The sequence below is a fragment of the Somniosus microcephalus genome, chromosome 8 (assembly GCF_052327205.1).
Source record: "Somniosus microcephalus isolate GS21.2 chromosome 8, FLI_Smic_1.0, whole genome shotgun sequence".
Classification (NCBI taxonomy): Eukaryota; Metazoa; Chordata; class Chondrichthyes; order Squaliformes; family Somniosidae; genus Somniosus; species Somniosus microcephalus.
The window spans coordinates 225,385,468-225,457,556 of NC_140994.1; positions in this window are offsets into that span (position 1 = coordinate 225,385,468).

Below are 72,089 nucleotides of genomic sequence, written 5' to 3' on the forward strand. Positions count from 1 at the left end.
GTTGACATCCTTCATACTATGGGCCTCTCCAGCTCCATGAGAGGTGTGGGGAACCCTGGGGAGCTGTTACAATGATAGCATAGCATGGCGAAGAGCATAGATGCATTCAAGGGGAGGCCAGATAAGGGAGAAAGGAATAAAAGAATATATTGATGGGGTTAGATGAAGAGGGGTGGGAGGAGGCTCTTGTGCAGCATAAACACCAGCATGGACCTGTTGGGCCGAATGGCCTGTTTCTGTGCTGTAAATACTTTGTAATTTCATTTTCTAAAACTTTATACTGTACATGAAAAATTGTGACAGGAAAAAAATCTGAATGTTATATGGTAATAAAATGTGCAGGAGGAAAGCAAAGCAGTGAGAAAACACTATCAAAGGTAAAAGGACTGAACCAGTGCAGAAAGGGTTACGTGTCCCAAGTAATTTTATAGCAAATTGAGAAAAAAAACATGGAGCAGCGAGCTAAAGCTGACAATGTGTATCTGTGGAGCAACACTGACAATGCAACAAATGGAGCACTACTGCTTCAAATACACACAGGATTAGAAGGAGCAGGCGCTTGGCTATATTTAGTTTGGCATTCAGCAGGATCCGCCTTGCTAATAAACACTAATAGATAATATTGCTAATTTCAGCTCCCAAATCTGTCAAAAAGAACAGTAATAAGGCAAAGCTGGCCTAAATAAATCTCAAAGAACTACGTCAATGCTCACAACAGTGTCAGGAGCCGTATTACACAGATTAGCAGCTCAAGCAGAAAGCCGGAACTAAATTTAAACATTTGCCTCTCATTTCAGGCTGTTAGTTTCCTTTTGATAATTTTACATTTTGTAATGTGTGTAGAGTAAACCACTTGGGTCTCTTAACGTTCCTAAGGCCTTGAAAGTTCCTTAGGCTAAGGCTGTGATCTGGGGACGAGGGGGAGCCCCCAGCCGCGATCAGGGGGGAAGGGGGAGGGAAGCCTGGGCTAAAGGAGGCACATTTCAGGAAACGTAGTAGAAAAGTCCTCCCCTCCCCCCCCTTTCCCTGCCCCTGCACTTGCTTAAAAACCTGTTCCATCTCCAGCTTTTTCCAGTTATGACGAAGGGTCATCGACCTGAAATGTTAACTCTGTTTCTCTCTCCACAGATGCTGCCTGGCCTGCTGAGTATTTCCAGCATTTCCTGTTTTTATTTCAGATTTCCAGCATCCGCAGTATTTTGCTTTTGTAGTAGAAAAGTCACCTGGTCCGGATGGGATGCATCCTAGGTTGCTGAGGGAAGTAATGGTGGAAATTGTGGAGGCTGTAGCCACAATCTTGCAATCCTCCTTAGATATGGGAGTGGTGGCAGAGGACTGGAGGATTGCAAATGTTACACCCCTGTTCAAAAAAGGGGAGAGGGATAAACCCAGCAATTATAGGCCAGTCAATCTAACATCAGTGGTGGGGAAACTTTTAGAGACAATAATCCAGGACAAAATTAATTGGTACTTGGAAAAATATAGGTTAAAAAATGAAAGATAGCACAGATTTGCTGAAGGCAAATTGTGTTTGACAAATTTGATTAAGGTATTTTATGAATTAATGGAGAGAGTAGATGAAGGTAGTGTGGTTGATGTTGTGTATTTGGACTTTCAAAAGGCATTTGATAAAGTACCGCATAATAGAATTTTAGCAAAATTGAAGCCCATGGGATTAATGGTGCAATGGCTGCATGGATACAAAATTGGCTAAGGGACAAAAAGCAGAGCGTAGTAGTGAACGGTTGTTCCTCAGACTGAAGGGAAATGTGCATTGGTGACCCCCAGGAGTTGGTGTTGGGATCAATGCTCTTTTTGATATATATTAATGGCCTGGACTTGCGTATACAGGGCATAATTTCAAAGCTTGCAGATGACACAAAACACGGAAATGTAGTAAACAATGAATTTTAAAAATCCAGCTACCAGGTTCATTACAGAGAATACCATTGCCATCTTGAAGCAGTGCTTCAGATGCCTCGGAAAATCAGGGGACATTTTACGGTAGTACACATCTCACGATCTCATTGTCATTGTCATCAACATCTGCTACAAGATCCACAACTTTGCTACATAGTGGTAGCACTTTTACCTCTAAATTAGACAGTTGCATTGTTGGGGGTGACATCTTTCAGATAAGACGTTAAATTGAGGCCCCATCTGTTCAACTGGGAATTTTAAAAAATCCCATCGAGCTTTTTGAAGAAACATCGGGAGTTCTCCCAGTGTCCTGGTCAACATTGACACCATCAAACCAGATTAACTGGTCATTTATCTTATTACTGATCGTGGAATCAAGTTGTGTGTAAATTGGTTGGTGTGTTTACCTTACAACAACCATGGCTGTCACTTAAAAAGTAATTACTTGGTCTTTGAGATGTCCTGAGAATGTAAAAGATGTTATATAAATGCTAGTTCTTCCTTTTCTTCTCTCTTTACGCCAAATGCCCTAACAGTGAAGATGGAGGAGGAGCTAAAAATGGGGCAGGAGGAGACTAATTCATAACCAAGGCCAGAGCAGGTTCCCGATACTAACGAAGAGGAAGGCAGTGCAACCAGGAAGCCTGGTGCACTTGATGCTCAGCCAATAGTTGTTAGAACCCTTTAAATTATCTGAACAATTAAGGTAATGCAAACACTCCATTAGGCAGCCTTTTGTGCAGGTGGAAACGCATACTGAACAGGCAAAATATCTTGATCATTTATTCCTAATAATCTGAATTATGTCTCTGCAGTAATGGGAAACACGCACATTGCATCATTTATCCCAAATTAGAGCCAAAACCAGTTTATGGGACAAATAGACTAGATTATAGCACATGGGACTGTGAAGGAATAGCCATATTTAGAAAAATACACCATCCTATGAACAGAATTTTGATTTTATTAAAACATGACATACTGGGTCTGGAAGTCTGGAAGCCTCAACAATCTAAAGCTGTGAACAGCCTGCAGGATATTGAGATAAGATAAGTTGTTGACACTGAGACAATGGCCCTATTGAAGTAGAAGGTTGGAGGTTCCTAGAACTCTGAAGCCTTGGAAAGAACACAATACCATACCCTGTTTAGGTGTTATAAACCAACACTTCAGAAAGAAACACAGAACATTAAAGAAACATGTGCCTTTGCAAAAATGACATCAAGTAAAAGAAACACCTGCCATCAAATCATTTTTATTTTAAACTTAGAACACAGGAGAGATGAGTCTGTGGTACAACCAACTGAGGTGATTAAGAATTGCATAGATCATCCTAAGTAAGGTGTTCTAATGCAAAAGATACAAACAGAAGACCTTCGTATGAATGACATCAAATAGATGCACAGCCATCACATTGTTTTTATGATAAGTTTTGAACACCTAAAGGTAGAGACACAAGTCTGCTTGCTACAGCTGAACTGACTGTAAGAGTAGAAGAAGTCAACAGAAAAATGACTAGAAATAAATAGCTTACATCAGCAGAAAACGTCAAAGGATATACCACTGAGAAAGAGTATAAAAATTAGACTTTCAAATGGGAAGACAGATTCGCTGTGAAGGGGCGAAGCGATTCTCAGACTTCAGAGGCAAGCTCTGCAAGTCTTCAACTCTTTGTATCTCGGGGATCAAGGTACAGGTAGACTATCCTTTATCCGAAAACCTCGGGACCAGCCGTGTTTCGGTTTTCGGAAAATTTCGGATTTCGGAAGGTATTTTATAAGACTGGGAAATTTGTCGGGGGTGGGTCGGCGGGGGTCAGGGTCGGCAGGGGGGTCGGCGGTGGGGGTCGGGGTCGGCGGGGGGGTCGGCGGGGGTCTGCGGGGGGTCGGCGGGGGTCGGGGTCCGCGGGGGGTCGGCGGGGGTCGGGGTAGGTGGGGGTCCATGGGGAGTTGTCGGCGGGGGTCGGGGTCGTGCACCACTCTGGTCATGTCGTGCGCACGACTTACGCGGAATGAAAAAACCTTCGGTTTTTAGAGGGTTTCGGTTTTCGGAAGTTCGGATAAAAGGTAGTCTACCTGTACTTGTATTTGATTTTGGTGGATATCCTGGAATAAGACTAAGAAATGTAAAAATGTAACGAAGTTAAGATTTGAGAATAAGGATCTCTGATAATAGAATTGTAAGTTTTCTGTATTTGGAACTGTTAATGTTGCGATTGAATCACCAGCTGTAAATTACATGTCAGTTCTTTAATAAATCTATATTTTTTTAGAATTGTCTCACATAGTACTTCTGTATCAAACTCGCAAACTCAATCTCTGTACACTCTTTGGTGAGGAGTTGCAGAATTCTGGAGGAGTTTTCTGGACCCTCATAATAACCGGAAGGTTACAGTCTAGCTAAACTTATTAAAAGTGCTATCTGGAGGATGGTAACATCTTCACGTCATTCCTTTCCTTTAGGGAGAGATAGTCTGGACCTTTAGACCCAATTAAGCATCTTTAGGATTCGGCTACCTCAAACTTTAGTTGAAGGTGAACATCTGGGGAATACGCCTGATCCGGGGTAGCCCGAAAGGGGCTAGGACTAGTAATTATCCTTTCAGGACAAGCAAAGTAGAGGGGAAAATGTGTATTATAAGTGTTCAAAAGTTACTTTACTTTAGAGTTTGCATTTTTTCCTGCATTGATTTGTAAATCAATTGCTTCCATATATTTGTGCTGTATTCTCCGTCGTGAGTGTACCCAGGAAGGTATATATAATAAATCAACCAAAAATACAAAATAAAAACAGAATCATGTTAAAACCTTTATGAGAAATATGTTTATGATTCTGGGGAAAATGGGTCCAGTTTGGGATGGCAATTGGGAGAAAGTAGATGTTATTTGTTGACTGGATATCAAAACATTCATTAGATAGATAACAGCTGTGAATAAAGAGAATCAATGAATGTAAATTATCCTGATGATATTGTGCTGGCAGCAGGACAACCTCACAAAGTATAAGGGGACCATGAAACACTGATGAATTAAGGAAGCATATTGTACTGAATAGCAATATAAACATATACAAGAACTATAGCTGAGAGCCTGGTGTAATCATTGATGAGCAAGAGACTGAAGGGACAGATATGTACAGTATAGTGTATATAAGCAGTATAGTGACATTGATAGAGATGGTGGGAAGGAAATCATGAAATTTGATAAGATCTGATGGGCTCATAACATGAGTACAAAATCTAAATAAAAGTGTACACATGACATAACTGTAGTAACATTATAGCAAGTGTATTATTTCTCTTCCTTTCAGTTGACCTCACTGATCGAATATCTTAATGAAGCTGCAAAACCTCTTCCTATCATATGACCCAAAAGTGCCTGTTGACCTCAAGCAGAAAGCCAGGGCTCACCACACGAGATTTCCTTTGCAACACAATCATGTCAAATAAATTCAAAAAGTTCAATTAATAGTAACAAATTAAACAAATTTTAAAATTTACATATATCAAAGAAGAACGATATTAGCACTTTATTCAAGGCAGGTAGCACACAATAAAGGGAACTGTAACACTGATGTTGCCTCTTATCCAGCTTGCTGATTCACACTAAAACAATAGCAAAACACTGCGGATGCGGGAAATCTGAAATAAAAAGACAAAATGCTGGAAATACTCAGGTCAGGCAGCATCTGTGGCGGGAGAAACAGAGGTAACGTTTCAGGTCGATGACCTTCCGTCATCCAGCGATGTTGACTGACCTGCTCAGTATTTCCAGCATTTTCTCTTTTTATTGCTGATTCACGCTGTTTGGAAAGGCCTTATAAAGCACAATGGTAGCTGGGCCAAGGGACGAGGGCTGATGGCCGATGGCCAATGCCCAATCCTTCCTGCCATGGATGCCATCCACGAGCACAAGCTCGGAGTGTATTGTGTGATCGCCAGTGCTATCACCACCTTTATATATGTTTAGTACTCGGCCTATAATAATGGGGGCAACAATGTTACATTTCATGATCCTGAAAGAAGCACCTAGAATAGGTAATTTTATACAATAAATGTAGCCTTGTGAGTGGTGTGATACTTTCCAAGGGCACAAAGAATGTCAGCAGCACCATAGCAACTGCACATGTCAAGACTGTTGAAAGGGAACAACTCTTTATTGTTGTAATTGAATACCATCACTCAAATTGAAATGAAAAAATGTAAAATATGATGAAAGAGTCTTCAAAAAAGAAAGTAGATAACAACAGAGCTAACATTTCTTAGCATTCTTGTTCATAAAGACACGGATTTGAACGAGCTGGTCTCTTCTCCGACTATAACTGGAGCGCTGCCAGGTGCAGACAAATGTTCATGGTAACGAGCTTTTATGTTTTAAAAATAAATATATGATGAGGCAAAAATGCTTAGCTATTTCTCAGAGCTTTCACTGTATAAATTATGGACTCCCCTGGCTGCCAGTGTGATACCGATCAAACATAACAGAGTGCAGCTTCCTCTGTCCTGTGTTATGTTCTCTGGTCTATTCATATCAATATTGTAGAATAGGCCAGATGTCAAGGGATCAGCTCTGTCTGAATAATAATAAGGGTTGCTAGTGAGAGTAACGGACAGAACAAAATTGGTGTATCAGCACAAGGACAAAGGCACTGGAAGGATAATAAGGAGATTACAGTACATAGTAAAGTGAGAGACAGAGAACAACAAATCTCTTTCTTGTTACTGGTGACTGTTTAAAAACACACTTTATTAAAAAAAGTGTACTTCCATTTGTATTTAACTATTTATGGGGAAGAGGGGAGGGTGCGGGGAGGCCGTAACCTAATAGAGATCTTTAAAATTATGAAAGGTTTTGATAAAGTGGATACAGAGAGAATGTTTCCACTTGTGGGGAAGAGCATAACTAGAGGCCATCAATATAAGATAGTCACCAAGAAATCCAATAGGGAATTCAGAAGAATCTTCTTTACCCAAAGAGTGGTGAGAATGTGGAACTCACTACCACAGGGAGTGGTTGAAGCGAATAGTATAGATGGATTTAAGGGGAGGCTAGACAAGCATATGAGGGAGAAGGGAATAGAGGGTTATGCTGATAGATTTAGATGAAGACGGACGGGAGGAGGCTCAAGTGGAGTATAAACACCAGCATGGACTTGTTGGGCCAAATGGCTGTTTCTGTGCCGTATATCCTATGTAATCCTATGTAATGGCCAAAGAACCCGGAAAGGCCGGGGACACAGCCAAACTTAGTGGCAGGACCTCGTTATAAATTTTTGATTCCTTACCGGCCTGGCAGACAGCGAAATTGACAGCCTGGCCGGAGGTCAGGGGAGATTACCAACGGCAGGAGAGCGCAGCAAGGAATGTTGGGGACAGTTTCCAGTATTCAGAAGGTGGAGTAAGGCCGGCCATTGTAGCATGGGTGGTGACAGAAACCATCAGGGCCGGGGGTGGGGGTGGGGTGGAGAGAGAAACCATCGGGGCCGGGAGGGTGGAGAGAGAAACTATTGGGGCCGGGGGGGTGGAGAGAGAAACCATCGGGCCAGGAAGGGGGGGTGGAGAGAGAAACCATCGGGGCCGGGGGGGTGGAGAGAGAAACCATTGGGGCCGGGGGGATTGGAGAGAGAAACCATCGGGGCCGGGGGGGTGGAGAGAAACCATCGGGGCCGGGGGTGGGGGTGAGAAACCATCGGGGCCGGGGGGGAGGGTGGAGGGTGGAGGGAGAAACCATCGGGGCCGAGGGGGGGTGTGTGGAGAGAGAAACCATCAGGGCAAGGGGGGGGGAGGAGAGAGAAACCATCGGGGCCAGGGTGGGTGTGGAGAGAGAAACCATCGGGGCCAGTGGGGGGGGGGGAGGAACCATTGGGACCGGGGGGGGGGGGGCGGGGGAGAGAAACCATTGGGACCGGGGGGGGGGGGAGAGAAACCATCGAGGCCGGGGGTGGGGAGGAGAGAGAAACCATCGGGACCGGGGGGGGGGGCGGGAGAGAAACCATCGGGACCGGGGGGGGGGGGGCATGGGGAGAGAAACCATCGGGGCCGGGGGGTGGAGAGAGAGAAACCATTGGGGCCGGTGGGGGGGGGGGAGAGAAACCATCGGGACCGGGGGGGTGGGGAGAGAAACCATCGGGGCCGGGGGGGTGGGGAGAGAAACCATCGGGGCCGGGGGGGGTGGAGGAGAGAGAAACCATCGGGGGCGGGGGGTGGAGAGAGAGAAACCATTGGGGCCGGTGGGGGGGGGGGGGAGAGAAACCATCGGGACCGGGGGGGTGGGGAGAGAAACCATCGGGGCCGGGGGGGTGGGGAGAGAAACCATCGGGGCCGGGGGGGGGTGGAGGAGAGAGAAACCATCGGGGGCGGCGGCGGGGGGGGTGATGGAGAGAAAAACCATCGGGACTGAGGGGGGTGGAGAGAGAAACCATCGGGGCCAGGGGGGGGGGGCGGGGTTGGAGACCATCGGGCCTGGAGGGAGAGAGAGGTCATCACAGCTTGGGGAGGAAGAGACCAGGCATCGGAGCTGGAGGGGATGGGGGAGTGTCGGTGATCATGGCGGGGGGAGAGTGAGGCTGCGATCAGCAGCAGGGAAGCCAGGGGCAGCACTCCTGCTCCTCCTGGCCCACAAGTAGTGCTGGAAAAGGCACATACCTTGGGGATCCAACAGTTCACCTGGAGTACTGTGCACAGTTTTGGTCTCCTTACCTAAAGAAGGATATACTTGCCTTGTAGGGGGTGCAATTAAGGCTCACTAGATTGATTCCTGGGATGAGAAGGCTGTCCTATGAGAAGAGATTGAGTAGAATGGGGCCTATATTCTTTGGTGTTTAGGAAAATGAGAGGTGATCTCATTGAAACGTATAAAATTCTTAGAGGGCCTGAGAGGCTGTTTCCCCTGGCTGGAGAGTCTAGAACTGGGGTCATAGTCTCAGGATAAGAGGTCGGCCATTTAGGACTGAGATGAGGAGAAATTTCTGTTGTGAATCTTTGGAATTCTCTACTCCAGAGGGCTGTGGATGCTCAGTCAATGAGTATATTCACGACAGAGTTCGATAGATCTTGGGGCACTAAGGGAATCAAGGGGTGTGGGGATAGGGCGGGAAAGTGGAGTTGATGTAGAAGTTCAGCCGTGATCTTATTGAATGGCGGAGCAGGCTCAAGCGACCGTATGGCCTACTCCTACTCCTATATCTTATTTTCTTATGCTCCCATCTCCCTTTCATTGTTGGGTTTCCCGACCCCTGAGTAAACCATGCAGTAACAGTAACTTTTAAATCAGGCTCCCAATTGGAATTCCGATTTATATATGTTAATAAAGTGTCCCGCCTCTACATGGTCCTGCCCAATTCTTCAAGTTAAGTCAAGGTATTTAACAGATTGGCAAGTTACGTTTAGTGAGGTGCCAGCTTCAATACGATCAAACAGAGAAGCTACCTCAGGAAAATTAGGCAACAGTTAACTCAACCAATTGCCTTCGAAGGAAGTAAATTCCACATTCAATCCCTGGTTTGTACTGAGTCAGATGATATCAGTCAGAGCACCATTACAGGCACTGCAATTATCATCAGTGCTCCTTAGCTAAGGATGGGAAATTCCATCAGGGTTCACATTTCTAGTTGCTATCTGATGACTCCTGTCAGCAGTGTGTAAGTGTGGGCATCAGACAAGGACAGCATCAAGCTGAACTCTAATGCCCATTTTCCCCAGAGCCAATACTCACTGTTTAGGTTCCATGGGGGGAAATGATTACTTATGTCCTCGAGGGCTGCTGGAATCCAATGGGAACACAGTCCAATATGACTTACTGACTGAGGGGTGAGAAAAAAAAGTGGAGTAAAGTAAGGGGAAAAATGTCATAAGGGGGCACAAAATAGACGGTAGCTAATCAGCCTGCCCATTACACACTCTGCCTGATTTTCTTGGGTGTATAACGGACGGCTGATTGACTACGGCCAGATTTTCACCTCCACTCAAGTTGAATTTCATCCACGTAATTCTTAGTGCAGATTAGAAAAAAGATTTTGCTGTAAAAAAAGATTTAGCTGCAAAATTTCCGCGCAAGTTCTGCCGATCTCCCACTGTTTACACCATTTCTGTTGGGTTTCTGCCAATCCTCTGCTGAAGTTACTGGTGGGAGATCGGGAGAACTCCTGTGGAAGGCCTACCCCTTTGTGTCACTCAGGTGGTGTAGGTCAGTGAACAAAGTGATGTGTCTAATGTCATATGGTGCAGCTTAGATACATTCCCAGTAGTAAAATGGAAAGTGGCTTAAGCAATGAAAAGAATGGCTTCAGAACTAAATTTAGCTCCTCATTAATTCCACACCATTTACTTGCCTACCCTATGAACATTATAATCAGAATAATGCAATAATCCCCGTGCCCTTGTAGACACACACACACAACCTGAGAAGGGGAGGAAGGTTGTAAAATATGTAAACTCCAATAAGGGTATTATTTTTTTTCTTTTAAGAGTTATTACTGCTGACTGCACTCTTGTCCTGCATCATAAACATTTTTAAAGACAATTAACTGGATGATTTTTGTTTAATGTTTGTGACTAACTGGTGTTTCAGCTTGTAGATCATCAGCTGCAGTTTAATGAATGGCAGCAATCAATGTTAGGGTCTGAACAGAGAAGATGACATCTCTCGCTGCACACAGATGGAAGCAATATGTTTTCATTACCTCAACACAGTAACACAAATAGCCCACTGTAATTTGCTGCTATCTCTCACAATGGAGCTTGTTCTACTTGAATATTAGCTGTTTCCATCATTGTTAAAGTTAATGAAATCACATCAAGTGTAGGTAGTCAAACATTTCAATGAGTACTTGCTCCACTCTCCCCGCTCAAAAATCAAAATAAATCAGGATACTGTACAACCAAAATACTGAGAATACAGAACAATACCTAAATGTACGCAAGAAACAAATGGTCCTGAAATAAGGTTTATAAGTACAGTAGTTCACAGCTATTTTGAAAGTGTAAAAACTAGTTCTTTGGTTAAATGTCCAAAATTAGAATTTAAACAACTAGCAATATACAGGCTTAGAAATCGGCCTGCTCAAACCGGGTGCAGGGAATGATCCCTGGACCTGTAGGCCCGAGGCACACCCGATATTGGGCCTCAGCCCTCATTTACATGAGATCAGCGAGCCACAGATACCTGCTGGGTGACTCCAGGTAGCTCATTGGCGAAGAGCATTTCAAATTCAGGCCGCTGCATCACCAGAGTGGCCCTCAAGTAGGTCTTGGATAGTGGGAAGGGGGAAACGATCGGGAGGGAGGAGGGAAGCAATCGGGAAGAGGGGGAGGGCGATCGTGAGAGAGGGAAGGTGATGGAGAAGTGGCCAGCAACAGTCTTTGACAGTGCAGTGGACCAGGGAGGTGAACTCCTGTTCCTCCCAGTTCCATATTCAGGTAAGTATTTTTTTTTAATTTACCTTTTTGGTGGCGGTCTCCAGTGGTCGCTTTAAGGACCACCAGCTAGGCCGCATATAGACCACATTTTCCTGAATGCAACCGGCCCGGCACCAGCTGCATTCAGGACAGCTCAATTTTGCAACGTGTATATGCATATGTAAAGGGACTAACGCCTGTTCTATATGTGGGTCCTGGACTCCTCTTTTTCTGCCTTTACCAATATGACAAGCATGTACTGAGCGAACGCACCCCACCCGCTATATTGGATGCTTAGGCACCTGTTTTGGGCTTGTAAAATGGGCCTGCTGCCATCGAATTTCTAGGCCACAGTATTTGAAGCAGGCTTCTTTTGCAGGTGCTGAGTTCTATGCTTTGGTGCCACGACCAGTAGTGGAAGTGTAGGTTCACTTGTCCAATTACTCATGCAGTGCATGCTTAATCTCAACCCTGCCATCCCTCCCCCACATGTGTGCATGGGGAAGACAATCGTGCTTTCCCACACAGATCAAGATTTTCCACACAGAGTAAGGGAAAATCACTGGGGGAGTTAACATTGGAGCCTGTTATAATGGGAGTTGTATCAAACTGGGCAAATTTCTGTATTATATCTTTTTATTTAACTTTAGATAGGCAACGGGACAGGCATATTAACTACTAGCGGGTTTCCAGCAGGAAACTGCAGGTTTCAGTTAGTTTCACGTTTGCTCGTGGCAGTATGCAGCTACAGCGGAGAGGTTTAGGGTGGGAATTCCAGAGCTTAGGAATGAGGCAGCGGAAGGCATGTCCTCCAATGGTGGAGCGATTAAAATCAGGAATGCGCAAGAGGCCAGAATTGGAGCAGCGCAGAGATCTTGGAGGGTTGTAGGGCTGGAGGAGGTGAGTAACCCGGGACATTTTTACTGTCCACTCGCCTGGTTTCAACCGGTACGGATGAAATCCATTCCACCTCCCACCTCCCCCCCCTCCCCCCCCACCACCACCCTCACCCTCCAAAAGTAATGCAAACTTAAAAATTGGCTTTGGTTAGTGTATCGCTAAGGGAGTTTTTGTTTAAACTTTGTGTGCAGGGCAGATAATTCATGAAATGACCTGGGAACATTCACAGGGGATAATTTTAACGTTGCCTCCCCGGCGTGATTCTGATGGAATTGGATTGGAGTCTCCCATTTTAGACCTCACCTGAAGTGAATGGAAAGTAAAATCAGGCAGGATATAAAACGGGCGGCCGATCTGTTCCCATCAGTTACTCACCGGCAGGTTCAGTTAAAATTACCCCCACAGTGCCAAGGGAGTAGATTTTTATTTTTACCACCTGGGTATGAAACACTGCCTGGGCAGCGTGCAGAAAGGAAAAGTCTCGTGGGGAAGATCGCACACCAGTAACAGAACCCACCTGATTTTCCTTATGTGTAAATTAATTTTCCTTTCTGCAGCCTGCCCAGGCATGGCTTAATGCCTAGACAGCAAAGACAAAATCTACCCCAAGCTGTCCACAAGAGGCAGGCAGGTTGTTTTATGTACAGATCAGCCAAGAGGCAGAAGCTTGGTATCAGGGCAATAGTTCAATTACTGAATCTTTACAGGCCAATAGGTGTTTTATTTATAGTCTTGACAGCAAGAATGGTTGCTGTTGCAGTGAGTATTCAGAGACTATTTATGCTATAATAAATGAGTTGGTGCCTCTGCTAAAATAGTTAGAGAGGAATTTCAAACACGCTGGGGGTTATATTGGGCCATGTAGCGCTCATTTTTTAGGCATTATGCGAACAACTAAGACGTGAAAATGGGGTCTGAGATGGACGCGCACACTTCCGACGGGAAGTGCACAGGATGCCATCTTGATAAAGGGGTTTCACGTGTGCGCACCTAACGACCGCTGGCAGCACACAGAGCAGCGAGTTGATAATGCGAATCATTGTGCAATGCTGATTTGAAGCCACCGCTGCCATTTTCCAACTCCATATTCCAGCCAATGCCCTGTCGTAACCTTGCACAGCTGAACACGACGTTAAACGGAATGAAGGACCCCCCTCCCACCCCGCAACCTGGAATCATACAGTACTTACAGGTTGGTTGCTGGGTTATTTCTTCTAGCTGCTGGTGCAGTAGTGCGCATTTAAGAAGCTTTCCTATACTTGCCTAAAGATTAATTGCTCTACAGGGAGTGCGTAATTACTCTACATTTCCCCGTTCACCAACAGTCCCACACTCCTTACCTTTCCTCCGTCACTGACCATCACATCGTCCTCTTTCAAAAATACAAACCACCAGGAAATGCAAATTCAAATCAATTTTATAAATTCATTCATTAAATAATGCATACAAAATATACTAATCGCCTTTGGGCATTCCTTTTGTCTTCTGTGTGCCTTTACCTTACCTCGTGCTCCTATGAAGTGCTTCCCCAGTGGCTGCAGCATGGGATGTGGAAGGCTGCTGACTTTCAGTGGAGGAGACTGCAGATGGCCTTGGAGGACGACCTCGAGCAGTTCTGGGTCTAGAAGGCCCAGCTTCAGACTGCATCATCTTGACCTGGGCTGCAGCAGTCTGGGCTGGCGAGCTGGCAAGCAACAGCAAGGGCACTGGCAGGGGTGGGAGCAGGAATGCTGTCATCCTGAGAGAGGACAGCAGGTTGCTGGAGCCACTGCCACTCTTCTGGGGCCGTGCCTCATCAATCCTGTTGAACTGTTGGGGAACAGATTACTGGACTGCTGTAACTCCCTGGAAGCCACTTTGAATAGTGGTATCCAGAGCCACGATGGCAGCAGGCTGAGCTAGCAAGGCACAGTCTGAGTTTCCAATGCAGCAGTCAGACCTTTGATCAAAGCTGTTTGTGCTGCAATGAAAGTTGTGACATCAGCCATCAGACGCTACATCATAATGGATTCCACAGGTGTGCTGATGGAGATGATCACCCAAGGGCTCCAAGCTCTGCGCAATTCCCTGTGCCAATTTGGAGTTGGACTCCTCCATGCTCCTTGACATTGTGCCCAGGTTTTCTGGCAGGCTTTCAAGTGCACCAAGCATTTGGTTGTGCGCGCCCACCAGCCTGGGCCATCAAAATTCTCATCTGACTCCTCAGCAGCAGAACTAATGTGCGACCTCGCCCTCCAGCGAGCTGGCTATCATTTCCCCCCCCCCCCCCACCCCTTGCCTTGGCTCCTGCGCACTTGTGCCCAGTGTCTCACCATGTGCAGGTCCCTCCTCTCTCCTGGCTTCTAAAGTATGTGCAGTGTCAGTCTCTGAGCTGGTGGCTGCGAGTGACAATGTCTCTTCATCTTCACTGTCTTCTTCCTCTTCATTGACTGGGAAGGCTCCAGTTCTTGGGTATCTGAAATGAAAAAGGGACAAGGGTAGTGTTATGGTGAGGGGCGAGGAGAAAGTAAGAAGTGCGTGCTTACACCATGTGCAGCTTGTGAGTCAGAAGAGATTGTGGGATGAGAGAGAAGTGGAAATAGAGAAGGAGGATTAGGAATGTAGAGATCCTCATCATCGATCCCCCCAGCACCGCCATGCCACAGACTCAGTAATGCCCCTTCCCATGATGGCCAGCACTGTCTCCTCCATGGGGGTTAAAACATGCAGGCACACTTGTCCTCATCCAGTTCTTTCCTGCTGCCTCCTGTTATGTGCCACCTTCTCCTGCAAGAAAGGGGCAAGTGTGCCAGTGAGTGTCCTGCAATATGTTTGGATGGTGTGGCTGTCTTGGTTGAATAGCTGCCAATGTGTGCAAGCTGTGAGTTGTGGATGTAAGGTTTGCAACAGTGCGAAGTGTGTGAGGGTGAGGTAAACCACATGAATTTTACAGTTGAGTACTGATTGGTAGAGATTATTGGTAGGTGGGTGGTGGGGGTGTAGTGAATTGAGCAGTAGATGAGGCTAGTGGTGCAGTTGGTAGGATATGCCATTTGAAGATAAACTCACTGATCTTGACAACTCATATCAAATCGTTAAATTTCTTCTTGCACTGCATCCATGTTCTCGGAGCTATACGCCTGGCATTGACCTCTGCCGTTACTTCTTCCCATTGCCTTCTGAGCATATGGCTCAAGGGCCACCTGCCCCCGCCCTTACAGATACAGGATGTCTCTCCTTCTTTCCATGTCTTGCACAAAGGCCTCCAGTGCATTATCTGAAAACCTTGCTGCATGCTCTCTCACAGGTTGAGCCACCTTGAAAAAACCTTCAAAAGCAATTAACCTCCTGACACCACTTCCAGCAGCCGTAATGCACCTCCACTTTAAGAGGTTCATGCTGACTTTAAGTAGCACTAGCCCCTCACTATATCGGGACGCCTGCTGCTGCATGCAGCCAATGAACAGCATGGGTAGCACTGGCTGCATGCAGCAATCATGGAACTCAGCAGCCAACGCAATTTTGACGTCCGGCCTGCAGCACAATGAACGGGCGCAGGTTAATCGCGCATCGCGATCCCTGCTCTCGTTTCCGGGTGTTCTCCAATTTAACCCTCACTCAATGTTCTTACACTAGCTCCTTATAGAGTAACTTCAAAACTAAAGTTTTACATCAAATCCCTTGCAGATGGGTGACATAAGGCATTTACACAAGAGATGGAAAATGTGCCAATGTTCGACATTTAGCTGTGGTGCTTGTGAAGTAATGAAGTATGTGGAGGAACTCACAGCAAGCTATTGATAAAACAAAAACACCATGTAAAATGATAGCTGAGATTTCACTTCTCTTGATGTGTCGGTTAAGCCTGTCAAAGTGCATCAGTGTGTCAACAAATTATCAGCCCCCCCCCCCCCGCCGCCCCCGCCTCAGAATCATTAAACATCAATATTTCTCTAACATATTTCACCAGTACTCAGATTTACATCGCTTGTGTGAAGTTATACCACCATTGACAAGCAGCGAGGCTGCATGCTGCTGCTGATAAAATATTGAGAGTATTATTATTATTATTGTAATATTAAGAGTGTAAATAAGACACAGAGCTAGAAATCTGATTTAACATCATGAAAAATAATTAAAGGAACGAGTGTTTAGGTCTCTTCCAGCCCAGAATTTCTCATTTTAGTGCCAGCAAATGAGATTGTTAACACAGCAAAGATCTTCTGAAGGGGTGGAAGTTACTGCACTAAAAAATAGGAACAATGAATGCTTTCTCATTTACAATGGAAAACATTTCCTCCAGGGTATAAAATTAGCATTTGATGCCCATCTATTGAATATTGATTTGGTTATAGGATCCTAGAGCACTTGGTGTGCACAGAATTCTGAATGGTTCCTTAAAATATTGTACTAGCAGCACCTGGACAAGACAGGGCTGCAGTACAGGGTTTGTGTACCATAAATTTCCCAATTCGAACAAATCTGTTGGAGGGCAAAAACCAAGTGGGAGCGCTAATGTCCTCAATTTATTCAACCAAGTAATTAACTGGCCACATTTGATATTTAAAGAGCTCTTGCCCAAAATTCCTGTAGGAACCCATTGCTCATGTGTTGCTTTCATCGTGCCTGGGTGAAACAGGTGTTAAGGGAAAGGCTGCAGGAAAAAGCTGGAGTCTTCCTCCAAAGATATGTTGATTCACTTTTATTTTTCTCAATTTCTAATCTTTTGGCCACTCCAGCAACGGAATTAAATGCTCCAGGAGCTCTGGACTTGGAAGAGGAGAACTAGCAAAGGACTGCCCGTAATGTCAGTTGGCATAAATGATGCACTGTCAAGTGCTGTTACACAGCAGATCTCCTGTACCAGGCACAGCTACCTAGTAATGACAGTATGGATGTGTCTAAGTAGATTTAGGTTAAACAGAGCTCTGCCATGACGATTTGTAACTACTTGTAACATCAATACTGCATGACAGTGACCATCAAAATCAGTGTGACACTAACCTTTCAAGCATAGATCCTTCCCAGGCTAGCACAGGTGACTTCTGTATTGGAAGCCAGCTTGCTGCCCACAGAGGTATCAAGGAGATCACAAATGCACTACTCAACGGAGTCAACAGCTTCATCACTTTTGTCACTGGCCACCAGTAGGAATGTGAGACGGCCACACAATTCTGCAGAACTGCTGGTTTTCCTAGAGGCCAGAGGGTCATCGACAGCACATGTTATTCATTAACCCCCTTTGCACAATGCTGTACCTGACATGGTCTACAAGGGAATTTTTAGAATTTATATCAGTGTGGTCACAGTATACAACCAGCAGCACAGAATCATGCTAGGCAATGCATGGAAGCTCGCGCAAACCCTTTCATTTTAAGGTTATCGTCTGTGCCAGCATCGCTTGAAGTGGAATGAAGAGTGGAATGACAGCACCAGAAAGAACAAGACTACCGATGCAGCAATAGTTCATGGCAGCTGTGCACCAACCATAGATAGAAGCAGAGGAAGTGCAACAGAGCTCATGCCACAACCAGAATTATTATCAAACACACCATGGTATCTTGCAGCATCACCTCACACATTTGAATTGATTGGGGCAGCCTTACAGTACAAGACCCACCTTCCGTACCCCCCACCAAGATAATTGTCGTCTATAATAGGCCCAGGTAACAGTTCAAGCAGGTAAGGTGGTCCTAACTGGGCAAGCATAAGAACATAAATAAGAACATTAGAAATAGGAGCAGGAATAGGTCACTTGGCCCCTCGAGCCTGCTCCTCCATTCAATAAGATCATGGCTCACTCCACATAATCCTTCACTCCCTTATCTTGCAAAAATCTGTCTATCTCCACCTTAAATGTATTTAATGACCCAGCCTCCATGGCTCTCTGGGGCAGAGAATTCCACAGATTTACGACCCTCTGAGAGAAGAAATTCCTCCTCATCTCAGTTCTAAAAGGGCGACCCTTTATTCTGAAACTATGCCCCCAAGTTCTAAATTTCCCCACGAGGGGAAACATCCTCTCTGCATCTACCTTGTCGCGCCCCCTCAGTATCTTATATGTTTCAATAAGATCACCTCTCATTCTTCTAAATTCCAATGAGTATAGGCCCAACCTGCTCAACCTTTCTTCATAAGTCAACCCCCTCATCTCAGGAATCAACCGAGTGAATCGTCTCTGAACTGCCTCCAATGCAAGTATATCCTTCCTTAAATAAGGAGACCAAAACTGTAAGCAGTACTCAAGGTTTGGTCTCACCAAAATCCTGTACAGTTGTAGCAGGACTTCCCTGCTTTTATACTCCAACCCCCTTGAAATAAAGGCCAACATTCCATTTGCCTTTTTGATTACTTGCTGTACCTGCATGCTAACTTTTTGTGTTTCATGCACAAGGACCCCCAGGTCCCTCTGAACTGTAGCATTTTGTAATCTCTCTCCGTTTAAATAATAATTTGCTTTTTTATTTTTCCTGCCAAAGCATCTACAAGTTTACCATTGCTTTGTGCTAGTGAGCTGCATGACTTTAGCCAATTGAACTCTAACAAAACCCCTATGTAGGTTTGGGGACCAACCGGGGCCTACATTCTCTAGGCTTTGACAAGAAGGCTGCAATTCTACGGGGATAGAATATACACTTCATATCAGGCAAATCAAAAATAAAAGCTGAAGTTAATGGAAACAAAAATTGGGAGCGATGTAAAACAGGCTGCTGACTTGCTATCACCCATTTTACACAATCGCACAAAGTCACGATCTACCCCTAGGGATCTGAAACCACACTGAAAGTTTCCGCAATAATCTCAATAAGGACAAGAGTTAAAAACAGAGTAAGTGAATAGATGGGAAACTCAGCTGGTTCTGATTACCTGGAAGCAAGGGAGTTGGTGACCTGTATCAGGTTAGATTTATTTTCTAGCTCCCTAATGAACAGAATTATTTCCCATTTACTGTACAAGCATCCATTTGTGATGTTCAGCATGAACAAGCTTTCAATGCACTAACTCAATTATTAAGTGATTATATATTGTTTGTGTTTGGCTAGGGAAATAGGATCTTTGCACCAGTATGAAATACTTCCTGCAAAAGATGTTATAATACTCCAATTAATTTTTTTAGAGGGGTGAGAAGGGGGAGCTGCTATGTCCAGCTAAGGCAGAATTTGAAAACTTAAGAGAAAAAATTATTTGCAATACACCTTTTAAACTTTTAACCAATGTATTCTCTGTAGCAATCTGGTTTGAATATTATCGTGTTATTTTTATGGATCATGGAATAAAAGCAGAAAATGCTGGGAAAACTCAGCAGGTCAAGCAGCATCTGTGGAGAGAGGAAGGTAGGATTAACGTTTCAGGTCAATGACCTTTCGTCAAAACTGAGCAGTTTTTAAGCAGGTACAGAGCCAGGGAAAAGGGGGCAGGAAAAGAGTAAAAGGAAAGGTCTCTGATTGGGTGGAGGGCGGGAGATGATGGGGCAAGGCAAAAAAGAGGTGACGGTTCATATAGTGTATGTTGTTTCTGTTTGAACCAATAGATAGTGGAGCGTTAAGCATTGTGACTCATTACACATCATGCACTTTCCCTCTTTATGCTTGCATTTCCTGGCACATCACCTGGCATAGTTAGGCAGCTCCCTCGTGAAACAGGTGAGGGCATTTAAAATGGTATCTTAATATTCTGAGGAGTGACATTAGGATTCCTCCCAGATCATTTTCCTAGGTTTCTATAGTAATCTGGGATGTTATGATTAAGGTTATCCACCAGGTGGTGCTGTAGCCAATGCTGCTGCTAAGGTCAGAGGTTTGCTTCCTGTTAAGGTCAGAGGTTTGCTTCCTGTCAAGGCCAGCAAAGGTGCAATGCCTGGAAGCAGGCCTGCCTGGTTGTCTCGCAGTCGTTCAATAAACTACTCGTATTAATCCTAATACCTCGCCTCTTCGAGTTCCTTGTCTCACTACATGGATTTATCACATTTGGCGACGAGGTAAAACAGGATCCTGAATAAGAGAAGTCTGCCAGGATGTTTAAACAACAAAATTACGAGCTACGGTTAGCTACCAGCTGGAAGAGAGCATGGCTGCCACGGTAGGAACGGTTTCCGCTTTTGATAGTCAAGCACAAGCCTGGGAGGAATACTGTGAAGTGTTGGGTTATTTTTTCAAAGCAAATGAAATAAATGATGCCAGAAAAAGGAAAGCCATTCTGCTTAGTTCAGTGGGAAGCCAAACCTACAGTTTGATGAAGAATCTGCTCAGTCCTGAAAAGCCTGGAGACAAATCATTTGTTGAATTAGTGGCCTTGCTAAAAGAACATTTCAACCCTAAGCCTAGTGAGATTGTACAGCAGTTCAAGTTTAATTCAAGGAACAGGAAAGAGGAAGAGAGCGTAATGGACTATGTAGCGGTATTCCGTAAATTAGCAAAAGATTGCAATTATGGGAGCAACCTGAAGGAAATGCTGCGAGATAGGCTAGTTTGCAGAATTATGGATGACCAAATGCAACGTAGATTATTATCCGAGACTGGGCTTACTTATGAAAAAGCATTTGAACTTGCTCAAGCCATAGAGACAGGGAACCGAGATGTAAAAGAAATACAGGGTTCAGACAGGGCTAATGCTACGCAAGTTGTAGGTCAGGTTGTTGTGCACAAGTTGGACATGCGTCAGAAACCACAACGTGAGCATGTGAAGGCATGTTATAGATGCAAGGGCGATCACCTGGCGAGTGAATGCCGGCTTCTGGAGGAAAAGTGCTACAAGTGTGGGAAACAAGGACACATAAAATGAGCTTGCAGGGCGAAATCACCTGTGGAGGAATCCAAACCAAAAGGGGGAGGACAGCAAAACCAAGGGAGAGAAGTGAAAAAACATGGAGCACACCACATCAGCGGGGAAGCTGAGGAAGGAGAGGACATGTTCATAATGTATAGCATGTTAGTGAACATTCCAAAAGTGGCTCCTGTCACATTGCAACTGACAGTAAATGCCTCTAAGGTGAACTTTGAAGTGGATACAGGGTGCAGCGTGACCATAATGAACAAGGCAGAGTACTTAAAATTGTGGAACCGTGCAAAAGTTCCAGAGTTAAAGCCTTGCTCCCTGCATCTTAAAACATATACAGGTGAACGAGTAGCAACATTAGGTACAGCTAATGTAACTGTGCAACACAGGGACACAGTGGAACAGCTACCTGTAGTTATAGTATCGGGTACCGGACCAAACCTGTTAGGTCGGGGCTGGATAAAAGAACTTAAATTAGACTGGGGAGCAGTACATCTAATAGATGCGGGCAAACAGTTGACTTTGCAAGAAGTGTTGAGTGAACATGAGAATGTGTTCAAGGAGGAACTTAGCACATTTAATGGCCCCCCAGCTAAGATTTATGTAGACAAGGAGGCACCGCCAAGGTTTTTTAAACAACGAACTGTGCCTTATGCCATGAAGCCAAAGGTAGAGGCTGAGCTTGACCATCTATTGAGAGAGAACATGCTGGAGCCAGTGAAATGTTCGGAATGGGCAGCTCCCATAGTACCTGTTTTAAAACCGGACAATTTGGTAAGACTCTGTGGTGACTATAAATTGACAGTCAATCGGGTGTCCAAACTAGAGCAGTATCCGATTCCCAAAACAGAGGATCTCTTTGCAAACCTGGCTGGAGGAAAGAAATTCACAAAGTTGGATATGAGTCATGCCTACTTGCAGATTACACTGGATGATGAATCAAAGAAGTATGTCACAATAAATACACACAAGGGCTTGTTTACATATAACCGTTTACCGTTTGGTGTCTCATCTAGTCCAGCTATCTTCCAGAGGACAATCGAAGGTGTACTGCAAGGGATTCCACATGTTTCCATCTATCTGGATGACATTCTGATGATGGGAAGAACCGACCAGGAGCATCTGAGCACTCTGAGAGAGGTACTACAGAGATAGGAGTGGGCAGGGTTCCAGCTCAAGAGGAGTAAGTGCACTTTCCTGGGGAATGAGGCAGTGTTCCTGGGACACAGAGTGGACACCACCGGGCTCCATCCACTCAAGGAGAAGGTACAAGCACTGCAGGATGCCCCTGCTCCTACAAATGTGGCTGAGTTAAAAGCTTACCTGGGACTGCTGAACTATTATAACAGGTTTTTACCAAACTTGTCAACTGTGTTAGCACCTCTTCACAAACTACTGCGCAAGGAGACACAGTGGCAGTGGGGAGAGGAGCAGGGGGTTTCATTTGAACAGTCCAAGAAACTGATGCTGTCGTCGGATGTGCTGGTTCACTACAATGCAGAGAAAGACATCATTCTCTCTTGTGACGCTTCACCTTACGGGGTGGGGGCAGTTCTTTCACACTGCATGGAAGATGGAACTGAAAGACCAATAGGGTTTATGTCCCGAACTCTAACACCAGTGGAAAAAAACTATTCCCAGTTAGACAAAGAGGGGCTAGCAGTAATGTTTGGGTTACAGAGGTTCCACAAGTACATATATGGCAGGAAGTTCACCATATGCACTGATCATAAACCTCTTATCTCTCTTTTCAATGAAATGAAAGCAGTTCCACAGATGGTGTCACCCGGATCCAGAGGTGGGCCGTGACGTTTAGGGCATATGAGTATGTCATCCTCTACAAGGCGGGCAAGTACCATGGGAACACAAATGCCTTGAGCCGTCTTCCACTGCCAGGCACACCTATCTGTGCAGCTCCAGAGGACAGAGTGTTGATGTTGGAGGACACTGACATGGCACTTGTGACTGCAGAGCAAGTAAGAACATGGACAGGTAAAGATCCAGTACTGTCTAGAGTTCGAGAATATGTGGTGAGGGGATGGCCACAGCATCCGGAAGGGGCTGACTTCACACCCTACAGTGTCAGGAAAACAGAGCTGAGTGTGCAGGATGGTTGAGTGTTGTGGGGAGCATAAGTGATTATTCCACAGCCAGCACGACAGTCTATTCTAGAGCAACTACATCAGTGTCATCCTGGGGTTTTGCGTATGAAAGCCTTGGCTAGGAGTTACTTGTGGTGGCCAAAGCTAGATGAGGAGATAGAAAATCTAGTCAAGACATGCAGCACTTGTCAGGTACACCGGAAGGCACCAGCAGCGGCTCCTCTCCACCCCTGGGAGTGGCCGGATAAACCATGGAGAAGATTGCACTTAGATTATGCAGGTCCATTCATGGGGAAGATGTTCTTCATAATCATTGATGCACATTCCAAATGGATGGATGTTTATCCTGTAAATTCTGCTTCTGCCACTACTACTATAGACTGCCTGCATCGGAGCTTCAGTAATCAAGGGCTACTGGAGATCATGGTGAGTGACAATGCCACTTGTTTTGTGAGTACAGAGACAAAAGAGTTCTTGAGAAAAAATGGCATAGTGCAGGTGACCTCAGCTCCATATCATCCGTCCTCGTATGGACTTGCGGAGACAGCCATACAAACATTTAAGGAGATGATGAAAAAAAGTGCAGAAGGGAGTTTAGCAGCCAAAGTGTCACGGGTTCTGTTCAGCTACAGAATAACACCTCAATCCACCACAGGACTCTCTCCTGCTGAGATGTTATTAGGTTGTAGACTACGCTCCACTCTTGACCTTGTCCACCCAGACCTAAAAAGGAAAATGGAAAACAGACAAAACAAACAAAAAAAGAACCATTACAAAAGAACAAACAGCCGAAGTTTTGGAGAAGGAGATGCGGTCCTTACCAGGAATTTCAGTTATGGACCAAAGTGGGTTCCTGGCTTCATAGACTCAATGACAGGTCCAGTATCATACAAGGTCATGTTGGGAGATGGTAGGGTAGTACGCAGACATGTAGATCAGATACTTCCCAGACAAGGGGAAATTGAAATGAAGGTTCCAGGTGCAATGACTGAAGACAGGGTTGCCCCCAGTTATCCAAGTGCATCTGTGGTGCCACCACCAGGGATGGAGACAATTCCACAGGAACCTATTTGTCAAGAGGAAACCATCGTTGCAGAGTCAGATACACTGAGCACTGCTCAGGAGCAGCTGGTGGCTTCACCACAAACAAGCAGGGACTTTACTGTTAGACGTTCACAAAGGACTCGCAAGCCACCAGAGAGATTGATACTGAACTGTTAGATTCATCAAGTATGGAACATGATGAATGGAGACTCCGTATGTGACCCTCAGGAATGGTTGTTTGTTAAGAAATTCACACTGAAATCTTAAGGGGGGAGGGATATAGTAATCTGGGATGTTATGATTAAGGTTATCCACCAGGTGGTGCTGTAGCCAATGCTGCTGCTAAGGTAAGAGGTTTGCTTCCTGTTAAGGTCAGAGGTTTGCTTCCTGTTAAGGTCAGAGGTTTGCTTCCTGTCAAGGCCAGCAAAGGTGCAATGCCTGGAAGCAGGCCTGCCTGGTTGTCTCGCAGTCGTTCAATAAACTACTCGTATTAATCCTAATACCTCGCCTCTTCAAGTTCCTTGATTCATTACATGGATTTATCACAGTTTCTGTCAGGCAGACACCCAAAAAAGATCACCTGGAGAAAGTGGGACTTTGAGGTTACTTCCAATTGGAGGATTTGTGGAGGGGCTGCCAGCAAATTCCTGGCATTTCCAGGAAGGTGAAAAGAGTCATCAAGAAAGAGCATTGGAGCTGTTAACCCAGCAGCAGAAGGCTTGAAATCCAGCAGGAAGCAATGCTGCTGCAGGCTTTTCCCTCCCCCAAGTCACGCATCATCCTGACTTGGAAGTATATCACCGTTCCTTCATCGTCGCTGGGTCAAAATCCTGGAACTCCCTCCCTAACAGCACTTTAGGAATACCCTCACCACACAGACTGCAGCGGTTGAAGAAGGTGGCTCACCACCACCTTCTCAAGGGCAATTAGGGACGGGCAATAAATGCTGGCCTCGTCAATGATGCCCACATCCAGTGAATTAATTTTTTAAAATTTAAAAATCAGGGGAGCCCCCCCCCATTTCCAGGGGCATTTTTGCACCCAGATGAAGACCAGGCTCTGCAAATGAGCTGAAGCCAGAATTTAATCGGGTTCAATGAATATATTGATCCTCCTCTAGACTAACATCTTCCTTCACTTTGGCATACAACTCATACCACCCTCCCCACCCCTCCCCCCCAAAAAAATGCTTCAAATGCTCCACATACTGGGCGTCTCATCCAAAACCTAACAAAGTGTCAACTTGTCTTTAAAATGGTCAGAAGACTTCTTAATTACCACCTAATCTTACATTTTATAGAGGCAGCTAACACTATAAGTATTGGTTACCTGGTCCTTTCAGCTTTCTATGCTTTAAGCTGATTAATATACAGCCTAGAATCCCCACACCAGTAACAACAATGACTGTAGCCAACACTCTCAATTCATGTTATTGTAGGAATTGCCGAATTCCTACGAATAACTGAGATCGACACAGGAGAACAATCAAACAGGTCTTTACTCAACGGAGATGCCACGAGGACTGCCTGGGCAGCCCCGTGGTTTGCAATGTGACGTCATCGCGTTTGCCCGCGTTATCCAGCGCTCTTAAAGGGGCCACGCCCCGTACATGCAAACTCTATATACAAAACACAGTAATGCCTAACACAATGGTACAGGTTTAGGCTGGTGTTAGAACATCGTTAAAGAGAATTATATACAGCTATCCAGAGTCATTTAGTGGTTCTGCCACATGCGCCCCCCCAGAATTTACTTTAACGGACAAAGTCAAACGGTGAGGGGGTCTGACAAGCCTGTCAGAACGACTCCTGTACTCTCGAGGCGGAGGCTGCTGGGCGGCTGGCGGTTTGGCAGGCGGTCGCACTTGATCTGCCGTAACGACGATGGGCAGCCGACCCCGTCTCGGTGGTTGTGCTGTCTCGACGGGGCGGTCGAGGTCTAAATGCGCTGGCTTTAAGCGGTCGGCCGAAATGTGGTCCGGTTTACCACCGACATCTACCGTGAAGGTTTTGTCTCCTTCTTCCAACATGCGGAAGGGACCGGTATATGGGGCCTTGAGTGGATCCCTATGTGCATCATGGCGAATAAAAACGTACTCCGCCTTGTGAAGCTCCATGGGAACGTGTGACCTCTGCGGCCCGTGGTGCGAAGTGGGCACCGGTGCGAAACGTCTGGCTGCCTCTTGGTGACTAGCAAGCTGGGCAGACGTGGACCATGGCTCTGTCGATGTTGGTAGGAAGTCCCCTGGGACTCGCAGCGGCTGACCATAGACAAGCTCCGCTGATGAAGAGTGAAGGTCTTCTTTGGGGGCCGTGCGAAGGCCCAACAGGACCCACGGTAGCTTGTCTGCCCATCCAGCGTCCTGGAGGCTGGCCCTCAGGGCGGCTTTCATTGAATGGTGGAAGCGTTCGCAGAGGCCATTCGCCTGTGGGTGGTAGGCTGTGGTGCGGTGTAATTTGACACCGAGTCCTTGGGCCACTGCATTCCAGAGTTCGGAGGAGAACTGCAGTCCCCTGTCCGATGATATATCTGCGGCACTCCGAAACGGGCGATCCAGGAGGAAAGGAATGCCCTGGCCACGTCCGCCGAAGTAGTGAATGACAGGGGGACCGCCTCTGGCCATCTGGTGGTGCGGTCAACCATGGTCAGGATGTGTGAAAAACCATGGGAGGGTGGCAGTGGTCCTACCAGGTCCACGTTGACATGGTCACAACGTCACTCCGGGACTGTGAAGGCGGCCAACGGAGCTTTGATACGGCGCTGTACCTTAGCCTTTTGGCAGACCACGCAGGTGTTGGCCCAGTCACGGACATCATTGTGCATGCCATGCCATATGAATTTCACCGACATCAGTTTCTGAGAGGCCTTCATTCCAGGGTGTGACAACCCATGTATGGCGTCGAACACTTTGCGGTGCCAGACGACCGGCACGACAGGGTGAGGATCCTGTACGGAGACGTCACACAACAGCGTGGTACCTGCCGAATGGAACTTGATGTCGGCCAACTGGAGGCCAGTGATGGCCATTCTGTAAGCCTGGACTCCGGGTCTGAGGCTTGGTCCGCTGCCATGAGGGTGTAGTCGATGCCCAAATGAACCGTATTGACGATCGCGCAGGAGAGGCAGTCTGCCACCAGGTTGTCCTTACCGGCCACATGCCGTATATCCATGGTGAATTCGGATATGTAGGTCAGTTGATGCTGCTGTCGGGCTGACCACGGTTCGGCGGTCTTGGACATGGCAAAGGTCAACGGCTTATGGTCCACAAAGGCGGTGAAAGGACGTCCTTCCAGAAGGAACCGAAAATGGCGGATGGCCAGCAAAAGGGCGAACAACTCCAGGTCGAAAGTGCTGTATGCTCTCTCGTTCTGCCATAGTTGACGGCTGAAGAATGCCAATGGCTGCCACATCCCATTCACCCACTGCTGTTGCGCGGCACCGACTGCGTAGTCCAACGCGTCGGTGGTAAGGGCGATGGTGGCTCCTGGCAGCGGGTGCGCCAGCATAGTCGCACTGGCTAAGGCGCTTTTGGTGTCAGCGAACGCTCGGGCCATGTCATCCGTCCAGTCTATCGGGTTCTTGCCAGTCTTGCCCTTGAGGGCCTCATACAGGGGCTGCATGAGTAGTGCCGCCTTAGGCACGAAACGGTGGTAAAAGTTTACCATGCCTAGGAATTCCTGCAGCGCCTTTATGTTCTGCGAGCGTGGAAAGGATGTCACCGCCTCTACCTTCGAAGGTAAAGGAACCGCTCCCTCTGAGGTGATGCGATGCCCCAGGAAATCAATTTGGTGCAGGCCAAACTGACACTTGGCCGGGTTGATAATCAGGCTGTGTTGGCTGAGGCGTCGAAAAAGGGTGCGTAGGTGACAGGTATGTTCTTCCTTAGTAGGACTGGCGATTAGAATGTCATCTAAGTAGATGAAGAGAAACTTGAGGTCCCGCAGCACGGAGTCCATCAGGCGTTGGAAAACCTGGGCGGCGTTCTTTAACCCAAACGGCATTCGTAGAAACTCGAAGAGGCCGAATGGGGTGATGACTGCGGTCTTCTGGACGTCTTCTGAATGAACTGGGACCTGGTGGTAGCCCCGGATGAGGTCGACTTTAGAGAACACGTTGTTCCCTGCCAAATGGGCAGAGAAATCCTGGATATGGGGGATCGGGTACCGATCAGGAGTGGTGGCGTCGTTTAGGCGTCGATAGTCGCTGCATGGCCGCCATCCGCTGCCAGGCTTTGGGACGATATGGAGGGGCGAAGACCAGGGACTATTCGACCAACGAATAATCCCAAACCGTTCCATGGTTGCGAACTCCGCCTTTGCGACCGCCAGCTTGCCAGGTTCCAGGCGCCGGGCCCGCGCGTAGACCGGGGGGCCGTTGGTGGTGATGTGGTGTTCCACACCATGTTTCGTGGCTGTGGAGGAGAACGTGGGTCTTGTCAGGTCGGGAAATTCGCTGAGCAGGCGAGTGAACTCATCAGGAGTCGGGAACGCACAGGAGACGGTGTGTGACGTAGTGTTACTGCGGTAACATGGAAGAGAATTAAAAGTTGCTGCGTTGATCAGCTGTCGGTTCCTAACGTCGACCAGGAGGCTGTTGGCGCACAGGAAATCCGCGCCGAGGAGGGGCTGGGAAACTTTAGCTGTAACAAACTCCCAGTGAAAACGTTGCCCCCCGAGGCACAACTCCACTCGCCATCTGCCGATGGTCTGAATCGTTCCGCCATTAGCCGCTTCAAGGGCAGGGCCGTGATTCCCCGTCTGTGCATCGAGGGCGGACGCGGGTAAAATGCTGCACTGCACTCCGGTGTCGCACAGAAAACGACGACCGGAGAGAGTATCGGTGATGAGCAGCAATTTTCCCGCGTTGCCGATCGCCATCGCGGCCGCGGGGTGCCCGTTAGACCCATTCCTTGGTGGTTGCAGTGTCAGTTGATGTTGGTTTTTTTTGTTTTGAGGAAAACTGCAGGGAGGGCGGCAACGCTTTGCCTTCGCGCCGAACTGCGCGTGGTAGAAACACAGCCCAGCAGGCTGACGAGCTGGGGCGGTGTCTGCGGGGGATGGGTGCCTCATGGCGGTGCAGTACTGCCGAGTTACAGCGAAAATTTTGTCAGCCTCCGCCGCGAGTGTTGCGCAGTCTTCAGTTTCCGATCTGGCCAGGGCAGTTTGTACCTGTTCAGGCAGTTGGCTGAGGAAAATCTCGCGGAATAGGAAACATTCCCGTTCTGAGCCCAGGAGTGTGAGCATTTGGCTCATCAACTCTGAAGGCTTGGAGTCCCCGAGCCCGGGCATAGTGAGTAATCGACGGGCGCGCTCAGATTTTGTGAGCCCGAAAACCTGTAGTAACCACACTTTGAGGGTTTCATACTTGTGCTCCGTTGGGGGGTTTTCGAGGAGGCTGACGATCCGAGAGGCGGTAGAGCTGTCGAGTGCGGAGACCACGTAAAGATACTTGGTCTGATCCACATCGATGTTCCTCAGGGAGAACTGGGCCTCGACCTGAATAAACCACGAGGGTGCTTGCTGCTCCCAGAACTGCGGTAGCTTTAGCGAAACGGCGTTTGCTTCCATGCTGTGCTCTTCTTCTGTGAAAAGGTTCACAAAAACTGGGTCACCAATATAGGAATTAACGAATTCCTACGAATAACTGAGATCGACACAGGAGAACAATCAAACAGGTCTTTACTCAACGGAGATGCCATGAGGACTGCCTGGGCAGCCCCGTGGTTTGCGACGTGATGTCATTGCGTTTTCCCGCGCTCTTAAAGGGGCCACGCCCCGTACATGCAAACTCTATATACAAAACACAGTAATGCCTAACACAATGGTACAGGTTTAGGCTGGTGTTAGAACATTGTTAAAGAGAATTATATACAGCTATCCAGAGTCATTTAGTGGTTCTGCCACATGATGAGCATATGAACATTCAAAATTAACAAGCACGAAATGGCTAGCTGGTCCATCAAGCCTGCCCCACACCGTGATGATCGGAGCAGGGTGACTTTAACACTGCTCCCCCTCTCTTCCGGAAGTTATGTAATCTCCTGAGAAAGGCAAAAGAACAAACCAGGGCCAATAAGGGACAAAATTCTCTGGAAAATTCATCCCTATTGAGAAATGCTGCCTTTTGAAGAGCTGCTGTACTCCTTATCCCCTCCCACCAGTTGCCATAGCAGTCTCAGCACACCAGGTGCAGGGTGTGTATTCAAAATATTTAAATTACTTGTTCTCACATAATCTGACAACATGAAGAGGCCTTGCAAACAGTGCGGATACCTAAAGCAATGTGGAGAGCGCTGCACATTTTAACATCCAAGTGGGGAATCAGACCTTGCGAGAGATCTTACATGCTTTCTGAAAGTCATGTTTGTTTAACATGATGACATCTACCACTTTATCACAGCCAAGTACATGATTGTTATGTGGGCAAATTCCTGGTGTGGTTTCATCTATGTAGTTTCAATACTACCTCCTTGTTTGCTTATTTTAAGGCCTAGAAATTCGAGCGCGCCTGAATGGTGAGGCCCGAGGCACCCCCAATATGGGGCCTCGGGCCTCATTCCCATGAAGAGGGGAGTTGCGGAGAGTAAGAGGCAGCTCGCCGTGTGAAGTGTGTTTGGAGATCAAGCTGCTGCGACACAAGCAGCAGCCCTCAGATAAGGGAGGCATCGGTGGCCAGGCAATTGGTGGCAGTGGGGGGGTGGAAAATCGATGGGTGAGGGGGGGTGGAAATCTGTATCATGGGGAAGAGGGTTCAGTAGCCTGTGGAGGGAATCAGTAGCCAGGGGGTGGGGGGGGGGGGGTGGTATTAGTAACATGGTGAGAGGGGATTCGGTAGCTAAGGATTATCATTAGCCTGGGGAGAGGGGATTCGGTAGCTAGGGGGTATCTATAGCATGGGGAGAGGGGATTCGGTAGCTAGGGATTATCTATAGCATGGGGAGAGGGGATTCGGTAGCTAGGGGGAATCTATAGCATGGGGAGAGGGGATTCGGTAGCTAGGGATTATCTATAGCATGGGGAGAGGGGATTCGGTAGTTAGGGGGTATCTATAGCATGGGGAGAGGGGATTCGGTAGCTAGGGATTATCTATAGCATGGGGAGAGGGGATTCGGTAGCTAGGGGGTATCTATAGCATGGGGAGAGGGGATTCGGTAGCTAGGGATTATCTATAGCATGGGGAGAGGGGATTTGGTAGCTAGCGGGTATCTATAGCATGGGGAGAGGGGATTTGGTAGCTAGGGGGTATCTATAGCATGGGGAGAGGGGATTCGGTAGCTAGGGATTATCTATAGCATGGGGAGAGGGGATTCAGTAGCTAGGGGTTATCTATAGCATGGGGAGAGGGGATTTGGTAGCTAGGGGGTATCTATAGCATGGGGAGAGGGGTTCAGTAACTAGGGGTTATCTGTAGCATGGGGAGAGGGGATTCGGAAGCTAGGGGTTATCCATACCATGGGGAGAGGTTATTCAGTAGCTAGGGATTATCTATAGCATGGGGAGAGGGGATTCGGTAGCTAGGGGATATCTATAGCATGGGGAGAGGGGATTCGGTAGCTAGGGATTATCTATAGCATGGGGAGAGGGGATTCGGTAGCTAGGGGGTATCTATAGCATGGGGAGAGGGGATTCGGTAGCTAGGGGTTATCTATAGAATGGGGAGAGGGGATTCGGTAGCTAGGGGTTATCTATAGCATGGGGAGAGGGGATTTAGTAGCTAGGGGGTATCTATAGCATGGGGAGAGGGGTTCAGTAACTCGGGGTTATCTGTAGCATGGGGAGAGGGGATTCGGTAGCTCGGGGTTATCTATAGCATGTGGAGAGGGGATTCAGTAGCTAGGGGTTATCTATAGAATGGGGAGAGGGGATTCGGTAGCTAGGGGTTATCTATAGCATGGGGAGAGGAGATTCGGTAACACGGGGCTATCTATAGCATTGAGAGAGGGGATTCGGTAGCTCGGGGTTATCTATAGCATGGGAGAGGGGATTTGGTAGCTCGGGGTTATCTATAGCATGGGGAGAGGGGATTCGGTAGCTAGGGGTTATCCGTAGCATGGGAGAGGAAGTTCTGTAGCCGGTTGCACTCAGGAAAAGCAAGACCATGGCCAACAAGGTAAGCTTTTAAAATAAAAACAGAAAATGTTGGAGATACTCAGCAGGTCAGGCAGCATCTGTGGAGAGAGAAACAGAGTTAACGTTTCAGGTCGATGGCCTTTCATCAGAACTGGAAAAAAGCAGGAAATGGAACAGATTTTTAAGCAAGTGCAGGGGCTGGGAAAGGGGGGAGGGGATGAAAAAACAAAAGGGAAGGTCTGTGATAGGATAGAAGGCAGGAGAGGTTAAGAGACATTAAGAGATATTCAAGGCAAAAGGAGATGGTAATGGGACAGGTTGGGAAACAAAGGATGGCTCTAGATGAAGTGTGAATTGCGCTGGCAGAATGAAAGACAGCTGCCATGTGGGAGAGAAGAAAAAAAGACAGACAAAAAGTGTGGATGAAAAATATATATATGATAGGGGCCGAAGTTATGATCTGAAATTGTTGAACTCTATGTTGAGTCCAGAGGGCTGTAGCGTGCCTAATCGAAAGATGAGGTGCTGTTTCTCGAGCTTCCGCTGAGCTTCACTGAAACAATGCAAGAGGCCGAGGACGGTGAGGTCTGAGTGGGAGTGGTGCGAAGAATTAAAGTGACAGGCGACCGGAAGCTCGGGATCCCCCTTACGGATTGAACGGAGGTGTTCCGCAAAGCGGTCACCCAATCTGCGTTTGGCCTCCCCAATGTAGAGGAGACCGCATCGTGAGCAGCGAATACAGTATACTAAATTGCAAGAACACTGACGTTGGTGCGCCTCAATCAGCTCAATCAGTTCAATCAGCTCCGATGGACGGGTCACATTGTCCGCATGCCCGATACGAGACTCCCAAAACAAGCGCCCTACTCGGAGCTCCGGCACGGCAAGAGAGTCCCAGGTGGGCAGAGGAAACGCTTCAAGGACACCTTCAAAACCTTCTTGAAAAAGTGTAACATCCCCACCGACACCTGGGAATCCCTGGCCCAAGCCCGCACAAAGTGGAGGAGAAGCATCCGGGAAGGCGCCGAACACCTCGAGTCTCTTCGCTGGGAGCAAGCGGAAGCCAAGCGCAGGCAGCGCAAGGAGCGCACGTCAACCTAAGCACCCCACCCACCCGCCCCTTCAACCACCATCTGCCCCACCTGTGACAGAGACTGTAGGTCCCACATTGGACTCATCAGTCACCTGCGAACTCATTTTTAATGTGGAAGCAAGTCATCCTCGGTTCCGACGGACTGCCTAAGAAGAAGAAGAGATACTAAATTGCAAGAAGTACAAGTAAATCGCTGTTTCACCTGGAAGGGCTGTTTGGCGCCCTGGACAGTGGGAAGGGGGGACGTATAGGGGCATGTGTTGCATCTCCTGCGCTTGCACGGGAAGGTGCCGGGTGAAGGGGAAGGGGTGTTGGGGGTGATAGAGGAGTGGACCAGGGTGTCGTGGAGGGAGCAGTCCCTTCGGAATGCTGAAAGGGGAGGTGAGGGGAAGATGTGTTTGGTGGTGGGATCACGCTGGAGGTGGCGGAAATGGCGGCGGATAATCTGTTGAATGTGGAGGCTGGTGGGGTGAAAGGTGAGGACAAGGAGAACTCTATCGTGGTTCCGGGAGGGAGGGGCAGAGGTGAGTGCGGGAGATAGAACGAACATGGTCAAGGGCTGTGTCAACCACAGTAGAGGGGAATCCTCGGTTCAGGAAAAAGGAAGACATGTCGGAAGCACTGGTATGGAAGGTGGCATCGTCAGTGCAGATGCGGCGGAGATGGAGAAACTGGGGGAATGGATTAGAGTACTTACAGGAAGCGGGGTGGGAGGAAGTTTAGTCCAGGTAGCAGTGGGAGCCAGTGGGCTTGTAGTGAATGTTGTCAATAACCTATCCCCAGAGATGGAGACGGAAAAGTTGAGGAAGGGAAGGAAAGAGTCGGAAATGGACCATGTGAAGGTGAGGGAAGGGTGGAAATTGGAAACAAAGTGAATGAAATTACTGAGTATCTCCAGCATTTTCTGTTTTTATTTCAGATTTCCAGCATCTGCAGTATTTTCTTTTTGTATAAGCTTTTAAAATATACTTGCGTGAATATGGAGCCAGGAGGAGCAGGAATTCTCCCCAACCCCATTTTCTTTGGATCTTGTTAAATCACCATCCACATTATAAGCACACACTTGCTAATATTGGTGATAATCTGAATGGGTGTGTTGAAGGAGGCGTGAGTAACTAGGAAGGGTGCGACCGTGGAGGGACAGAATGAAGTAGAAGGAGTAACATCCAAGGAGATAGGAAAATAACTCACTAAGAGAGTTGCAGTGAGCAGTGACCAGGGCTCCAATGTAGTTGTGTGACCGGAGGAAAACCAAACAGTAAGGCCAGAATTTTGCCGGCTCTCAGAGTGTGGGTTTGGAGGCGGGACCGCTGTCAAAATCAAAAAGATTGACAGCGGGTCGGTAAGCCACTGTAAACCCGCCTCCTTGTCAGTTTCCCAAGTGTTGGGTCTGTCATTCCTGAACAGACCCGACACCAAACGGCAGGTCAGCCAATTTAGATAGTTAAGAGCTTGTTACAGGGTAGTCAAGCAGGATTTTGCCATGTACTTACCATTTTACCAGGTTTTTAATGAGTTTCCCGGAGCAAGGGGATCACGTCAGGTAAGTAGGTCAGGTGATGCATCAGCATGGAATGATTTACTAACTGACAGCTGCAATTGTTCTATGAAAGCTCCCATTTCATCGGTCTTCACGTTCCATGGTTAGAAGCAGTTGCTTACTGCATTTGGAAGACAGATTGACCTTTATGCAACTTGCAAGTGTTTGGAGCAAACGTTCTATCCAGTGTCACAACCTCGCTCACCATTGAAAATCGCTTCTGTCATCTCAACCTCACCTGCCATCTCTTCCATCAGCATCGGTGCCCTGAAAAAAATCTCACCTTGGTCCTCAGAATCCCAACTTGATCAGCCCCAACACCAGCATCACTGGGCACACCAGCAGCACCAACATCCACACCAACCTTCTCTGCAATCAACTGATGCTGCACTGGACACAGGGCATTATCACCCATGCATATTGCCGCCCGGGACGCCAGCAATGGCCTCACCATGTCCAGATTTACTTCACTTAACAATGTACACCCTGGCTGCCACATGATGCACCAGGTTGGCACTGCCCCACACCGGTACCATAAATATTCCCTACAATGTCCAAGCAATTCCTTTCACACTCATCACCATTGCTGGGGTGGTGAGGGGTGGGGGAGACGCGGGAACGTTATATCTCACCATTCACTGGAACTCACTAAGCCACTTTTAAAGGTGCACACAAATCTGTCCAAGAAGTCAAAGTGATGAAAATAAAGATTTCAATGCTTGACAACACAATAACAGAAACTTTACACGAACATTGGCTAAAGCACACAAGTGCCTACCCTTGTGTTGTTAGTTGGTATGCTTCTAGTAGGATGCATGTGAGGGGTGGCTAGCGAGATGGGAAAGTGATAATGTAGATAGAGAGGGATGGGTGGAGGTGCAAGGTAAGTTGGTGTGAGTAAGGATGTGCAGGAGTAGGGTAGGAAAGGCAGAGTGATGGGAATCTGATGAGTGGCACAGCAGGATGTGGTTGAGTGTGGCTTTGCAGTAACATTTTGTGATCTACTGATATCATTGAAAAGTTTGTGCCAATGTAGCCTGGTCCTCCTGACGACATCCCTGCTTGTGCCCTCCTGTGCAATGTGCAACCAGGATGCGTTGATCTCCTGGGGAGGTCTCTTCCGCCCATTGAAAAGGAAGAGGGCCTCCCTGTGTAGGGGGTGGCGTGTGGCGTGTGCCGTGCCCAGTCAGCTTCACCTCTGACTGTCCCTTGAGCGGTTCGAATCACTCCCACACCCCTGGGTTCTAGACATCGGACTTAGGTACAGGTGGCGATACAGAAAATCGAGTAGACAAGTGGTTTGGTATAAGAAAACCAAGATTTTATTAAAAGTAGAATACAACAATCTTATGAAGAATTACTGGTATGAAATACAGGCATAAACAATTACACTTATATGGTAATGGGGAACACATGGCACATCGAGGGAAAACAACTACATTAACAATCCCCTTATCCTTATCCCACCCCCTATACCTAACTAGATTAAGCTATGAGGGGCCAGGAATTCATGCTCACCAATCCAAAACCTGTTGCTCTAGCGGTTGTGAGTTTTGAGGATTGGTCTTGCTGTCCTTTGGGGTACCCCGTCGCCACGTGGTCTCAGGGCGCGGCGCTGAAATTGTTGCTGCGAAGCACCCTCCTTTCCTCAGCTACCGTTATCATCTCGTCGTGATGGGTTTTCTTCTTCTTCTCCCTCGGGCTGTCGGCGGCAGTAAAGTTGCGGTTGGGGGGTCGGTTGGCGGTTTTCACCGCTTAGTTGATTTTACTTCGGACGCCGGTTTATTCGTCGTGGGCGTGGACACCCATGTCTAACGCCAGCTTATTCGCAGTGTTCAAACGCCAACTTATTCTCACTGTCCATACATACACTGCCACTTTCTTCACCAAACGCCAGCTTATAACTAGGCGTTTGGTTTTTACCAATGCATCTTTCGCTGCCCTTCTCTGCTGTTATCGGTTTATCTTCTTCTTGTCTCGTCTTGTCTCATCTCCTTCGCCCCTTTGTGGCCTGTGTGTCCTGTGTGGTATTGAACTTGGGTCTCGTGCTCCTCCCGCGTTTGGCCCCGGTGTAATGGGCGTCCTTGGTTGTTGAGCGGTGCGGGGAGCGAGAAGAGTTCCCGCCACGAGGCCAGAGCACGAGTACGAGCGGCAGCAGGCCAAAGGCCAAACAAGAGGTCAGAGTCAAGAGTCAAGAGAGCGATTGCTACTGATGGGCCTACTATTATACCCGTCCTTCAACTCCTTATCTGCGCACCAAATCAGGTCAGTCCATTGTTTGACTTTTGGTGGGCTTTTTAAAATGATTACAACCATTTATTTTAACTACTTTTGGAGTGGTTGTCTCCGGGTCTAATGGCTCCGATGTCCTGGTTGTTTTGTCATGGATAAGACCTAATTGTCCCCATCCTGACTTGATGGCTACTGTGAGCTGTTATCGATTAAACATGCAGAAACTTAATGGCCACGATTATAGTCCCATTCTAACTTGATTAGATTCAAGTCGAATAAATGCGTATTCTGTGTTTACTTTGTCTGGCTGGCTCCAAAGAGTTCCTTCCCACAGATTCCTGCATTTTAATGTTTCGTCTCCGGGCCTGCTTGTTGGCAGAGCCCTGGTTTTAAAAATCCTGTCAGTATTGGTCACGAGGTTTACAGAAGCCATTTTGGGTACCCTGTTTTCAATAACTTGTCCAAAACAGGGTCCCTTGATCCATAACTTGGGGAGTGTGGGAATTTTGAGAACCCTGCAACTTACACCTGCATGCTGTGACTCTGTTCATAAGCATATGGAGGGAGTCATGGGGGAGCCTGGGTGCAGCCGTGCACCTTCGTGCAGTGCTTGTCAGTGTTTGCAGCTCCTCAATGCTGTAGATCACTGACAGCACAAATGTCAAAATGAATTTGGACATGGTCCCTTTAAGGAGACCGGCCGATGACGCATCATCAAATGACATCATCAGATCCGCCTCCTTTTAGTTGGCCGGGAACCTCGCACGGCGGACTTAACAAGGCCAATCAGGGCAAAAACACTTGGAGAAGGCGGGATGAAGACAGGAGCGGGGTTTGAGACTGCTGTCTGCTCCGGTGGCACTGGACTCGCCACGGCCGGCAAAATCGCAGCCTTAGTTTCACATCATTTTAAGACAATTTTCAAAAATATTTATATATTTTAAGAAATTTAACTACAGATAAAAATGTACTAAAAATTAGTTAAAAGCGAGACATGAAATGGGAAGGGGATGGTCCAAAAAGTTATGACTGACCCAAACAAAAATCAAGGCAGTTGATAAGTGTGGAAAAACCTGCCATTATTACAAGGGAGGAATGTATGTCACAGACCAAAGGCTACTGCCTGTCAACAGGTTTCTGACACTGGCTGACAGTGTAACCTTGCGTGTGCCATAGGTAATTGGCTGTAGCTCAAGACTACAATGAAACGGACAGTAATTAACATGTTCTTTGACAGTGTTATATCATCATGAGCTGTGATGACAGATCTTCACATGTGTGGGTCAGCCAGACAGAAACAGGAACAGAAGCTAGAAATAGCCTTGGGTCAGGAGAGGTGCAGAACGCATTCATCGAAACATTGAAAGCCCCCTCCTCCCCACAACGTCCTTCACACATATAAAGAACAACGATGATTTGCATTCTGAGACCAAGCGGTGGACCTTTCTAAGGAGAGGTTACATTGCAGACGCTGTAGGCTTCCAATCAGCCAGAGGACTGCTGAACTTCTTGGGCAGTGTGTCACATGGATTCCCTTGTGCATAGCTAATTAAACTCTCGGAGGGCTATTACCTGCGAAATATTAAAATGTGTTTGATGTTTGATCTCAGTCATATGCGCATAGAGACGTTTTCTTTCCTAAATTGTAGTTTATAATAGTCATCATTCAAAACTCACAGCCCACCTGCTTATAGAGGCCATTACATGGGAAAAAAACATATACTTTGGAAGTAAACATGGAAGTTTAGCATGCTAAGAATTAAGGGGTTTGCCATCTTGATAAATGAGAGTTGCAATACTTTCCCATAATTATACACAGGGAAAGCTTAACGCTGCGATTGGTATGATAATGTCATCATTATTTATTTTATTATCATTTTAATTTTATAGATCAATTTTGCTGCATGTCACAGTGAGGAATCTCAGTTCCACTTTGTACAATAATACAGGTGCCCTGAAACATAACTTCAGGAACAGGAGCCAAAGTAGAAAAGTGTTGTATTCCTTTATCATTGACAACCCTTACCTTAGTGAGCCCAACAATTTACCAAAAGAACTTATAACAAACAGAAAAAATATTAAATGAAAATGAGAAATTATAATTGAGTAAATAAACATTAGCTTTTCAAATGATACAAAATGGTAGATGTCAACACTATCACTGAAAGCAACCTCAAGTGGTTACAGCTTTCAGCACTACAATACACAGCTGGTTACATCTGTGATCACCACGGCAACATAACAAGGTAGTAATGTGAAAAAAATAAATCTATTTGCTATGTCATTTAGGTCCATGTACAGAACACATTCAAACCAATTTCCTCTGCCTCCCGAGCATTGGGTCCAAGCCTATATCTGCATTCTGTAGAATCATCAACCTTTGCTAAGAAAAATTGGCGCCTTTGGGATCCCTTAGAGAGGGAATCTCACCATTGTCACACATTTAAAGCAGGGAGTGGGGGGAATGTCACCCTTGGACCCCTTTAACAAAAGGTTCACCATTCTCAATGGAGTGCTCCCCGATGATGTAATGGGATTACATCACAGCAATGGCCTCGCAGTATCTGTTGAACTCATGACATTATCAAATGGAATAAGAATTCTTACAAAGAGCAGGGAGCACCATAATTTTGATAGTAAGACATAAGGTGCGGATTGAGATCTTTACATTTCTGAACACGGGTGGGGTCATTTCAACCTAAACCACCCAACAGAAAACTCACGGACCCGGATCGGCCGCCTGTTTTGCCCACCATTGAAGTGAAACGAATGGCCAATCCGATCCCGCCAGTTTCCTGCCAGGTGTGTTAGGTTACAATTACCCTAAAGAAACCATGGGCCGGTTTTAACCCTACCCGCCTGGTGGAAACTGGGCACAGGGCGGGCAATTAAACTGCCCCAAGTTACATACCAGTCCTGGAGCCGCCACCATCTCACTCTATTGAGTAGGTAGCAAGGACACCTGCCCAAAGCCGGCAGGACCTTCTTTACATATACACAGGTCCCGATTTTAACTGAGGCCTCTGAAGGAAAGCCAGTCCAGAGGAGAATCAGCTCTCAGAGATTCCGACAAATGTACATTTTTTACCTTCCTTTGTGGGTCCATGTGGAACAGGAGTGTTTCTCCGGGCCCCACAAGGGAAGCTTAGGCCTCGGACTCCCCCCGGACTCCTCCCCCGTCAGCCCCCCAGCCTTCCCAAATGCGAGACCCCCACGAGACACCCTGGTAATCCAATCCCTCCACCTATCTTATGTCGGCCGGCTCCCATGCTGTCGCAGGCAGTTAAAATCCAGGCCCGTTATCACTCACCTTTCCCTTTCCCCCTGCATCATGGCGGAAGGAGCAAATATTGTCAGCCAGTGGCTCAGTTGGTAGCACCCTCACTTCTGAGTCAGAAGGTTGTGGGTTCAAGTCCCACTCCAGAGACTTGAGCACAAAAATCTAGGCTGACGCTCCAGTGCAGTACTGAGGGAGCGCTGCACTGTTGGAGGTGCTGTCTTTTGGATGAGACATTAAAAGATCCCATGGCACTATTTTGAAGAAGAACAGGGGAGTTATTCCCGGTGTCCTGGCCAATATTTATCCCTCAATCAACATCACTAAAACAGATTATCTAGTCATTATCAGATTGCTGCTTGTGGGAGCTTGCTGTGTGTAAAATGCCTGCTGCGTTTCCTACGTTACAACAGTGACTACACTCCAAAAAGTACTTCATTGGCTATAAAGCGCTTTGGGACGTCGGTGGTCGTGAAAGGCGCTATATAAATGCAAGTCTTTCTTTTATTTTGTGGGCCTTCTAGCAGTCAGCTCAAAGCAGCACATTCTGAAACTCTCAAGCAGGTCACCTACCGATCTCTTCAGTCAGGGGATGGTGTGCACTGCTGGGGGCAGGGATGGAGCTGAAGGTACACAGAAGTAGGTGAAATTATTTTAAGTTACCTGAAATTAAAATAAATATATAAGTATTTAAAATTATATCACACTGCTCAGAGATAAGGTTACAACAGGTTGAGTGCCTCAGCCCGAGTAAAATTAATACGTGAAAAATTAAGTTCAGTCTATTATAATCAGAAGTTTAAAGAATTTATTAAACCACTAAAAGCCACAAAGATGCACAATTTAGCTCAGAACTGTTTTGAAGGTCATGATCATGCTGCCATCTTGAGGTTGTTATTGTGAGCAATTACAAGCATTCCATATACATCGTCTTCCCCCCACTCACTGCACCTGGCCTACAATATAAGCTATAAATACAACCACACCAACTGACAGCACAACACAGCAATAAAATACAGATTGTGATAGGCAGTTAAACTGGAAAACAATTTCAAACAATGAACGTATATTAAAGTGTTACAGGCAGTAAAGTCTGAGAGAAATACTCACAATCAATCTGGCCTCTGGCAGTGACTTGACATTAGGGATTTTGTGATAAGGCTAAAAGTTATTGAGTTAGGAAGCATCGCATCAGAAAGCAAATAGAGAAAATGAAGGCAGATGGAGAGAGAAACAGAGCACTCAAATCAAATAAGAGATAACAGTGTCCTGGTTCAACTTGTGGAAAATTCTAGCCACCATCCAGTTGTGCATAGGCCACTGAAGGTGGCAGGAAATATTGAGAGAGTGGTTAGCAAAGCATATGGGATCTTGGGCTTCATAAATAGAGGTGTTGAGTACAAAAGTAGAGAAGTTATGTTGAAGCCTTAGAAAGCACTGGTTAGGCCACAACTGGAGTATTGCATCCAGTTCTGGTCACCACACTTTAAGAAGGATGTGAAGACACTTGAGAGGATGCAGAGGAGATTTACCAGAATGGTTCCGGGGATGGGGGATCTTAGCTACAAAGACAGGTTGGAGAAGCTGGATTTGTTTTCATTAGAGCAAAGGAGGTTGAGGGGTGATTTGATAGAGGTGTACAAGATTATGACGGGTTTGGATAGGCTAGACGGGGAAAGGCTGTTCCCACTAGTTGATGGTACAAGGACTAGGGGACATAGATTTAAGGTTTTGGGCAAGAGATACAGGGGGGATGTGAGGAAAAACTTTTTTACGCAGCAAGCGATGAGGACCTGGAACTCGCTGCCAACAGAAATGGTGGAAGCGGAGAAACTCAATGTTTTCAAGGGGAGACTGGATAGGAACTTGAGGGAAATAAACTTGCAGGGCTACGGGGATAGAGTGGGGGAATGGGACTGAGTGGATTGCTCTACAGAGAGCTGGCATGGACTCGATGGGCCGAATGGCCTCCTTTTGTGCCTCTATGACTGAGGGGAAAGAGAACAACCCTTTCCTTCCCCTCCTTGAACTCTCTGCAGCCTCCAACATAGTGGATCAACATTTCTCCTCTAGTGCTTCGTTTCTGGGTCTGCCTTTCCTTCATTATACTCTTGCCCATCCAATCAGAGTCAGACCATCGCCGTTAATGGGTTGTCTTCTCACCCCTGCATGGTCACCTCTCGAGTCCTCCAATGATCCATCTTTGGCCCCCTCATCTTATGTAGCTGCATGCTGCCACTTGCCAACAATTTCCAAAAACTTGGAATCACCATCCGTATATATTGGAATCAGTTTCCGCACGCATTGGAATCAGTGTCGGCACGTATTGGAATCAGTTTCCACACGTATTGGAATCAGTTTCCGCACGTATTGGAATCAGTTTACGCACGTATTGGAATCAGTTTCCACACGTATTGGAATCAGTTTCCACACGTATTGGAATCAGTTTACGCACGTATTGGAATCAGTTTCCACATGCATTGGAATCAGTTTACGCACGTATTGGAATCAGTTTCCACACGTATTGGAATCAGTTTCCACACGTATTGGAATCAGTTTCCACACGTATTGGGATCAGTTTCCATACTTATTGGAATCAGCTTCCGCATGCATTGGAATCAGTTTCGGCACGTATTGGAATCAGTGTCAGCACGTATTGGAATCAGTTTCCGCACGTATTGGAATCAGTTTCCGCACGTATTGGAATCAGTTTCCACACGTATTGGGATCAGTTTCCATACTTATTGGAATCAGCTTCCGCATGCATTGGAATCAGTTTCGGCACGTATTGGAATCAGTGTCAGCACGTATTGGAATCAGTTTCCACACGTATTGGGATCAGTTTCCATACTTATTGGAATCAGTTTCCACACGTATTGGGATCAGTTTCCACACGTATTGGAATCAGTTTCCACACGTATTGGAATCAGTTTCCACACGTATTGGAATCAGTTTCCACACGTATTGGAATCAGTTTCCACACGTATTGGGATCAGTTTCCATACTTATTGGAATCAGTTTCCACACGTATTGGAATCAGTTTCCATACTTATTGGAATCAGTTTCCGCACGTATTGGAATCAGTTTCCATACTTATTGGAATCAGTTTCCACACGTATTGGAATCAGTTTCCATACTTATTGGAATCAGTTTCCGCACGTATTGGAATCAGTTTCCATACTTATTGGAATCAGTTTCCGCACGTATTGGAATCAGTTTCCATACTTATTGGAATCAGTTTCCGCACGTATTGGAATCAGTTTCCGCACGTATTGGAATCAGTTTCCACACGTATTGGAATCAGTTTCCACACGTATTGGAATCAGTTTCCGCACGTATTGGAATCAGTTTCCGCACGTATTGGAATCAGTTTCCACACGTATTGGAATCAGTTTCCATACTTATTGGAATCAGTTTCCGCACGTATTGGAATCAGTTTCCATACTTATTGGAATCAGTTTCCGCACGTATTGGAATCAGTTTCCATACTTATTGGAATCAGTTTCCGCACGTATTGGAATCAGTTTCCACACGTATTGGAATCAGTTTCCATACTTATTGGAATCAGTTTCCGCACGTATTGGGATCAGTTTCCATACTTATTGGAATCAGTTTCCGCACGTATTGGAATCAGTTTACATACTTATTGGAATCAGTTTCCGCACGTATTGGAATCAGTTTCCGCACGTATTGGAATCAGTTTCCACACGTATTGGAATCAGTTTCCACACGTATTGGAATCAGTTTCCACAGGTATTGGAATCAGTTTCCGCACGTATTGGAATCAGTTTCCGCACGTATTGGAATCAGTTTCCACACGTATTGGAATCAGTTTCCGCACGTATTGGAATCAGTTTCCATACTTATTGGAATCAGTTTCCACACGTATTGGAATCAGTTTCCACACGTATTGGAATCAGTTTCCACACGTATTGGAATCAGTTTCCACACGTATTGGAATCAGTTTCCGCACGTATTGGAATCAGTTTCCGCACGTATTGGTATCAGTTTCCGCACGTATTGGAATCAGTTTCCGCACGTATTGGAATCAGTTTCCACACGTATTGGGATCAGTCTCCATACTTATTGGAATCAGTTTCCGCACGCATTGGAATCAGTTTCCACACGTATTGGGTTCAGTCTCCATACTTATTGGAATCAGTTTCCACACGTATTGGAATCAGTTTCCATACTTATTGGAATCAGTTTCCACATGTATTGGGATCAGTTTCCATACTTATTGGAATCAGTTTCCATACGTATTGGAATCAGTTTCCATACTTATTGGAATCAGTTTCCGCAAATATTGGAATCGGTTTCTGCACGTATTGGAATCAGTTTCAACACGTATTGGAATCAGTTTCCACACGTATTGGAATCAGTTTCCGCACGTATTGGAATCAGTTTCCGCACGTATTGGAATCAGTTTCCACACGTATTGGAATCAGTTTCCACACGTATTGGAATCAGTTTTGGAATCAGTTTCCGCACGTATTGGAATCAGTTTCCGCACGTATTGGAATCAGTTTCCGCACGTATTGGAATCAGTTTCCGCACGTATTGGAATCAGTTTCCGCACGTATTGGAATCAGTTTCCGCACGTATTGGAATCAGTTTCCGCACGTATTGGGATCAGTTTCCACACGTATTGGAATCAGTTTCCGCACGTATTGGAATCAGTTTCCGCACGTATTGGAATCAGTTTCCACACGTATTGGAATCAGTTTCCGCACGTATTGGAATCAGTTTCCGCACGTATTGGAATCAGTTTCCGCACGTATTGTAATCAGTTTCCTCACGTATTGGGATCAGTTTCCACACGTATTGGAATCAGTTTCCGCACGTATTGGAATCAGTTTCCGCACGTATTGGAATCAGTTTCCACACGTATTGGAATCGGATTCCGCACGTATTCGAATCAGTTTCCGCACGTATTGGAATCAGTTTCCACACGTATTGGAATTAGTTTCCACACATATTGGAATCAGTTTCCACACGTATTGGAATCGGTTTCCGCACGTATTGGAATCAGTTTCCACACGTATTGGAATCGGTTTCCGCACGTATTGGAATCAGTTTCCACACGTATTGGAATCGGTTTCCACACGTATTGGAATTGGTTTCCGCATGTATTGGAATCGGTTTCCGCACGTATTGGAATCAGTTTCCACACGTATTGGAATCGGATTCCGCACGTATTCGAATCAGTTTCCGCACGTATTGGAATTAGTTTCCACACGTATTGGAATCAGTTTCCACACATATTGGAATCAGTTTCCACACGTATTGGAATCGGTTTCCGCACGTATTGGAATCAGTTTCCACACGTATTGGAATCAGTTACCGCATGTATTGGGATCAGTTTCCATACTTATTGGAATCAGTTTCCACACGTATTGGAATCAGTTTCCACACGTATTGGAATCAGTTTCCATACTTATTGGAATCAGTTTCCGCATGTATTGGAATCAGTTTCCACACGTATTGGAATCGGTTTCCGCACGTATTGGAATCAGTTTCCACACGTATTGGAATCAGCTTCCGCACGTATTGGAATCGGTTTCCGCACGTGTTGGAATCAGTTTCCATACTTATTGGAATCAGTTTCCACACGTATTGGAATCAGTTTCCGCACGTATTGGAATCAGTTACCACACATATTGGAATCAGTTTCCACACGTATTGGAATCAGTTACCGCATGTATTGGGATCAGTTTCCATACTTATTGGAATCAGTTTCCACACGTATTGGAATCAGTTTCCATACGTATTGGAATCGGTTTCCATACTTATTGGAATCAGTTTCCGCACGTATTGGAATCAGTTACCGCATTTATTGGAATCAGTTTCCACACGTATTGGAATCAGTTTCCATACTTATTGGAATCAGTTTCCGCACGTATTGGAATCAGTTACCGCATGTATTGGGATCAGTTTCCATACTTATTGGAATCAGTTTCCACACGTATTGGAATCAGTTTCCATACTTATTGGAATCAGTTTCCACACGTATTGGAATCAGTTTCCACACGTATTGGAATCAGTTTCCACACGTATTGGAATCGGTTTCCACACGTATTGGAATCGGTTTCCGCACGTATTGGAATCGGTTTCCGCACGTATTGGAATCGGTTTCCGCACGTATTGGAATCGGTTTCCGCACGTATTGGAATCGGTTTCCGCACGTATTCGAATCGGTTTCCGCACGTATTGGAATCGGTTTCCGCACGTATTGGAATCAGTTTCCACACGTATTGGAATCAGTTTCCATACTTATTGGAATCAGTTTCCACACGTATTGGAATCAGTTTCCGCACGTATTGGAATCAGTTTCCGCACGTATTGGAATCAGTTTCCGCACGTATTGGAATCAGTTTCCACACGTATTGGAATCAGTTTCCGCACTTATTGGAATCGGTTTCCGCACGTATTGGAATCAGTTTCCGCACGTACTGGAATCAGTTTCGACACGTATTGGAATCGGTTTCCGCACGTATTGGAATCAGTTTCCACACGTATTGGAATCAGTTTCCACACGTATTGGAATCGGTTTACGCACGTATTGGAATCAGTTTCCACACGTATTGGAATCAGTTTCCGCACGTATTGGAATCAGTTTCCGCACGTATTGGAATCAGTTTCCACACGTATTGGAATCAGTTTCCACACGTATTGGAATCAGTTTCCACACGTATTGGAATCAGTTTCCACACGTATTGGAATCAGTTTCCGCACGTATTGGAATCGGTTTCCACACGTATTGGAATCAGTTTCCAGACGTATTGGAATCAGTTTCCACACGTATTGGAATCGGTTTCCGCACGTATTGGAATCAGTTTCCACATGTATTGGAATCGGTTTCCGCACGTATTGGAATCAGTTTCCACACGTAATGGAATCAGTTTCCACACATATTGGATCAGTTTCCACACGTATTGGAATCAGTTTCCGCACGTATTGGAATTGGTTTCCGCATGTATTGGAATCGGTTTCCACACATATTGGAATCAGTTTCCACACATATTGGAATCAGTTTCCACACGCATTGGAATCAGTTTCCACACGTATTGGAATCAGTTTCCACACATATTGGAATCAGTTTCCACACGTATTGGAATCAGTTTCCACACGTATTGGAATCAGTTTCCGCACGTATTGGAATCGGTTTCCACACATATTGGAATCAGTTTCCACACGTATTGGAATCAGTTTCCACACGTATTGGAATCAGTTTCCACACATATTGGAATCATTTTCCACACGTATTGGAATCAGTTTCCGCACGTATTGGAATTGGTTTCCGCACGTATTGGAATCAGTTTCCACACGTATTGGAATCAGTTTCCGCACGTATTGGAATCGGTTTACGCACGTATTGGAATCAGTTTCCACACGTATTGGAATCAGTTTCCGCACGTATTGGAATCAGTTTCCGCACGTATTGGAATCAGTTTCCGCACGTATTGGAATCAGTTTCCGCACGTATTGGAATCAGTTTCCACACGTATTGGAATCAGTTTCCACACGTATTGGAATCCGTTTCCACACGTATTGGAATCGGTTTCCGCACGTATTGGAATCAGTTTCCACACGTATTGGAATCGGTTTCCGCACGTATTGGAATCAGTTTCCACACGTAATGGAATCAGTTTCCACACATATTGGAATCAGTTTCCACACGTATTGGAATCAGTTTCCGCACGTATTGGAATTGGTTTCCGCAAGTATTGGAATCGGTTTCCACACGTAATTGGAATCAGTTTCCACACATATTGGAATCAGTTTCCACACGTATTGGAATCAGCTTCCACACGTATTGGAATCAGTTTCCACACATATTGGAATCAGTTTCCACACGTATTGGAATCAGTTTCCACAAGTATTGGAATCAGTTTCCGCACGTATTGGAATCGGTTTCCACACATATTGGAATCAGTTTCCACACGTATTGGAATCAGTTTCCACACGTATTGGAATCAGTTTCCACACGTATTGGAATCGGTTTCCACACGTATTGGAATCAGTTTCCGCACGTATTGGAATCAATTTCCACACGTATTGGAATCAGTTTCCATACTTATTGGAATCAGTTTCCACACGTATTGGAATCCGTTTCCGCACGTATTGGAATCAGTTTCCACACGTATTGGAATCAGTTTCCGCACGTATTGGAATCAGTTTCCACACGTATTGGAATCAGTTTCCACACGTATTGGAATCGGTTTCCACACGTATTGGAATCAGTTTCCGCACGTATTGGAATCAGTTTCCATACTTATTGGAATCAGTTTCCACACGTATTGGAATCGATTTCCGCACGTATTGGAATCAGTTTCCACACGTATTGGAATCAGTTTCCACACATATTGGAATCAGTTTCCACACGTATTGGAATCGGTTTCCGCACGTATTGGAATCAGTTTCCACACGTATTGGAATCGGTTTCCGCACGTATTGGAATCAGTTTCCACACGTATTGGAATCGGTTTCCACACGTATTGGAATCGGTTTCCGCATGTATTGGAATCGGTTTCCGCACGTATTGGAATCAGTTTCCACACGTATTGGAATCGGATTCCGCACGTATTCGAATCAGTTTCCGCACGTATTGGAATTAGTTTCCACACGTATTGGAATCAGTTTCCACACATATTGGAATCAGTTTCCACACGTATTGGAATCGGTTTCCGCACGTATTGGAATCAGTTTCCACACGTATTGGAATCAGTTACCGCATGTATTGGGATCAGTTTCCATACTTATTGGAATCAGTTTCCACACGTATTGGAATCAGTTTCCACACGTATTGGAATCAGTTTCCATACTTATTGGAATCAGTTTCCGCATGTATTGGAATCAGTTTCCGCACGTATTCGAATCGGTTTCCGCACGTATTGGAATCGGTTTCCGCACGTATTGGAATCAGTTTCCACACGTATTGGAATCAGTTTCCATACTTATTGGAATCAGTTTCCACACGTATTGGAATCAGTTTCCGCACGTATTGGAATCAGTTTCCGCACGTATTGGAATCAGTTTCCGCACGTATTGGAATCAGTTTCCACACGTATTGGAATCAGTTTCCGCACTTATTGGAATCGGTTTCCGCACGTATTGGAATCAGTTTCCGCACGTACTGGAATCAGTTTCGACACGTATTGGAATCGGTTTCCGCACGTATTGGAATCAGTTTCCACACGTATTGGAATCAGTTTCCACACGTATTGGAATCGGTTTACGCACGTATTGGAATCAGTTTCCACACGTATTGGAATCAGTTTCCGCACGTATTGGAATCAGTTTCCGCACGTATTGGAATCAGTTTCCACACGTATTGGAATCAGTTTCCACACGTATTGGAATCAGTTTCCACACGTATTGGAATCAGTTTCCACACGTATTGGAATCAGTTTCCGCACGTATTGGAATCGGTTTCCACACGTATTGGAATCAGTTTCCAGACGTATTGGAATCAGTTTCCACACGTATTGGAATCGGTTTCCGCACGTATTGGAATCAGTTTCCACATGTATTGGAATCGGTTTCCGCACGTATTGGAATCAGTTTCCACACGTAATGGAATCAGTTTCCACACATATTGGATCAGTTTCCACACGTATTGGAATCAGTTTCCGCACGTATTGGAATTGGTTTCCGCATGTATTGGAATCGGTTTCCACACATATTGGAATCAGTTTCCACACATATTGGAATCAGTTTCCACACGCATTGGAATCAGTTTCCACACGTATTGGAATCAGTTTCCACACATATTGGAATCAGTTTCCACACGTATTGGAATCAGTTTCCACACGTATTGGAATCAGTTTCCGCACGTATTGGAATCGGTTTCCACACATATTGGAATCAGTTTCCACACGTATTGGAATCAGTTTCCACACGTATTGGAATCAGTTTCCACACATATTGGAATCATTTTCCACACGTATTGGAATCAGTTTCCGCACGTATTGGAATTGGTTTCCGCACGTATTGGAATCAGTTTCCACACGTATTGGAATCAGTTTCCGCACGTATTGGAATCGGTTTACGCACGTATTGGAATCAGTTTCCACACGTATTGGAATCAGTTTCCGCACGTATTGGAATCAGTTTCCGCACGTATTGGAATCAGTTTCCGCACGTATTGGAATCAGTTTCCGCACGTATTGGAATCAGTTTCCACACGTATTGGAATCAGTTTCCACACGTATTGGAATCCGTTTCCACACGTATTGGAATCGGTTTCCGCACGTATTGGAATCAGTTTCCACACGTATTGGAATCGGTTTCCGCACGTATTGGAATCAGTTTCCACACGTAATGGAATCAGTTTCCACACATATTGGAATCAGTTTCCACACGTATTGGAATCAGTTTCCGCACGTATTGGAATTGGTTTCCGCAAGTATTGGAATCGGTTTCCACACGTAATTGGAATCAGTTTCCACACATATTGGAATCAGTTTCCACACGTATTGGAATCAGCTTCCACACGTATTGGAATCAGTTTCCACACATATTGGAATCAGTTTCCACACGTATTGGAATCAGTTTCCACAAGTATTGGAATCAGTTTCCGCACGTATTGGAATCGGTTTCCACACATATTGGAATCAGTTTCCACACGTATTGGAATCAGTTTCCACACGTATTGGAATCAGTTTCCACACGTATTGGAATCGGTTTCCACACGTATTGGAATCAGTTTCCGCACGTATTGGAATCAATTTCCACACGTATTGGAATCAGTTTCCATACTTATTGGAATCAGTTTCCACACGTATTGGAATCCGTTTCCGCACGTATTGGAATCAGTTTCCACACGTATTGGAATCAGTTTCCGCACGTATTGGAATCAGTTTCCACACGTATTGGAATCAGTTTCCACACGTATTGGAATCGGTTTCCACACGTATTGGAATCAGTTTCCGCACGTATTGGAATCAGTTTCCATACTTATTGGAATCAGTTTCCACACGTATTGGAATCGATTTCCGCACGTATTGGAATCAGTTTCCGCACGTATTGGAATCAGTTTCCATACATATTGGAATCAGTTTCCGCACGTATTGGAATCGGTTTCTGCACATATTGGAATCAGTTTCCGCACGTATTGGAATCGGTTTCCGCACGTATTGGAATCGGTTTCCGCACGTATTGGAATCTGTTTCCGAACGTATTGGAATCAGTTTCCGCACGTATTGGAATCGGTTTCCGCACGTATTGGAATCGGTTTCCGCACGTATTGGAATCGGTTTCCGCACGTATTGGAATCGGTTTCCGCACGTATTCGAATCGGTTTCCGCACGTATTGGAATCGGTTTCCGCACGTATTGGAATCAGTTTCCACACGTATTGGAATCAGTTTCCATACTTATTGGAATCAGTTTCCACACGTATTGGAATCAGTTTCCATACTTATTGGAATCAGTTTCCACACGTATTGGAATCAGTTTCCACACGTATTGGAATCAGTTTCCACACGTATTGGAATCAGATTCCACACGTATTGGAATCAGTTTCCACACGTATTGGAATCAGTTTCCGCACGTATTGGAATCGGTTTCCGCACGTATTGGAATCAGTTTCCGCACGTATTGGAATCAGTTTCGACACGTATTGGAATCGGTTTCCGCACGTATTGGAATCAGTTTCCACACGTATTGGAATCAGTTTCCACACGTATTGGAATCGGTTTACGCACGTATTGGAATCAGTTTCCACACGTATTGGAATCAGTTTCCGCACGTATTGGAATCAGTTTCCGCACGTATTGGAATCAGTTTCCGCACGTATTGGAATCAGTTTCCACACGTATTGGAATCAGTTTCCACACGTATTGGAATCAGTTTCCACACGTATTGGAATCAGTTTCCGCACGTATTGGAATCGGTTTCCGCACGTATTGGAATCAGTTTCCAGACATATTGGAATCAGTTTCCACACGTATTGGAATCGGTTTCCGCACGTATTGGAATCAGTTTCCACACGTATTGGAATCGGTTTCCGCACGTATTGGAATCAGTTTCCACACGTATTGGAATCAGTTTCCACACATATTGGAATCATTTTCCACACGTATTGGAATCAGTTTCCGCACGTATTGGAATTGGTTTCCGCACGTATTGGAATCGGTTTCCGCACGTATTGGAATCAGTTTCCACACGTATTGGAATCAGTTTCCGCACGTATTGGAATCGGTTTCCACACATATTGGAATCAGTTTCCATACGTATTGGAATCAGTTTCCACACGTATTGGAATCAGTTTCCACACATATTGGAATCATTTTCCACACGTATTGGAATCAGTTTCCGCACGTATTGGAATTGGTTTCCGCACGTATTGGAATCAGTTTCCACACGTATTGGAATCAGTTTCCGCACGTATTGGAATCGGTTTACGCACGTATTGGAATCAGTTTCCACACGTATTGGAATCAGTTTCCGCACGTATTGGAATCAGTTTCCGCACGTATTGGAATCAGTTTCCGCACGTATTGGAATCAGTTTCCGCACGTATTGGAATCAGTTTCCACACGTATTGGAATCAGTTTCCACACGTATTGGAATCCGTTTCCACACGTATTGGAATCGGTTTCCGCACGTATTGGAATCAGTTTCCACACGTATTGGAATCGGTTTCCGCACGTATTGGAATCAGTTTCCACACGTAATGGAATCAGTTTCCACACATATTGGAATCAGTTTCCACACGTATTGGAATCAGTTTCCGCACGTATTGGAATTGGTTTCCGCAAGTATTGGAATCGGTTTCCACACATATTGGAATCAGTTTCCACACATATTGGAATCAGTTTCCACACGTATTGGAATCAGCTTCCACACGTATTGGAATCAGTTTCCACACATATTGGAATCAGTTTCCACACGTATTGGAATCAGTTTCCACAAGTATTGGAATCAGTTTCCGCACGTATTGGAATCGGTTTCCACACATATTGGAATCAGTTTCCACACGTATTGGAATCAGTTTCCACACGTATTGGAATCAGTTTCCACACGTATTGGAATCGGTTTTCACACGTTTTGGAATCAGTTTCCGCACGTATTGGAATCAATTTCCACACGTATTGGAATCAGTTTCCATACTTATTGGAATCAGTTTCCACACGTATTGGAATCCGTTTCCGCACGTATTGGAATCAGTTTCCACACGTATTGGAATCAGTTTCCACACGTATTGGAATCCGTTTCCGCACGTATTGGAATCAGTTTCCACACGTATTGGAATCAGTTTCCGCACGTATTGGAATCGGTTTCCACACGTATTGGAATCAGTTTCCGCACGTATTGGAATCAGTTTCCATACTTATTGGAATCAGTTTCCACACGTATTGGAATCGATTTCCGCACGTATTGGAATCAGTTTCCGCACGTATTGGAATCAGTTTCCATACATATTGGAATCAGTTTCCGCACGTATTGGAATCGGTTTCTGCACATATTGGAATCAGTTTCCGCACGTATTGGAATCGGTTTCCGCACGTATTGGAATCGGTTTCCGCACGTATTGGAATCTGTTTCCGAACGTATTGGAATCAGTTTCCGCACGTATTGGAATCGGTTTCCGCACGTATTGGAATCGGTTTCCGCACGTATTGGAATCGGTTTCCGCACGTATTGGAATCGGTTTCCGCACGTATTCGAATCGGTTTCCGCACGTATTGGAATCGGTTTCCGCACGTATTGGAATCAGTTTCCACACGTATTGGAATCAGTTTCCATACTTATTGGAATCAGTTTCCACACGTATTGGAATCAGTTTCCATACTTATTGGAATCAGTTTCCACACGTATTGGAATCAGTTTCCACACGTATTGGAATCAGTTTCCACACGTATTGGAATCAGTTTCCGCACGTATTGGAATCGGTTTCCGCACGTATTGGAATCAGTTTCCGCACGTATTGGAATCAGTTTCGACACGTATTGGAATCGGTTTCCGCACGTATTGGAATCAGTTTCCACACGTATTGGAATCAGTTTCCACACGTATTGGAATCGGTTTACGCACGTATTGGAATCAGTTTCCACACGTATTGGAATCAGTTTCCGCACGTATTGGAATCAGTTTCCGCACGTATTGGAATCAGTTTCCGCACGTATTGGAATCAGTTTCCGCACGTATTGGAATCAGTTTCCACACGTATTGGAATCAGTTTCCACACGTATTGGAATCAGTTTCCGCACGTATTGGAATCGGTTTCCGCACGTATTGGAATCAGTTTCCAGACGTATTGGAATCAGTTTCCACACGTATTGGAATCGGTTTCCGCACGTATTGGAATCAGTTTCCACACGTATTGGAATCGGTTTCCGCACGTATTGGAATCAGTTTCCACACGTATTGGAATCAGTTTCCACACATATTGGAATCATTTTCCACACGTATTGGAATCAGTTTCCGCACGTATTGGAATTGGTTTCCGCACGTATTGGAATCGGTTTCCGCACGTATTGGAATCAGTTTCCACACGTATTGGAATCAGTTTCCGCACGTATTGGAATCGGTTTACGCACGTATTGGAATCAGTTTCCACACGTATTGGAATCAGTTTCCACACGTATTGGAATCAGTTTCCACACGTATTGGAATCAGTTTCCGCACGTATTGGAATCGGTTTCCACACATATTGGAATCAGTTTCCACACGTATTGGAATCAGTTTCCACACGTATTGGAACCAGTTTCCACACATATTGGAATCAGTTTCCACACGTATTGGAATCAGTTTCCGCACGTATTGGAATTGGTTTCCACACGTATTGGAATCGGTTTCCGCACGTATTGGAATCAGTTTCCACACGTATTGGAATCGGTTTCCGCACGTATTGGAATCAGTTTCCACACGTATTGGAATCAGTTTCCACACATATTGGAATCAGTTTCCACACGTATTGGAATCAGTTTCCGCACGTATTGGAATCGGTTTCCGCACGTATTGGAATCAGTTTCCACACATATTGGAATCAGTTTCCACACATATTGGAATCAGTTTCCACACATATTGGAATCAGTTTCCACACGTATTGGAATCAGTTTCCGCACGTATTGGAATCAGTTTCCACACGTATTGGAATCAGTTTCCACACGTATTGGAATCGGTTTCCGCACGTATTGGAATCAGTTTCCACACGTATTGGAATCAGTTTCCGCACGTATTGGAATCAGTATTCCACACGTATTGGGGTCGGTTTCCGCACGTATTGGAATCAGTTTCCGCACGTATTGGAATCAGTTTCCACACGTATTGGAATCGGTTTCCGTACATATTGGAATCAGTTTCCACACGTATTGGAATCAGTTTCCGCACGTATTGGAATCAGTTACCGCATGTATTGGAATCAGTTACCACACGTATTGGAATCAGTTTCTACACATATTCGAATCAGTTTCCGCACATATTGGAATCAGTGACCACACGTATTGGAATCAGTTTCCACACGTATTGGAATCAGTTTACACACGTATTGGAATCGGTTTCCGCACGTATTGGAATCAGTTTCCGCACGTATTGGAATCAGTGACCACACGTATTGGAATCAGTTTCCACACGTATTGGAATCAGTTTCCACACGTATTGGGATCGGTTTCCATACTTATTGGAATCAGTTTCCGCACGTATTGGAATCAGTTTCCACACGTATTGGAATCGGTTTCCGCACGTATTGGAATCAGTTTCCGCACGTATTGGAATCAGTTTCCATACGTGTGGGAATCGGTTTCCGCACGTATTGGAATCAGTTTCCACAGGTATACCGCTTTGGATACTGTTGAGGGGGATGACTCACCAGGGGAAGGCAGCAGCAGCCAACTTCCTGGCACTGGGGGTGCTCCTGCTGCCCAGGAGGGGGGGAAAAAGAGTGGGAGAGCAATAGTGGTAGGGGATTCTATAGTAAGGGGAACAGATAGGCGTTTCTGTGGCCGCAAACGTGACTCCAGGATGGTTTGTTGCCTCCCTGGTGTCAGGGTCAAGGATGTCACTGAGCGGCTGCAGGGCATTCTGGAGGGGGAGGGTGAACAGCCAGTGGTCGTGGTCCACATTGGTACCAACGACATAGGTAAAAAGAGGGATGAGGTCCTGCATCAAGAATTTAGGGAGCTAGGTAACAGATTAAAGGGCAGGACCTCAAAGGGTGTAATCTCTGGATTACTCCCAGTGCCACGTGCTAGTAAGTATAGGAATGGGAGGATAGAGCAGATGAATGCGTGGCTAAAGAGTTGGTGTAGGGGGGAGGGTTTTACTTTCCTGGATCACTGGGCCTGCTTCTGGGAAAGGTGGGACTTGTACAAGTCGGACGGGTTGCACCTGAACCAGAGCGGGACAAATATCCTTGCGGGGAGGTTTGCTAGCACTGTCGGGGGGGGTTTAAACTAACTTGGCAGGGGGATGGGATACAGAGGGAAGCTGAAATAGGGGGGGATGTGCTGCCAATTATGGAGGAAAAAACAAGTCAGCTTGGTAGACAGGGCAAATATATAAGGGCAAGGCTGGATGGCATCTATTTTAATGCAAGGAGTCTTGCAAATAAGGTGGATGAACTGAAGGTGTTGATAAACACATGGGAGTATGATATTGTTGCTATCACGGAGACATGGTTGAGGGAGGGGCAAGACTGGCAGCTCAATATTCCGGGGTACAGAATCTTCAGGCGAGACAGAGGGGGAGGTATAAGAGGAGGGGGTGTCGCAATATTAATTAAGGAGTCAATTACTGCAGTAAGGAGGGATGATATATTAGCAGGGTCCTCTAATGAGGCCATATGGGTGGAGCTTAAAAACAAAAAGGGGGCAAGCACTTTGCTGGGAGTGTACTATAGGCCTCCAAACAGTCAGGGGGAAATAGAGGAACAGATATGTAGGCAAATCTCAGAGAAATGTGCAAATAATAGGGTAATAATAATGGGGGATTTCAACTTCCCCAATATTAACTGGGATAGTCAAAGTGTGAAAGGCTCAGAGGGTGTAGAATTCTTAAAGTGCATCCAGGAGAGCTTTTTGAGCCAGCATGTAGAAAGTCCTACAAGAGAGGGGGCGGTACTGGACCTAATTCTAGGGAATGTGGCCGGCCAAGTGGAAAAAGTGCTAGTAGGTGAGCACTTTGGTGATAGTGACCATAATATGGTAAGATTTAAGGTGGTCATGGAAAAGGACAGGGATGGGCCGGAAATAAAGGTTCTAAATTGGGGGAAGGCCGATTTTAATAGGATAAGGCAGGATCTGGCCAAAATGGACTGGGATCAGCTACTTGTAGGAAAATCCGCATCGGAGCAATGGGAGGCTTTCAGAAGGGAGATTGAGATCATACAAGGGCAACATGTTCCCATAAATGTCAAGAGTGGTTCCAAAAACCACAGGGAACCGTGGATGTCAGGGGATATACGGGAATGGATTAGGAAAAAAAGGAGGGCTTTTGGTAGATACAAAAGGCTAAAGACGGAGGAAGCCCTAGAGGAGTACAAAAAGTGCAGGGGGATACTTAAAAAAGAAATTAGGAGATCAAGGAGGGGCCATGAAATAACACTGGCGAGCAAAATAAAGGAAAATCCGAAGATGTTTTATAAGTATATTAAGGGTAAAAGGATAACTAGGGAAAAAATAGGGCCCATTAGGGACAAAAGTGGCAATCTGTGTGTGGAGCCGGAAGATGTAGGAGGGGTTCTAAATGAATTTTTTGCATCTGTTTTCACTATGGAGAAGGACGATGTAGACATAGAAATAGGGCGGGGGGACTGTGATATGCTCGAACATATTAACATCGAGAGGGAGGAGGTATTGGCGGTTTTAGCTGGCCTAAAAATGGATAAATCCCCAGGCCCGGATGAAATGTACCCCAGGCTGCTGTGTGAGGCAAAGGAGGAGATTGCGGGGGCTCTAACACATATATTCAGGACCTCTCTGGCCACAGGGGATGTGCCAGAGGACTGGAGAACCGCTAATGTAGTACCATTATTCAAGAAGGGTAGTAGGGAAAAACCGGGGAACTACAGGCCAGTGAGCCTAACATCAGTGGTAGGAAAATTACTGGAAAAAATCCTGAGGGACAAAATTTGTCTCCACTTGGAGAGGCAAGGATTAATCAGGGATAGTCAACATGGCTTTGTCAAGGGAAGATCATGTCTGACTAATTTGATTGAATTTTTTGAGGGGGTGACTAGGTGTGTGGATGAGGGTAACGCAGTGGATGTGGTATACATGGATTTCAGTAAGGCCTTCGATAAAGTCCCGCACAGGAGACTGGTCAAGAAGGTAAGAGCCCATGGAATCCAGGGTGCCTTGGCACATTGGATACAAAACTGGCTTAGTGGCAGAAGGCAGAGGGTGATGGTCGAAGGTTGTTTTTGTGACTGGAAACCTGTGGCCAGTGGGGTACCACAGGGATCGGTGCTGGGTCCCTTGCTGTTTGTGGTCTACATTAATGACTTGGATATGAATGTAAAGGGTATGATCAGTAAATTCGCGGATGATACTAAAATTGGTAGGGTGGTAAATAGCGAGGAGGGTAGCCTCAGTCTGCAGAACGATATAGATGGGTTGGTCAGATGGGCGGAACAGTGGCAAATGGAATTTAACCCGGAAAAGTGCGAGGTGATGCACTTTGGGGGGTCTAACAAGGCAAGGGAATACACAATGAAGGGAAAGACCCTAGGCAAGACGGAGGGTCAGAGGGATCTGGGTGTGCAGGTACACAGATCCCTGAAGGCGGCGGAACAGGTGGATAAGGTGGTAAAAAAGGCATATGGGATACTTGCCTTCATTAGCCGAGGCATAGAATATAAGAGCAAGGAGGTTATGATGGAGCTGTATAAAACACTGGTTAGGCCACAGCTGGAATACTGTGTGCAGTTCTGGTCGCCACACTACAGGAAAGATGTGATCGCGTTAGAGAGGGTGCAGAGGAGGTTCACCAGGATGTTACCAGGGCTGGAGCGCTTCAGCTATGAAGAGAGACTGGGCAGATTGGGTTTGTTTTCCTTGGAGCAGAGGAGGCTGAGGGGGGACATGATTGAGGTGTACAAAATTGTGAGGGGCATAGATAGGATGGATGCTGAGGAGCTTTTCCCCTTAGTAGAGGGGTCAATAACTAGGGGGCATAGATTCAAGGTAAAGGGCGGGAGGTTTAGAGGGGATTTGAGAAAGAACTTTTTCACCCAGAGGGTGGTTGGAGTCTGGAACTCACTGCCTGAAAGGGTTGTGGAGGCAGAAACCCTCACAACATTTAAGAAGCATTTGGATGAGCATTTGAAATGCCATAGCATACAAGGCTACGGGCCAAATGCTGGAATATGGGATTAGATTAGACAGGGCTTGATGGCCGGCATGGACACGATGGGCCGAAGGGCCTCTATCCGTGCTGTATTACTCTATGACTCTATGACTCTATGTATTGGAATCGGTTTCCACACTTATTGGAATCAGTTTCCATACTTATTGGAATCAGTTTCCGCATGTATTGGAATCAGTTTCCACATGTATTGGAATCGGTTTCCACACTTATTGGAATCAGTTACCAAACGTATTGGAATCAGTTTCCGCACGTATTGGAATCAGTTCCGCACGTATTGGAATCAGTTTCTGCACCTATTGGAATCAGTTTCCGCACGTATTGGAATCAGTTTCCACACGTGTTGGAATCAGTTTCCGCACGTATTGGATTCAGTTTCCGCACGTGTTGGAATCGGTTTCCGCACATATTGGATTCAGTTTCCGCACGTGTTGGAATCGGTTTCCGCACGTATTGGATTCAGTTTCCGCACGTATTGGATTCAGTTTCCGCATGCATTGGAATCAGTTTCCGCACGTATTGGAATCAGTTTCCGCACGTATTGGATTCAGTTTCCTCACGTATTGGAATCAGTTTCCGCACGTATTGGATTCAGTTTACGTGCGTATTGGAATCAGTCTCCGCACGTACTGGAATCAGTTTCCGCATGTGTTGTTATCAGTTTCCGCACGTATTGGAATCATTTTCCGCACGTATTGGAATCAGTTTCCGCACATATTGGAATCAGTTTCCGCATGTGTTGGAATCAGTTTCCGCACGTATTGGAATCTGTTTCCGCACCTGTTGGAATCAGTTTCCGCACGTATTGGAATCAGTTTCCGCACGTATTGGAATCAGTTTCCGCACGTATTGGAATCAGTTTCCGCACGTATTGGAATCAGTTTCCGCACGTATTGGAATCAGTTTCCGCACTTATTGGAATCAGTTTCCGCACTTATTGGAATCAGTTTCCGCACGTATTGGAATCAGTTTCCGCACGTATTGGAATCAGATTCCGCACTTATTGGAATCAGTTTCCGCACGTGTTGGAATCAGTTTCCACACGTGTTGGAATCCGTTTCCGCACGTATTGGATTCAGTTTCCGCACGTGTTGGAATCAGTTTCTGATATACCTATCAATTCATTCAATGAAAAGCGATGAGTTAAGACAGTAACTATAGGTTTTTATTGGCTAAATAACAGAGCCCACCCTCGTGGGTGATCGGATCCAACAAGGAGGAATACCAGCCAGTCGACCACCTTTATACCTGGGCAAGTAGGTGGAGCCATGGGCGGAGTCAGCAGTGGTCAGCCCAGGTATAACAGCGTGACAAGAGGCGACCTCGTGTCGTGATACAACAGTGTAAACAGTGATAACCATAGTGTAATGATATAACAGTGATAACCATAGTGTAACGATAGTGAACAATAAAAGTGGTTTACCACATTCACCCCTTGTTTAGATTTGAGTCCAGCGGGGTGAAGTGTACTACCAGTTCGGGTATGTCAGTCTGTCCGGAGGCCTCGTAAGCCTTTCCGATCGTCGCAGCAGCGGCGGCGGTGATGCAGTATCCGATGTTAATGCTGGTGTCTGCGTGGTCGGCGAAGGCTCGTGGGGTTCCGGCATGCCGTCTACCTGGGCTGGATTTGGGGGGGTGGTGGGGGGTAATGGTGGTGTCTCAGGGGTGCCCGAGGGTGCAAGGTCTCGTAAGGAGACTGTGTCCTCCCGCCCGTCTGGGTATGCCACATAGGCGTACTGGGGGTTGGCGTGCAGGAGGTCCACCCTCTCGACCAGGGGGTCCGTTTTATGGGCCCTCGCGTGCTTTCACAGCAAGACGGGCCCCGGAGAGGTCAGCCAAGTTGGTAGCGTGGTTCCCGTAGTCGACTTCCTGGGGAAAACAAACATTCGTTCATGGGGGGTGGCGTTAATGGCAGTGCAAAGCAGTGACTGGATGGAATGCAGCGCTGCCGGGAGGACTTCCTGCCAGCGAGAGGTTGGGAGGCCCTTGGACTTTAAGGCTAAGAGAACGGCCTTCCAGACAGTCGCGTTCTCTCTTTCCACCTGGCCGTTCCCTCGGGGGTTGTAGCTGGTGGTCCTGCTTGCAGCAATACCTCTCGCTAGTAGGAACTGGCGAAGTTCCTCGCTCATGAAGGAGGAGCCCCGGTCGCTATGTATATAGTTCGGGAACCCGAACACGGCGAAGAGGTCGTTCAGGCATTTGATGACCGTGGTACTGGTCATGTCTGGGCAGGGGAAGGCAAAGGGGAAACGGGAGTACTCGTCAATGATGTTGAGGAAGTACACATTACGGTCAGAGGACAGGAGGGGCCCCTTAAAATCGATGCTCAAGCGCTCGAAGGGGCGGGTGGCCTTGATCAGGCTTGCTCTGTCCGGCCTAAAGAAATGCGGTTTGCATTCGGCACAGGTTTGGCAGTTCCTGGTCATGGTCCTGACCTCCTCGATGGAGCAGGGCAGGTTGCGGGCCTTAATGAAGTGGTAAAGTCTGGTGACTCTGGGGTGGCAGAGGTCGTTGTGGAGGGTCTGCAGTCTATCAATTTGCGCGTTGGCGCATGTACTTCGTGATAGAGCATCTGGGGGTTCGTTCAGTTTACCAGGCCGGTACAAGATCTCATAATCATAGGTGGAGAGCTCGATTCTCCACCTCAAGATCTTGTCGTTCTTGATTTTGCCCCTCAGCTTGTTATTAAACATAAAAGCGACCGAACGCTGGTCGGTGAGGAGGGTAAACCGTTTGCCTGCCAGGTAATACCTCCAGCGTCGTACAGCCTCCACGATCGCCTGGGCCTCCTTCTCGACCGAGGAGTGTCGGATCTCAGGGCCCTGGAGGGTCCTTGAGAAGAAGGCCACCGGTCTCCCCTCCTGGTTAAGGGTTGCGGCTAGGGCGAAGTCGGATGCATCGCTCTCCACTTGGAAAGGGATAGACTCATCCACCGCGTGCATTGTGGCCTTAGCAATGTCTCCCTTAATGAGGGAGAAGGCTGCGCATGCTTCTGCCGTCAGGGGGAAGGAGGCGGACTTCATGAGGGGTCTGGCTTTGTCCGCATAATTCGGCACCCATTGGGCATAGTAGGCGAAGAGCCCCAGGGTCCTCTTCAGCGCCTTTGGACAGTGGGGGAGGGGAAGCTCCATGAGGGGGCGCATTCTTTCAGGGTCGGGGCCGATGACTCCGTTCTCTACTACGCAACCGAGGATGGCAAGGCGCGAGGTGTTAAACACACATTTCTCCTTATTGTAGGTGAGGTTCAGCCATTGGGCAGTACGGAGGAATCTCTCCAGATTAACATCATGGTCCTGCCGGTCGCGGCCGCAGATGGTGACGTTATCTAGATAGGGGAACGTGGCTTGCAGCCCGTTCTGGTCAACCATCCGGTCCATCTCCCTTTGGAAGACCGAAACCCCATTGGTGACGCCGAAGGGAACCCTAAGGAAGTGGTAGAGGCGGCCATTCGCCTCGAAGGCAGTATACTGGCGGTCCTCAGGGCGGATAGGGAGTTGGTGGTAGGCCGACTTAAGGTCGATGGTAGAGAATACTCGGTACTGTGCAATCTGATTGACCATATCAGATATGCGGGGAAGGGGGTATGCGTCCAGCTGGGTGTACCGGTTTATGGTTTGGCTGTAGTCGATGACTAGGCGTTTTTTATCGCCGGTCTTAACGACTACGACCTGGGCACGCCAGGGGCTGTTGCTCCTCTCGATGATGCCCTCTTTCAGGAGACGCTGCACCTCAGAGCTAATAAAAGCTCTGTCCCCGGCGCTGTACCGCCTGCTCTTGGTAGTGACGGGTTTACAGTCGCGGGTGAGGTTGGCGAACAGGGAGGGGGGCGGAACCCTGAGGGTGGATAGGCCGCAGGTGGTACACGGTGGGCGGTTTAAAGGCTGTTGGTTGTCGACTGTGAGTGGGGGGAGGGGTCCACCGTATGCCAAAGTGACACTTTGAAGGTGGGATTGGAAATCCAGCCCTAGTAGGACGGCAGCGCAGAGTTGGGGCAGGACGAGAAGTTTAAAATTTTTATACTCCGTGCCCCTAACCGACAGGGTCACAACACAGTATCCGCTGATGTCTGTTGAATGGGACCTCGACGCCATCGAGATCCGGTTGCGCGTTGGCTGGACAGTGAGGGAGTAGTGGCTCACCGTGTCTGGATGGATGAAACTCTCCGTGCTTCCGCTGTCGAACAGGCAGGTCATGGCGTGGCCGTTTACTTTGATGTCCATCATGGACTTGGACAGGTGATGCGGGCGAGCTTGGTCCAGTGTGACGGAGGCTAGTGTATGGCTGAGCGAGCTGCTGTAGTCTGCGGGTGAGGCTGTGGTCGGGTCTGGAGACAAGGTGGCGGTCGAGTGTGGTGAACAAAATGGCGGTGCCCACGACGTTGCATAAAATGGCGGAGAAAATGGCCGCCCCCACAACTCACATGAGGCACTGCCGGTGTCGGTGGCCTTGATCAAAGATGGCCGCCCCACGACTCACACGAGGGGATACTGGCATCTGTGGCCTTGATGAAAGATGGCCACCCCCACAACTCGCATGTGGCACTGCTGGCGTCTGTGGCTTTCCCCCTGCAGGCCTTCGCGAAGTGGCCTTTCTTGTGGCAGTCGGAGCAGGTCGCGTTTCTTGCAGGGCAGCGCGCCCTCGGGTGTTTCGCCTGGCCACAGAAAAAGCAGCCGGCGGCCCGATCGCGGGGCTCCGATGTCGCAGCCGGTACCGGGGGTGGCGGTCCCGATCGGGTCCGGGATGCCGACGCTGAGGTAGGTCCCAGAGGCGGCGGTGCGAGGGGTATTGCGGTCGGGGTCGGGCCCGAGTCCCAGGGTCGCGCAGCACAGTACCTGGAATACGCCTCGAGGTCCCGATGGGCCACTTCCAGAGAGCGAGCGAGGACTGCAGCTGTGTTCAGGTCGAGGTCCTTTGATTTGAGCAGTCTTTGCCGTGAGTAGTCGGACCGAAGGCCTTTCACGAAGGCATCGCGGATATTCTCTTCAGTATTTTCTGCAGCCGTTACAGCTTTAAAGTCACAGTCCCTGCCGAGTGTTTGTAGCGCCCGTAAAAATTCATCTACAGACTCTCCTGGCTGTTGCGGGTGGGATCTTAGGAGATGTCTGGCATACATAGAATTTACCGGGCTCCGGTACTGCTCTTTCAGCAGGTTGAGGGCGGCCTCGTATGTAGTAAGGTCCTGGATGAGTGCAAATACTTTAGGGCTCACTTGGGCGGTCAGAACTCTTAGTTTGGATCTCTGAGGCACGCCGGATTCTCCCAGGTAGGATTCGAAACAGCTCAGCCAGTGTTTGAAGTCGAGGGCTGAGTTTGCTGCCTGTGGGTTTAGATCCAGGTACGGCGGTCGGAGGGCTCGCAGCCAGGCCAGCTGCTGTGGCTGTTGTAGCTGGGCGTCTGACTGGTCGTTTGGCTGCTCCGTTAAAGACATTTCAAAATTTAGCCAATAAAATTGATATACCTATCAATTCATCCAATGAAAAGCGACGAGTTAAGACAGTAACTATAGGTTTTTATTGGCTAAATAACAGAGCCCACCCTCGTGGGTGATCGGATCCAACAAGGAGGAATACCAGCCAGTCGACCACCTTTATACCTGGGCAAGTAGGTGGAGCCATGGGCGGAGTCAGCAGTGGTCAGCCCAGGTATAACAGCGTGACAAGAGGCGACCTCGTGTAGTGATACAACAGTGTAAACAGTGATAACCATAGTGTAACGATATAACAGTGATAACCAGAGTGTAACGATAGTGAACGATAAAAGTGGTTTACCACAGTTTCCACACGTATTGCAATCAGTTTCCACACCTATTGGAATCAGTTTCCGCACGTATTGGAATCAGTTTCCGCACGTATTGGAATCAGTTTCCGCACGTATTGGGATCAGTTTCCGCACGTATTGGAATCAGTTTCCGCACGTATTGGAATCAGTTTCCACACCTATTGGAATCAGTTTCCGCACGTATTGGAATCAGTTTCCGCACGTATTGGAATCAGTTTCCGCATGTATTGGAATCAGTTTCCGCACGTATTGGAATCAGTTTCTGCACGTATTGGGATCAGTTTCCGCACGTATTGGAATCAGTTTCCACACGTATTGGAATCAGTTTCCACACCTATTGGAATCAGTTTACACAAGTATTGGAATCAGTTTCCACACGTATTGGGATCAGTTTCCGCACGTATTGGAATCAGTTTCCACACGTATTGGAATCAGTTTCCACACGTATTGGAATCGGTTTCCGCACGTATTGGAATCGGTTTCCACACGTATTGGAATCAGTTTCCGCACGTATTGGAATCAGTTTCTGCATGTATTGGAAATAACAAAAGAAAATGCTGGAAAAACTTTGAAGAAGGGTTCGACCTGAAACATCAACTCAATTTCTCTCCACGGATGTTGCCTGACCTGCTGAGTTTTTCCAGCATTTTCTGTTGTTATTTCAGATTTCCAACATCTGCAGTATTTTGCTATCGTCCGCATGTATTGGAATCACTTTCCGCATGTACTGGAATCTGTTTTCGCACATATTGGAATCGGTTTCTGCACGTATTGGAATCAGTTTCCGCATGTATTGGAATCAGTTTCCACACGTGTTGGAATCAGATTCCACGCGTATTAGAATCAGTTTCCACACGTACTGGAATCAGTTTCCACACGTATTGGAATCAGTTTCCACACGTACTGGAATCAGTTTCCGCACGTATTGGAATCAGTTTCCACACGTATTGGAATCAGTTTCCGCACGTATTGGAATCAGTTTCCGCACGTATTGGAATCAGTTTCCGCACGTATTGGAATCAGTTTCCACACGTATTGGAATCAGTTTCCGCACGTATTGGAATCAGTTTCCGCACGTATTGGAATCAGTTTCCACACGTATTGGAATCAGTTTCCGCACGTATTGGAATCAGTTTCCACACGTACTGGAATCAGTTTCCACACGTATTGGAATCAGTTTCCATACGTATTAGAATCAGTTTCCGCACGTATTGAAATCGGTTTCCACACGTATTGGAATCAGTTTCTGCACGTGTTGGAATCGGTTTCCGCACCTATTGGAATCAGTTTCCGCACCTATTGGAATCGGTTTCCGCACGTATTTGAATCGGTTTCCACACGTATTGGAATCAGTTTCCGCACGTATTGGAGTCAGTTTCTGCATGTATTGGAAATAACAAAAGAAAATGCTGGAAAAACTTTGAAGAAGGGTTCGACCTGAAACATCAACTCAATTTCTCTCCACGGATGTTGCCTGACCTGCTGAGTTTTTCCAGCATTTTCTGTTGTTATTTCAGATTTCCAACATCTGCAGTATTTTGCTATCGTCCGCATGTATTGGAATCACTTTCCGCATGTACTGGAATCTGTTTTCGCACATATTGGAATCGGTTTCTGCACGTATTGGAATCAGTTTCCTCACGTATTGGAATCAGTTTCCACACGTGTTGGAATCAGATTCCACGCGTATTAGAATCAGTTTCCACACGTATTGGAATCAGTTTCCGCACGTATTGGAATCAGTTTCCGCACGTATTGGAATCAGTTTCCGCACGTATTGGAATCAGTTTCCGCACGTATTGGAATCAGTTTCCGCACGTATTGGAATCGGTTTCCGCACGTATTGAAATCGGTTTCCGCACGTATTGGAATCGGTTTCCGCACGTATTGGAATCAGTTTCCGCACGTATTGGAATCAGTTTCCGCACGTATTGAAATCGGTTTCCGCACGTATTGGAATCAGTTTCCGCACGTATTAGAATCAGTTTCCGCACGTATTGAAATCGGTTTCCGCACGTATTGGAATCGGTTTCCGCACGTATTGGAATCGGTTTCCGCACGTGTTGGAATCGGTTTCCGCACGTGTTGGAATCGGTTTCCGCACGTGTTGGAATCGGTTTCCGCACGTGTTGGAATCGGTTTCCGCACGTATTGGAATCAGTTTCCGCACGTATTGGAATCAGTTTCCGCACGTATTAGAATCAGTTTCCGCACGTATTGAAATCGGTTTCCGCACGTATTGGAATCAGTTTCCACACGTATTAGAATCAGTTTCCGCACGTATTGAAATCGGTTTCCACAAGTATTAGAATCAGTTTCCGCACGTATTGGAATCAGTTTCCGCACGTATTGGAATCAGTTTCCGCACGTATTAGAATCAGTTTCCGCACGTATTGGAATCGGTTTCCGCACGTATTGGAATTGGTTTCCGCACGTATTGGAATCTGTTTCCGCACGCATTGGAATCGGTTTCCGCACGTATTGGAATCAGTTTCCGCACGTATTACAATCAGTTTCCGCACGTATTGCAATCGGTTTCCGCACGTATTGGAATCGGTTTCCGCACGTATTGGAATCGGTTTCCGCACGTATTGGAATCGGTTTCCGCACGTATTGGAATCGGTTTCCGCACGTATTGGAATCGGTTTCCGCACGTATTGGAATCGGCTTCCGCACGTGTTGGAATCGGTTTCCGCACGTGTTGGAATCGGTTTCCGCACGTATTGGAATCAGTTTCCGCACGTATTGGAATCAGTTTCTGCACGTGTTGGAATCGGTTTCCGCACGTATTGGAATCAGTTTCCGCACGTATTGGAATCAGTTTCCGCACGTATTGGAATCAGTTTCCACACGTATTAGAATCAGTTTCCGCATGTATTGAAATCGGTTTCCGCACGTATTGGAATCAGTTTCCGCACGTATTAGAATCAGTTTCCGCACGTATTGGAATCGGTTTCCGCACGTATTGGAATCGGTTTCCGCACGTATTGGAATCTGTTTCCGCACGCATTGGAATCGGTTTCCGCACGTATTGGAATCAGTTTCAGCACGTGTTGGAATCGGTTTCCGCACGTATTGGAATCAGTTTCCGCACGTATTGGAATCAGTTTCCGCACGTATTGAAATCGGTTTCCGCACGTATTGGAATCGGTTTCCGCACGTATTGGAATCAGTTTCCGCACGTATTGGAATCAGTTTCCGCACGTATTGAAATCGGTTTCCGCACGTATTGGAATCAGTTTCCGCACGTATTAGAATCAGTTTCCGCACGTATTGAAATCGGTTTCCGCACGTATTGGAATCGGTTTCCGCACGTATTGGAATCGGTTTCCGCACGTATTGGAATCGGTTTCCGCACGTATTGGAATCGGTTTCCGCACGTGTTGGAATCGGTTTCCGCACGTATTGGAATCGGTTTCCGCACGTGTTGGAATCGGTTTCCGCACGTGTTGGAATCGGTTTCCGCACGTATTGGAATCGGTTTCCGCACGTGTTGGAATCGGTTTCCGCACGTGTTGGAATCGGTTTCCGCACGTATTGGAATCAGTTTCCACACGTATTGGAATCAGTTTCCGCACGGATTAGAATCAGTTTCCGCACGTATTGAAATCGGTTTCCGCACGTATTGGAATCAGTTTCCATACGTATTAGAATCAGTTTCCGCACGTATTGGAATCGGTTTCCGCACGTATTGGAATCGGTTTCCGCACGTATTGGAATCGGTTTCCGCACGTATTGGAATCGGTTTCCTCACGTATTGGAATCGGTTTCCGCACGTGTTGGAATCGGTTTCCGCACGTGTTGGAATCGGTTTCCGCACGTGTTGGAATCGGTTTCCGCACGTGTTGGAATCAGTTTCCGCACGTATTGGAATCAGTTTCCACACGTATTAGAATCAGTTTCCGCACGTATTGAAATCGGTTTCCGCACGTATTGGAATCAGTTTCCGCACGTATTAGAATCAGTTTCCGCACGTATTGGAATCGGTTTCCGCACGTATTGGAATCGGTTTCCGCACGTATTGGAATCTGTTTCCGCACGCATTGGAATCGGTTTCCGCACGTATTGGAATCAGTTTCAGCACGTGTTGGAATCGGTTTCCGCACGTATTGAAATCAGTTTCCGCACGTATTGGAATCAGTTTCCGCACGTATTGGAATCAGTTTCCGCACGTATTGGAATCAGTTTCTTCACTTATTGGAATCGGTTTCCGCACGTATTGGAATCAGTTTCCGCACGTATTGGAATCGGTTTCCGCACGTATTGGAATCAGTTTCCGCACGTATTGGAATCAGTTTCCGCACATATTGAAATCGGTTTCCGTACGTATTGGAATCAGTTTCCGCACGTATTAGAATCAGTTTCCGCACGTATTGGAATCGGTTTCCGCACGTATTGGAATCGGTTTCCGCACGTATTGGAATCGGTTTCCGCACGTGTTGGAATCGGTTTCCGCACGTGTTGGAATCGGTTTCCGCACGTGTTGGAATCGTTTTCCGCACGTGTTGGAATCGGTTTCCGCACGTATTGGAATCAGTTTCCGCACGTATTGGAATCAGTTTCCGCACGTATTAGAATCAGTTTCCGCACGTATTGAAATCGGTTTCCGCACGTATTGGAATCAGTTTCCACACGTATTAGAATCAGTTTCCGCACGTATTGAAATCGGTTTCCACATGTATTAGAATCAGTTTCCGCACGTATTGGAATCAGTTTCCGCACGTATTGGAATCAGTTTCCGCACGTATTAGAATCAGTTTCCGCACGTATTGGAATCGGTTTCCGCACGTATTGGAATTGGTTTCCGCACGTATTGGAATCTGTTTCCGCACGCATTGGAATCGGTTTCCGCACGTATTGGAATCAGTTTCTGCACGTATTACAATCAGTTTCCGCACGTATTGAAATCGGTTTCCGCACGTATTGGAATCGGTTTCCGCACGTATTGGAATCGGTTTCCGCACGTATTGGAATCGGTTTCCGCACGTATTGGAATCGGTTTCCGCACGTATTGGAATCGGTTTCCGCACGTATTGGAATCGGTTTCCGCACGTGTTGGAATCGGTTTCCGCACGTGTTGGAATCGGTTTCCGCACGTATTGGAATCAGTTTCCGCACGTATTGGAATCAGTTTCTGCACGCACGTGTTGGAATCTGTTTCCGCACGCATTGGAATCGGTTTCCGCACGTATTGGAATCAGTTTCAGCACGTGTTGGAATCGGTTTCCGCACGTATTGAAATCAGTTTCCGCACGTATTGGAATCAGTTTCCGCACGTATTGGAATCAGTTTCCGCACGTATTGGAATCGGTTTCCGCACGTATTGGAATCAGTTTCCGCACTTATTGGAATCGGTTTCCGCACGTATTGGAATCAGTTTCCGCACGTATTGGAATCGGTTTCCGCACGTATTGGAATCAGTTTCCGCACGTATTGGAATCGGTTTCCGCACGTATTGGAATCAGTTTCCGCACGTATTGGAATCGGTTTCCGCACGTATTGGAATCAGTTTCCACACGTATTGGAATCGGTTTCCGCACATATTGGAATCAGTTTCCACACGTATTGGTATCGGTTTCCGCATGTTGTGTATGTACCTTTAAGAGAAGAACTGATTTTATACTGCAGTACCGGCAGTGACCACACCTGTATAAAAAGCCCTAGCAGGCTTCTGTACTGCAGTCTGACGTTTACTCTCTGTTCAGTAAATACCTGTTTTATTGTTCTCCTGCAGTCCGTGTATTATTAAGGCACGGACTCTACAGTGGTGATGAGCAGGTTCGAACTCACATTCAGTACTGCATCACCTCACGGGGATCTTTCCCTGAGAAGAAGTTTCTTGGAGGTCGAAGTCAGAGCAACGGGCGTCGACTGCGGGCAACCGCCCAAGGATCCATCGGAGTTCGGAGAATTGTGGGAGAGGCTGTGGAGAGCTGGGCTTGGCTTCCAGTCAAGGTGTTCCAGCAAATCGTGCTGGTAGCAGGTAGTGCGCTGACCCTTCCGGACTGCGGCGGGCTCGAGCTCGATCGAGCGGCTCTGTAATGGGGCCGCGCAGCATCACCGGGAGGAAAGAGAGAGAGAGAGGGTGGAGCGCACAGGGCACGGTCGGTGCTCAAGGACCAGGCAGCGGAGAGAAACTAAATGAGGGGAAGGAAAAGTGAGATGCGCCGAAGCCGCGGGTCACCGCCATTACCCTGTAGAATGCTAGGAGCAGCGTGGCAGCAAGGGGAAGAAGGAAAAGCACGGGAGGCACCATTTTATTCCATTGGGGAAGAAGGAAAAGCGCGGGAGGCGCCATTTTATTCCATTGGGGAAGAAGAAAAAGCGCGGGAGGCGCCATTTTAAATCACCCAAGATGCCGAAGAGTGGCAGTATCACTGCTTTCGACAACAAGGTAGAAGACTGGACCACGTATGTGGAAAGAATTGAAGTGTACTGCAAGGCAAATGAGGTGGCCAATGGAAAGAAGGCTTCAGTATTATTAAATTTAATGGGCGTGAGAATGTACGGCCTATTGCAGAATTTAATTACCCCAGCTAAACCAATGGAGAAAAGTTTTGAAGAGATTGTTAATATCTTACAGGAACACCTAAACCCTACACTGCTGCTGATAGCAGAAAGATTCAAGTTCCATAAAAGAAACCAGCACAGAGATGAGAACAATGCTGACTATCTT